The sequence below is a fragment of the Magnolia sinica genome, chromosome 12 (genome assembly GCF_029962835.1).
Source record: "Magnolia sinica isolate HGM2019 chromosome 12, MsV1, whole genome shotgun sequence".
NCBI classification, from domain to species: Eukaryota; Viridiplantae; Streptophyta; class Magnoliopsida; order Magnoliales; family Magnoliaceae; genus Magnolia; species Magnolia sinica.
Genome location: NC_080584.1, coordinates 84072955 through 84145043, shown reverse-complemented (window position 1 = coordinate 84145043; position 72089 = coordinate 84072955). Strand labels below are relative to the sequence as shown.

The 72089-nt window shown below is 40.5% G+C and overlaps 1 long non-coding RNA gene and 1 pseudogene across 2 annotated transcripts; one reads left to right on the top strand and one right to left on the bottom strand.

The window, feature by feature from the left end:
* The first annotated feature begins 35078 nt into the window (after positions 1 to 35078).
* LOC131220348 (vacuolar protein sorting-associated protein 2 homolog 3-like) lies at positions 35079 to 38857 on the top strand (annotated as a pseudogene).
* A 15230-nt stretch (positions 38858 to 54087) lies between these two features.
* On the bottom strand, positions 54088 to 56037 carry LOC131220693 (uncharacterized). 2 transcript variants are annotated; one of them, XR_009158779.1, is made up of 3 exons: positions 55837 to 56028; positions 55680 to 55760; positions 54088 to 54181 (listed from the first exon to the last, which is right to left on the bottom strand). It is a non-coding gene; the product is annotated as an uncharacterized LOC131220693 (long non-coding RNA). The 2 variants fall into 2 exon arrangements; XR_009158780.1 differs by lacking the exon at positions 54088 to 54181 and adding an exon at positions 54643 to 54920 and having other exon boundaries at positions 55837 to 56037.
* Between the last annotated feature and the right edge of the window lie 16052 nt (positions 56038 to 72089).

Sequence of the window (72089 nt, the reverse complement as noted above, 5' to 3'; positions counted from 1 at the left end):
AGATTGTATAGTTAAGAAGCAGGCACATAGATTTAATTTGCATGCTCCTGATATTTGAAGCATTTCCTGACATGTTTGCAGCAGTTTGTCTCCATCGTTAGCCAATAATAGCCGAGCCGTAAAATCTATTTCACCATCATATGACCGTTCATGTGTGGGCCGCATAGTCCTTCATGGATTTCTAACATGATTTCGGTTGCTGTTGTTTCATCCATGCAGTGAAAGAGGACTTAATTGAAGGATCACTTATAGAGGATACCTCCGGTGATCGTGAACTGGGTTGCCAGTCATTAGATAGTACGACGATTTATTGATGCAGCTCCTTTAGGGTATCTTTGATACTCGAGATATTCTCTGATGTCTGCGTATCATGGATGGCTACCTGAGGAGGCCTCTGCTTCATCGATTTGTCGGAAGAAAGCAGGCTCTTCGTAAAGTTCTACGGTAAGTTCCCACTCAAAAATTTCCTTAGGAACCTCTAGCATTGAGGCATGGGTGGCAAGGGCATCTGCAAACTGGTTTTTGACGCGGGGCATATACGAGAATATGACTTCATCGAATTCTTCAGTTAGATTTTCTAGATAGACGTGATAGGGGATTAGCTTTTCGTCTTTGGTCCTCCATTCACTGTTTGTCTAGTTGATGATGAGTTACGAGTCTTCGAAGACTCGCAATCCTTTCACATTGAGGATGATAGCTTCTTTTAGGCCGGCAATAGATGCTTCATATTCAGCCACATTGTTGGTGCAATTAAATGTCAATCGCTTAGAGATAGGGATCGGGACATCGTCGGGAGATTAGAGTATCGCTCCCATCCCACTTCCTTTTGATTTGACAGCTTCGTCGAAGAAGAGTATCCACTCTCCTACCTTCCTTTCTTCTTCTCCTTCGATAAGGAGGAGGTCTTCATTGAGGAAAAAGGTCTTCAATGGTTGATAATTAGGCAAAGAGTGTGCTGCGAGGTGGTCAGCCAGTGCTTGCCCCTTGATTGCTTTTTCAATGACATAGGTGATGTCAAACTCAGAAAGTAACAATTACCATTTTGCAATCTTGCTTGTTATTGTCGACTTTTCGAACATGTATTTTAATGGATCCATGTGAGTGAGCAGAAGGATCAGGTAGGCGACCATGTATTGACGAAGTCGTTGTGTTGCCCAGACCAAAGCAAGGCAAGTTTTCTCTAAGCTGGAATACTTAGATTCGTAGGCCGTGAATCTCCACCTAAAATAGTTGATTACTTGTTCCTTCTTTCCTGAAACGTCATGTTGGTCGAGGACGCATCCAATCGCTTCTGTTGCGACAGAGATGTAGAGTAATAATGGCCTACTCGGTGTAGGTGGTATAAGCACTGGGGTTTTTATCAGGCACCTCTTGATCTTGTCGAAGGCTGCTTGGCAATCGTCGTTCTATTCTTTTGGCAAGTTTTTCCTTAGGAGCTTGAATATAGGCTCACAAATGGGTGTGAGTTGAGCGATGAATCGACTGATATACTGTATTCGCCCGAGGAAGCTCCGAATTTCTTTCTCAGTCCTTGGAGAAGGCATTTTGATGATTACTTTTGTCTTAGTTTTGTCCACCCTGGTACCATCTTCGCTGATGATGAAGCCTAACAGTTTACCTCTGGTTGCACCGAAGACACATTTTTGTGTATTAAGGCGGAGCTTGAACTTTTCCAATCTATCGAAGAGCTTCTTGAGGTCTTCAAAGTGTCCTTCAATTGTGTGAGATTTAACGATCATGTTGTCCACATCGACTTCCACCTCCTTGTTTATCATGTCATGGAACAAAGCAGTCATGGGTCGCTGGTATGTAGCGCTAGCATTCTTCAACCTGAATAGAATGACCCGATAGTAGAAAGTTCCCCATGGTTTGATGAAGGATGTCTTCTTGCAGTCTTCAATGACTATCTTAACGTCCATGAATGAGAAGATCTTGTGTCCTGCCGTATTATGTACCAGTGTGTCAAAGTAAGGTAGAGGGAAATCGACTTTGGGACTGGCTTTGTTCAGATCCCAGAAGTCGATGCACATCCTAACTTTGCTGTCTTTCTTTGGAACTGGTACGATATTTGCGAGCCATTCTCGGTAGTTGGAGACTATCAAGAATCTTGCATTGTATTGCTTGATGACTTCATCACAGACTTTTAGGGTCCATTCTAGTTTCTTTCTTCGGAGCTTTTATTTCACTGGCTTCAGTTTAGGCTTTGTTGGCAGATGATGTACTACCAGTTCTTCGTTGAGTCCAGGCATGTCATCGTAGGAGAAAGCAAAGTTGGATAATCTTGTCCTCAAGAATTCCACCATCCTTTGCTTGTATTCCTGGGGCAGAGATCTACCGATGCGCACTTCTTGCGGAAGTTCTGGTGATCCCAAGTTTATAATTTCAAAATCATCCACAACGACATTGGCCTTTATTTTGAGCTTTTTGAGGGAATCCTCTATTTCGAGAGCTGGGTCATCATTTCTCTCATATTAGGCTTCTTCCAAACCAATGAGTTCAAAATCTAACTCTAGATCAAAATTGTATGAGTCGACCTTGAACTCTGATGCTGTGAGTGTTGTATTTAGCACATTATTGTTTGTGAGTTTTGAATGATTTTCTACTATTTTTTATTTTTGTAGAGTTTCTGTTTTTTTAGGATTTTGACAAATATCTGGGCTTTTTTTTTGTATTTCTGAAATATCTATTATTTTTCAATTTTGAGGTTTTTTTGATTTTTTTTTTATTCTAAGGGATCCCGAATAGGATGGTGTTATAAACCATGACTGATCCTGAGCTAGTTCGGAATGCCAAGTGATATTTACATTGATATTTTTTTCTATGACCGATACCCTTGGATGGCTTACCGGCTGATTCGACTGTCAGGGGAATAGCTGGCCAGTTTGGTTCCTTCCCCCTCTTGATCTTGTTAGCTTGGTCCAGCTGTATTGACAGGTCATCTGACCTAATGACCATGATATATACTGAACTAGGTTCAAAGTCTGTGTTTGACCTAATTTCTTTGCTCAGGAGTTGGAGCTCTTCTATCTTCCCTGATGAAAATTCCTGTGGGATCTTGATGTCTGTCTAATCAAGGGGAGGCCACTTCCCTTTTTTGTTCCAATGAATGGGCTGTTTTTACCCCTTGCTGTTCTAAGTGGCTGGTAGGAGGTTCTCTCCCTGGCTGATGATGAGGACGGGTGACTCCCTGCCCTTGTCCATTAGTTCTGTAGAGGGCACTTCTTACCCTTCGTCTTTTGTGGGTAATCCCGCTCTCATGCCCCTAGCTTCATCTGATGGGTAAGGTGGTTTTACCCCTTGTACTGGATGTTCTCTTGGGGTCTTAATGATCTTATCTAATCATATTGATGGCCAGATGGACTCCTGGTTGTGATTTTCAGATAGCTTCAGCCCTTAGAATTGTTCTTCAAGGGTGGACACCATGTCTCCATGAACCATCCCGGATCTGACAAAATGGATGGGGGTGCACTTGAATGGTTCTCTTCTTAGGCCTTACGGCTTGCTCTTCCAGCGAGGGTTGATACCCCAGTCCCTGTCTTTGTTCATTTGCCACGACTTGCCTTACTATTGTACTTTTTCCATGGAATTCGGTACGGTAGTTAAGGATTTAACGTTCAGCAGGAGAGATGACGTATTCTGAAGCGAGTGGGTAGGGATTGGTGACGGAATTCACAATTTCAAACTTAATACTATGATACGATATATCACCCTCTGCATGGTGAATATCGATTACTGGGATATCAGGTTCTGGGGCAGCGATCACTACCGGTAGGATGATCTCAGGTTCAACTAGTACATAAATGATTTTATTTTCGGAAAGAAATTTAACCCTTTGGTGAAGAGTTGATGGGATGGCCCCGATGGCATGGAGACAGGGTCGCCCCAGTAAGAGGTTAAATAAGGCAGAGATATCAATGACCTAAAAAGTGATAATGGATATGTATGGTCCAATTTATATCTCTATGTCTATTTCTGTATCTACTTGCCTTCGAAAATTATCAAAGGCTCTAACACTCATGTTATTAGGTCTACAGGAGGATGGTTTGATCCTAAGACGGTCAGCAGTCCTCATGGGGCAAACATTTAAGCTCGATCCATTATAAATGAGGACTAGGGGGACCTTGAGGTCCCAGAATGGATAGCTATGTTGAGCGAACACCCATGTTTGTGGCCTTTTGGTGGCAGCTCATCGTTAGTAAATGTGATCTCCTAAGGTGCGAGGAGCTACCTTATCATGTGCGCAATCATTTCGGGTGGTACATCTGGAGAGATGTGTGCGACGTTCAAGGTCTTTGCAAATATTTCAAGGTGTGACCATAATGTACACAACAATTCCCAAATGGAGATTTGGGCAGTAATGGTTTTAAGCTGGGCTGCTACATCGTAAGCAGCTTCAGTCTTATTGGTCACTCTTAACAAAGTTCCTCAAGCTTCATTCCGATTTTGATTCTCTTCGAAAACATTTCCCATTGGGATTCATGTTGCCAAGCTCAGCGCACTCGGGGTAATGTCATGGGACTGCTTTCGTGTCATAGGGAGGAACTAACCTTCCTTCTAGAAATACCTGATCTTGAGATGGGGATGCTGTTGTTGATTTTGATATGATCTGTGGTGGACACGGTGTTTTTCCTTGGAACACAACTGAATTTTCTTGGGGTTTTGGCTGTTCTGGGATAAGACTCTCCTCCCCTCTATGGGGTGTGTTTTATGGGAGAAGGATCCTTCGGGCATGTGCCAATTGATGGCGTAAGAGAAAGAAGCGAGGAGATTATTCTGGGGCAGGAGTTGCCCCTTGTAAAACCAACAAAGCAAGGTCTGGGGGTGCTCCTTGTAAGATGAGAGGTACAGAATTTGACCTGTTTGAGCTTTGATATGTGGGATTTGGTGCTGGGGGTGTCCCTTGGAGGATGACAGGCTCTGCTACTGGTGATGCTTCCAAAAATACATGTGGTTTGAGTGAGAGTATCTGTTGATGCGCCCATGACCAATTTGTTGGGTCGGGTATGATTGCATGTATGGATTGATGAGGGAAGGAGTATGAAGGACGTCCTTCCTCGAAGTTGTTAATGATAGAGGTGCCTGATGAGCTAGGCCCTTCTTGATGTGATGACAAGGGATTTTGGAGAATGTTGGCTAAAACCATGGCATTGGCCTGAGGGGTGATCCTAATCTTCTGACTTTCGATTAAATCTTAGACGACGTGTTTCAAAGCGAAGCAGTGATCCGTAGGATGGCCTCAAGATTGGTGGTATGCACCGTACTCATTTTCATTGTAACTAGGTGGTAAGAGGTTTGGTGGAGGCTAAGGTTGGAGTGGTGTGAGAAGTTATTTTTGTACTAATATTGTCATGATCTGGCTGTATGTTTGTGCTAATGGAGTGAATTTCCTGGTCAATAGTACTTGCTTGTTTTGGTATGAGTACTGTGCATTCCCCTGGGCTGTTGCTGTTGTTGTTGAGGCGGCTATCCCTGATATCCCTATTACGTTTGCTGTGGATGGTATTGTTGGTTTTGATGTTGCTCTTGTTGTGGAATATATTGATTGCTTTAAGTGGCTGCTACGATATTATTCACTGCTGTATTACGTTGCACGGGAGTTGTGCCGCTTCCATCCCATACCCAATGGGTTTCCCCTCGATTTTATTTCTCTTAATTGAAGAAGCCTGATGTGACCATGGGGAGATGGTTCCGGCTCTTATCCCAGCCTCTACCTGTTCTCCAGCCTAAATAAGCTGGGAGAAGTTCACGTAAGGGTACGAGATCACGTATTCGGAGATAGAAAGATTCGCCGAATATTTGTTCCTCATCATCGATGGGGTTTCTCATCTTAACGGCCATGGCCTACCAACGTCCCACATATGCAGACAATGATTCGTTAGTTTTTTGTCTTAAGGCAGCCACGTCTGCTCTTCTTGGAGTCATGTTCAGATTATAAAAGAATCGATTAATGAAGGCCTGGAAACGTCTTTCCCAAGTCTAAATCTGATGGCTATTGGGTGATGTATACTAATCCAAAGTGTCATCCTTAAGGGATTTCTAGAAGAGCCGTATCAATGCTCCATCATTCCCTACGATCGCATTGAGCTCCCCCACAGAAAGCTTTTAAATGTCTTGTGGGGCACCCACTACCATCATATCTTTTAAACTTTGGTACCTCAAAGTTGTGCGGTACCCTAGCATCCGAAAATGGACATAAATCCGTATATTTGGTGGATGGGTGATCCACTCCTTCCTGCCTTTGTAGCTGATTTTGCATCAACTTGAGTTGTTCTCATAGCTCTTTGATTTCTAATCGATTTGCTTCAGGGTATCTTGCCCCTTGCTGCATATCTTGGGCTACTTCTTCATTATAAGTGTCCATTTCATTGACCTTATGATTTCCATGGATGGGGTGTAATGCTTGGCCCATCCAGAATAGTGTCCTGAGGCGTCTACGTGGAAACTACCACAGGACCACTCAGTTAAACCGCCTATGTGAGGGGTACCACCAATAAATTAACCTGAGTTATCCCATTAAGGCGGTCGAGTCTGGTTATGTTCGGATCAAGTGCGGGCCATTAAGCCGGTTAGTCTAATTGTGCTTGGTAACTGTCTATGTGGGCCGTGCAATGACTAAGGTTAGAAAAATCTAAAACTTGGGGAGATCATGGACCTTACTGGGCTTGTGGTCCAACATAAATTACGAACCTAAAGGGTGCACGAAAATGAAATATCCACACTATCTAGTCGGCAATTGCCAAGCGTGAGTCACCCCAGCCTAGGCCCAAGGATTGGAATTTTAAATTACTGGCCCTTTTAATGAAACTAATAAATTAGGCATTGAAGCCGTTGGATCTCTTCTAAATTTACATTGAAGGCTGAAAACATTTCTCTACTCCCGTCGATAAAATTTGAACCCCGATTGTGGAACGGCGACCGTTGATTGCAAATCAGCCCCTTACGGTAAAACCCCGCGTCCGTTTATCGTCAAACTTTGTACAACCTTTTGTTGGGACATGGAGCATTTATCCTACATATTTCATGCCTAAGGGGGCATCAGGGTGGCCCCAGCAGCAAGAAATAGACCCCACAGAACCATTTAAAGATCGGACCCATACGATAAAATCTCGCGTCCATTTGCCTTCAAATTTTGCACAGCCCTTCATCGAGCTATGGGGCACCTATAAGACAAATTTGGTGGCGAGGGGGGTGTCAGTACAGTCCCAACAGTCAAAGAGGGTTCCCACAGGGCCATTGAAGGAAATTAATAGAATTAAGGCCATTTGGCCCAAAAATCTAGGATATAAGATCCTCTAGCACCCACTCTCACAACTTTTCCAACAACAAGAGAGATAAGAGAGAAAGAAAGGAGAAAGAAGAGGGAGGAAGAGAGTGTAGAAGAAGGTAAGGCTCAAGGGACTTGGGCTTTGGAGAATATCCTACCTATTCTTAAGGGATCTCACATCCGCAACCACTAAACAAACTCCAACTAACTTAGAGGTAATCACCCATCGTTTACATAAATTCATTTATCAAGTTGGGTCTTTGCATGTATCCTAACAATGTGGATGCATTTAACTCAGAACCTCAGTAAATTGATCTGCAGTTTGGCACCCCTAAGTCGTTTCCGTAAGCTCTCAACAATCTATAGGTGCGGACTATTATCCTTAGGTGGCTAAGTGCTAATTTTAGGATGAATTCAATGATTATGGATGTTAGGGTGATGTGCATGAGTACTCTAGAGAAAACCTAGTTATGAACCTACATATTAGGTCTACCAACTTACTTGAAATGATGAATTTTTGTTTAATTAATCTTCAACATGTTTGGGCATGAAATCGGTGTTGCATGTTCTTCATCACATTCGATTTTTGGCATGATCTTCCCTATAACATGTATGATTGCATTATTTCTTGTTGTACTTTTGTATTATGAGAGAGGTGTTGTCCTTGGACTCTTAAGTAATCCAGTACCACACACATGCACGTCTAACTTGTGATATTATGAGTAGTTGTATTCATTTTAAGAACCTGAAATCTTATATTAGATGTATTGTATGCATGATTCTATTTGTACTCGAAAATGAACTCATAAATGTTAGAAGTGTTATTGAATGCAACCCATTTTCTGGGTTGGTCAAGGAATTGAGATTGCCGAAGGTGGTTCCATTGGTAAGACCATCTTGTAACTAGACTGACGGATTTGGGTGGATGCGAATGGGCAATAGTATTGGACTATGTGGGTTGCTTGCACCTGATGTCATCCGTTACGTGCTTGCCTAAACTTGGTCGGTCTAGTCCACTTATTGACCAACCATATTTGTTAACCATGCCTATTCACGCCTATATAGAACCTGGAACACCCCTCGCCCACTGAAGCTCACTGACAACTGATAAAAACTGATCCACTGTCTCGTGAGCCGGGCAGGGTGGAATGAGACACTGTATCTGAGTTGTTGGCCTACGCTGGGGTGACGAGCATCCCCATAGTGACCGCGAGCAATCCCACTTCCCAACACACCCTATGTGCTTGAAATCGGGGATGGGAGCCTCGATGGGATCAAGGATCGCAAGGTCATGGTTTCGAATGTTGAGGGGCCCTGACCTCCCAATTGATTGAGGGCATTGATACCGATAGGGTGTAACAGTTTGCCCAATCTGCTGGATGAATGAAATTAATTAAAGACTAGGCTAAAATGATCATGATCACATTCACATTAGTTAGGTTGGCGACTCGATAGTTGAGGTCACAATGAGGAAGCGTTGGTTATGCGCGATCGTAAGATGAGTCGCTCGAGAGAGTGTTGTTGTGAGGTCATGCATCATACCATAATTCATGCATATGCATTAACAAGATTAGTTAGATATTTGTGAATGTATGTTTTTTTATTAAATTCATCTTAGAATTGATACTTGATGTAACTTAAGGCTAATGACACCCACTGACTTGATCACTCACTCCCACTCTGGGATGATATTTTAAAATACCAACCAGAATCTTCAGTAGATGCAGGTGATGCTAAGCTCGACGAGCCGAGCTGTGTGAACATAGACGAGGAGGACGAGCTATCCTACTTCCAGCTGATGGGAGGGTTGTCATAGATTGAGCAGGCTGATTATGGATTGCCAAGTAGTAGACTCAGTGCACTATTCATTTGGACATCTCTTTTTTTTTGTATTTTGTCAGGTGACGCCTTGTGCGGCCCGTTAATATTTTTTTGTAGACTCGTATAAATTAGTCACTTTCATTTCAGTTGACTAGTTGAGATTGTGGTTTATGTTCCAGTCAATTCCATACTGCTCATTAAATTGGATTTTATACAAAACATTAAAATATGGTAATAAGTGATATCCGAGAACTTAGGAGTTCAGTGGATGCTTGACCCTCCAAATTTTAGGATGTTACAAGTTGGTATTAGAGTAATGGTTTAGAATTAATTAGGTCATGGACCATAAACTCACTAATGCATCCACTAACTTGAGAGGGAACGCAATAGCGATACTAAAGTGATAGGAACCACCCCAGGCACTTGAATCGACAAATCTTAGATGGAAGATCTAACTTCCCAAGGGTTTAAACTAAGGAGAGAGGGAGCACGATGATATTAGAGTTGGATTTGGGCCCTTACGATGCATTTCAGCCCATTCTTGGGTAAGTTGCTTATTCCACCCAATCCCCAAGTCTCGACTCCTCCTTTCAACCCGTCCCCTTAGAAATCTCACCTTCCACCACCTTATTCCTTTAATTTCTCTGGTACTTTTCATGTTTAACACGACTCCTGAAGCTCAGGTGACGAAGAGCTAGGATTAAGCTAAAACTTACTATAAATAATGAAAATATAAGTAAAATGGATTTTGACCATTAACCAGAAGGAATCTTGAAAAATAATTAGGTTAATTGGATAGAGTGGCTTCTCCTATCCCAAATTCATATATGGCACGTCTCGGGGGGCATTATCCACGCCTGGGAGGCCGAAGATCAAGTGGCCCCCGCTGGTCGGTGTGGTCCCTACCCAAGTGACTAGGGGAGGGCGTGGCCCCCTCCCGGTCAGCGTGGCCCCTACCTGGGCACGATGGGTGGCCCCTCCTTGCTATCCAAACTTATGTGGGTCGCACTTTCATTGTAATTTAAGCCTAATAACCCCCTTTTCTACCCTCTCACTTCACTCCAACCCTCCCAAAACCTCTTGAGAAAACCCTTTCCCTCTCCAAATCTAAAAAACCCATCCAAGAACATCCACCTTAAACCCTTATCACCCCATCTTCTTTAAAGCCTATTTATCAATCTCCTCACCCTACCAAACCTCACCACATTCCCAAAACCCATTCTCAAAACTCACCCTTCCAACAATCTCCCATCTTCACTTCCTTCAAACCCCATTTCCAAAGGTCATTCTAAAACCCATTCCTAAAACCCATTCTCAAACCCATTTCTAAGAACCATTCCCAAAACCCATTTCCAAAGGTCATTTCCAAAACCCATTCCTAAAACCCATTCTCAACAACCCACCTATACTTCCTCTCATCTAATCCATATCTAGTCAAGGAAGATGGCCTTCCTTGCAACTATTGCCTCACTCTTTTCCATTCCAGTGGTCCTTTCCCTCGTGGAAATGAAAAGATCAGTTCCTGAGGAGGGGGAACTAAGCCGAGAAAGACAGAGCAAGAAGGGGGTCGATCCATACGAAGGGCCAAGTTAAGAGTAGTGGAGCAAGCGCAACACTGATCCAAGGGGAAAATCAAATCCGAAAGTCCGATCTAAAGGAAGAAACGATCCCCGAAGAGAGCTTGTAGCATAAGCCGCCCAGCCGACCATTGAAGATTTGGGAAACTTCCACGTGCACAAGGTCACTTTCGAGGCCTCCGTAGAGGAGCATTTGTTCGGTAAATACTCTTTACTCACTCGACTTATGAAGAAGGGATGGGGTCTCGTACGTGTCTTATGGAGGTGCACAACCGATGAGGGTCAAGCTAGGGCATTTTACACCCAAATTAGAAACCCCCAATTCGCACCCCTGGGTTTTGATATTTTAGTAGGTGGCCGAAACATCCATTTCGGAGTGGAGAAGATTGCTAAAATACTTGAAGTACTACAGGGGGAAGTGCATATTGATGAAGGGAATTTGGAAACGCGTCGAAGTCACGATGAACGGAGCCGCTTCTTGTGTGGTCGAGCGACTTAATGGACGCGGGATGTCGGCCTGTACGCGACAACCTTGACCCCCGAATACCGGCTACTCCACCGTTTTTGTACCTACAATGTGTACCCAAGGTTGAAAAATCGCATCGAGTGCACCCGCTATATGGTGGAATTCCTATATCAAGTGAGTCATGGAGTAGACGTGTGCATCCTTAACATGGTGCTCCGCCAAATCGTGAGGGCCGCTAGGGTGACTCAGAAGGACATGGTCCTTCCATTTGGCTGCCTAGTCTGTCATATGGCCTACCAGTATGGGATAGGCAGATCAAACGTGTCACGCCCCGACCCAGAAATCGGATTCAAAGGAATCCCGATTACCGAATCCGGTGCCGACAGCCTCCATAGTACCCCATTCTCGGCTCCTAGCGTCCATATGCCAGATTTCGATCCTGGGATCCTATAAGGAGGATTTTATTATTATTATTATTATTATTATTATTATTTTTTTCAATGTACATTTAACTCGTAAGAAGCATAACCACAAGGTCACCCAATTCATAAAGGCAACATCATCATCATCACATATCCACTAATATAATCATTTGAGTACAATGCTGAAAGAGAAATACATAAATCAAAAATCAAGCTCCAGAAGACCGCTACATGCTCCAAGCTCAACACTGCTGCAACCTGACATCACCTGCACGCATCTATCATGCATAAGCTTATAGAAAGCTTAGAGGGTGGTGTAAGTGTGTGTACAAGGTAAGTGCCAAATTTTCAATACAAAGCTATCATCATACAATACCGGAATTACTGGTAATCCATAAATCGCACAATATCGAAATAAGCAGATATACGGACAAGATCATGAATTATCAGAGTAAACAAAAATACTGACAAGATCATAAATCATATGATAACAGAGTAAGCGAAAATACGGACAAGTCCATAAGTCATACAATATTAAAATACGCAATACAAATCAACTATGCAAATGAGGAGTCATAGAGCGCCAAATATCAGATGCAGAGGATGCAATGCAATATACATTCTTGATGAGTAACACAAATAGTGTCAGCCGTACCTAGACCATATAAATACAGAAACACAATAACCCCAATTGTCATATGCCGCAGATATAATGCAATTATGCGGTGCGAATGGAATGACCATGCTGAAGTGTGAAGTCGGGATGATAGTACATAATATTGCAGGCTATGGGGTCCATCACAATGGACTTCTATCCAAACCAGTCCCATACCTAAATTTGGATAGTCAGATTCAATGTGGTAAACTCCTGATCTCAGGTTAGTCGCGCGCCCCAACCGAAATCCTGGCCATTGCGAGGGTACATGTACAATAGTTACGCACCACCAGCCCGAGTGGATAGTGAATGAATGAATGAATATGTAACTCCTGCTCAATAAGTCCACATATCAGTACTGTTCATCTCTGGGATTATCACCGGGGTTTAGTACACTCCAAATGGCACTGTCGCTCTCCTAGCCGCACAGTCCAAGTGAGCGTAAGAAACCTCACTATCTACCTGGCCAATAGTCTGTCAATACCTATCCGGTATGTCGATAGCGGACCCATTCACGAGTTGGTCAAACTCAGCCTAGTATTGCCCCTACCCTCGGGTGAGTAAGGCCACACCCCTTTCCAACCGACCAGACGCGGCCTCCTAGTATTCGGCCCTCGTGCGCTCGTATATCCACTCGGTCTCGACGTTGGAGTCATCCTCTGGTACCAAGAGGGTTTAGAGATTTTCACCCAGGGACATCTATGGCGCCCCGATGCTTAGTAACAATATTTTCGGTGTCCCGTCTGGCCATCCACGATATGCCTGTGGAGGCTACGGCCCTGATGTTGCTAGGGCGTACAGTAATCATAATGCGAGATGCATAAGTCATACAATCCAGTCATGCATCAATCCTGCATATATCGTGCACTCATGTGAGACAATCTCCATCTATCAGGGAGTCTCATAACAACCTGCCCAATAACATATGCAATGACCAACCGCATCTCATAACAAGCAGGCAGATGATGCGTATGGGCATGTATCATGATGTTATGCTGTCACTTGCTCATACTCAGTATCGATAACCGGCATCGACAATCGACCTCGACAATGGGGACATTTAACCAACATTGCCCCCAAGGAATGACCCACATAGAGCCTAGCATATAGTGGACCCATGACCTCACATAAGGACCAAATATACAACACCATGGGCCTTATTCAAGAGTTTAATACACATCACGACGGGCCTTTCACATGGGCCTAACATATATCACAATGGGCTCCATCACCTAGCCCTCAAATGCATCACAATGGGCTTCATCACATAGGCCTCAATACTCGGCCTCGACAATCGGAATCGCCCTATACAATCGGCCTCGACAAATCGGAACCAGCCTCGATACTTAGCCTCGACAATCGAAATCGGTCGATAATCGGAATCGGCAAATTGGTCACGTCAATCGGCAATCGGTCATGACAATCGAAAACGATCGATAATTAGAATTGGCAAATCGGTTAAGTCAATCGGAATCGGCAATCAGTCATGACAATCGAAAACGATCGATAATCAGAATAGGCAAATCGTTCACGTCAATCGAAATCAGCAATCAGTCACGACAATCAGAATCAATCAATAATCAGAATCGACAAATCGGTCAAGTCAATTAGAATCGGCAATCGGCCATGACAATTAGAAACGATCGATAATCAGAATCGGCAAATCGATCACGTCGATCGGAATCGGCAATCGGTCACGACAATTAGAATTGATCGGTAATCAGAATCGGCAAATCGTCACAATAATCGTGATAGATCGATGATCAAAATCGACAAATCGGTCACGTCAATCGAAATCAGCAATCAGTCACGACAATCGGAATCAATCGATAATCAGAATCGACAAATCGGTCAAGTCAATTGGAATCGGCAATCGGTCATGACAATCAGAAACGATCAATAATCAGAATCGGCAAATCGATCACGTCAATCGGAATCGGCAATCGGTCACGATAATTAGAATTGATCGATAATCAGAATCGGCAAAATCGGTCACAACAATCGGGATAGATCGATTATCAAAATCGGCAAATCGGTCACGTTAATCAGAATCGGCATTCAGCCACGGCAATCGGGATCGATCAATAATCAGAATCGGTATATTGGCCGAACAAGGCCTAAAGGAAGGTCACAATGTGGACATTAAACTATCATTGCCCAACAATGTGGACATTTAACCATCATTGCCCAAACATATAGTGGACCCATGACCTCACACAAGGGCCTAATACATATTATCATGGGCCTCGCTTATGGGGCGTATACACATCACATTGGGCCTCACTCATGGGCCAGTGTATATAACATCGGGCCGTATCAACGGGTCGAATCAAATGGGCCAAGTCAAATGAGCTGGAAATATATCTAAATGGGCCTCATCATATGGGCCATAAACACATCAAGTCTGGCCTTACCCATGGGCCTCGAATACCTCACAACATGCCACAACCCATGGGCTTCAAATACACAGTAGGTGAACACAATAGGCCACAACATGCCACACATGAGCCTAATATATATCACAGGTGGGTCCTGTATATGAGCCTCAAACACACAGCATGCGGGCCTTACACATGGGTCTCATATACATCAAGTGGGCCATGCAGTATGGGCCTAATTCACATTACAACAGGCCTTGCCCTTAGGCCACGACTACATCACAATGGGCCTTGCCCATAGGCCTCAGATTCAAGCAGGTGGGCCCCATCATATGGGCCTCAAAATACAAGGCAAGTGGGCCTCGTCACATGGGCTAAATTACAAACAGGTGGGCCTCACACATGGGCTAAAAAAAATACATCATGATGGGTCTCACTCAACGGCTATATATACATCACATTGGGCCGCCTGACGTGGCCACAAGTACATCCGAGTGAGCCTCATGGATGAGCCACACCAATGGGCCTCAAGTGGGCCTGGATTACACCAAAATTCATTTAAGTAGTTGGAGGTGTAACCTGTGTATCACTATACACTATCAATGCATGGTGCACATGGCCCATTAATGATGACTAGCACTACCTAAACATTGTCCATATAAATCAGCACCATCCAAACCTTGTCCATGTGTATCAGCACCATCCAAATATCGTCCAGCAGCGGGTCCCACCATCAAGACGGCTGGGACATTCATGTACATCACGTGGGACCTGCAGAGTTTGCTGACGTTAATTGCAGTGGGTTCCACGTCCCTGACAGATGGAGGGTTTGGATGGGAAACATCCATCATGGTGAGGCTGCTGACCATCCAGCAGATGGACGGCCAGCTGTCGCCAAGAGGATGGACGGTGTGGGTGCAACACGCACCATGGTGGGGCCATACATTGCACCGTCCAGATGGACGGTGCAGATGAAACATATACAAAGATGGTGGGTCCCATCAGATAGATGGACGGTGTGGGTTTATTCCATCGTACAACAGCCACGTGGCTGGCTGCTGGCCAGCTAAAATACCAAAAGGTGGGTCCCACATGGGGCCCACATGTACAGAGATATCTGTAAGTATTTTATACATACATACATATATATATATAATATAATATAATATCATATTATATAATATAATATAATATAATATAATATTATAATATATACATACCTGTACATATATTAATATAATATGTCCAGCATCTAGCATGTCCAGCGTCCAGACGCTGGACGATATGGACTTAATACATTCATCATGCATGGGTCCCACAGGACCGTCCATGCATGGGCGGCCTGTATAAAACTTATATCATGGTGGTCCCATGATTTTGACAGTGTGAATCTCCACAAAAGCATAGCAGGCCCCACACATCCTATGTTATTTTGGACGGCAGAGATGAATACATGCATCAAGGTGGCACCGCGTGGGCGGGCCACCAGAAATTGAATCAAGTTGATATTTCTGCCTTCCTTGGTGCAGTTCAGCAGCCTTTGCTGCTGGACGCTCCACAGCTTGGATGGCCAGAGTGCTATATGTCCATCAAGGTGGGGTCCACGTACATGTGGCCCACTAGCCACCCATATCAAGGTGGGGTCCATCTCGTGGACGGTAGGGATCAAGTGGGCCATACAATCATCATGATCATCAAGAACAAAAGAAAGAGAGACAGTTAGATGTCAGATGGTGGAGGGACCCCGCCACTATGGGCCCCCTTTTGAATATGCTTACATCAAGATGGGTCCCACCATATGTGGGCCCTCAAATCATCAAAAAAAATCAACAAATAAGATCATCCACCTATGATCTTCTCCTCCTTCTTCCGCCAAGGCATCCTAGAGCTCCAATGGATGAGTTTTAACGGTTGAGATGGACTTTGGATGGTGGGATTGGGTGGAAGGAAGGTGGGCCACACTAACTCTCTCATGGGAAGCTCTCATGGACGTTGGGTTGCTTGTTTGTAAAATGGAGAAAAAAATGAAAGAGAGAAAGGATGGGATGGATTGATAAGGTGTGGTTGTTGTAAGAGATGGGAAAGGAAAGGTATGGGTTAGTTTGAAAATGGTGTAAAAAAAGTATGGGTGGGGAGAGAGAGAGTTGACTTGTGAGGGGTGAGGTGGCATGGAGCATGGGTAGTGTACTTGACTTGTGAAATGATGGATTGATGTGATGTGTCATAGAGATTCCCTCAGTATATGCAACGTGCGGAGTTTTTTCTCGAACTGAACGCAGGCCCACATCTCCTGGCCCAGGTATCGCCTCAGCATGTAATACGCGACATCAGAACCGCGGTGATGGTGCGGTCGCAAAGGTACAAGTCTCGGGTCGAGCCGATTCTGGAATACGGGACATGATTCAGGATCGTGCGCAAACGCTGATAACAGATTGTGGGTCGCCGAAATTCGACCGGAGGACCGCAGAAGCCTATGGAACAGTACAGGCTAGGATACGAGTCTTACAAAACGGGAATCCTGTACCGACAGAAATGTTAGGTGCTAAGACGTTAAATCTTATGGGAATGGGCCCCAAACAACGACAAGCCCACGTTGAGGAATTTGAGGATGCTGACAAAGAAAAAGAGGAAGCCGATGAAAGTGATGAGGATGAGGAAGAAGCTGAAGATGCTGAAGAGACTGAAGAAGTTGAGGAAGTTGGCAAAGGGCCGCTCGCCGTTCTAGACATACGCGAGTGCTTGGATACGCTCGACGCTAGGATAGCTAGGATCGAGGAGAACCAAGCAAAGCAGAAGAAGTGAAACAAGAAAATGTATCGAGCCATAAAGGCCTTGATTTGCTGTAGTCAAGGGGAGGAAGCACTCTCGTCTTTATCCGACCCAGAAGAATAATAGTTTACCTCTACTGATAATTAGTAGTTTATTTTGAACCAGTTAGAACTTCTCCCTTGTATTGAAGGATAGTTGGAACTTTTTTGCTTTGATTAGGTTGTATTTTCCTCATGTTTGAAGTATCTAGTAACACATGTAATCCATGCGATAGGATGTAACTGGCCATGTCAAATGGCATTTTGAATCTATTATGAATGTATGGACTGCCTAGAAACTTTTCTTATTGCCTTGTGAATCCCTTTGAATGCTTGGTTATCGATGCTCATGAATGAAGTCTTTAGATATTATAAAATTGTGCACGATCCTCATATGGATAATGCTCTAGTGCTTAACCTCTTAAGGAACGTCCTTCCAGGAAATGCCTTAACGGGGAGAGGGTCGTTATGTCCGCCTACCTCATGACGGCCTAGTCGAGAGGGATCATTTCACTCCTGATGATCAACAAGGTCACCAAGGGGCAGCCGGTCCCCACAATACAGGTAGTACTACCTAAGAAGTGGCCACAGAAGCACCGCTAACTTAGGCCACGACATTCGCACCCCCGACAGCCCCAACTATGGACCAGATGGGACAAACGTTGCTTCTTATGCAGCAACAACAGCAAATGTTAGCCACCATGATGGGAACCATGGCCCACAACATGGGTGTAAAATTACCGGAGCAGCCCGTCATGGCCATGACTGCTGCCACCACAAGCAACATATTTGAGCGGTTTCAGAGATTTAAGCCACCTACTTTTATTGGCACTCACCGCCCTAAGAAAGCTGAGTATTGGTTGAATCGAGTCACCAAGTTGCTTAGACCTCTCCATTGCTCTGAAGCTAGAGTGTCGAATTGATCTCCTATCTCTTTGAGAAAGAGGCTGATGTATGGTGGGAGAGCGTGCTTAGAACCACCCCTGCGAGCTATGTATAGATGTGGGAAGCGTTCAAAACCTGCCTCTACTAGAAATAATTCCCACAGACATACTGAAATGAGAGAGAATGAATTACTTCACCTCCAATAAGGAGGGATGTCCGTGGCACAGTACGAGAACTATTTTGTTGAACTGTCATGCTATGCTCCTCGGATTGTGGCCGATGAGGAGACTAAGATGCGGCATTTTACTGAGGGCCTAAGGAGCAGTATCCGCTCCAAAATGTGTTGCACAAATATCATGACCTATGCCGAATTAATAGAGATGTTCCTTCGGTTTGAACAAGATGAAGAATGAGTCTCTCGAACTCGACTACAGTTGGGCATGTGGAACAGGACGGAAGGGCAGTCCTCAACCTTCGCTGGAAAACGGTTGCGCCCGAGCTCTCCTCCTAGGCTTGCATCCCGTCTGGCTCCTTTTCCATAGCCGAACCACGTGTGCGAATACAGCAAGAGGGTAGGCCACTCTGAGCCATTTTATTTTTCAAGAATGAGGGGCCACGGCTTCATGCCCCTCAACGTATCAATAGGCCGCCACAGTAAGCCATGCAGATTCCTCCTCTAAGGGCGATAGGACTAGGCCAGTAATTTCGTCACCCTCTTGCACACCAAGTTAGGCTGCCTCAACGGCCTATGCAGCAGCCAAATCAACCGCAACAAGCTCAAGTCCACACCTTGACGACGGAGACCCTGGAAGCAGACACTCTCACCCCTACAGCTTTTGAGGTGACCGCCTAGATACAAGGTACCCTCGTATTTCTTTTGATTGACATCAGATCTACCACATCCCTCATATCAAATGCAACTATCAAGTGTCTAAAGCTGCATACCACCCCCATTGTAGGAGTGAGAATCATTGCGGTGGTAGGAACCATCTCTGATGCGACAAGAATTTGTCAAGACTGCCCCATAGACTTGGGAGGCAAGGTGGTGAACGTAGACCTGATTGCGACAAAGCTCTTCCATTATGACGAATTGGTTGACTGAAATGAAGGTAGAAATTGACTGTGATGCACGTTCAGTGACGATACACGAAAGCGAAGGCGCCACTTTCATGTTTCCAGTCCAGGTTAACTACTCACATTGAGTTCTATGTTATGCTTCATTGGAAGAGGTTTACGATAGACCCTCGCTAACATTTACCCCTGTGGTCCAAGATTTCAAAGATGTATTCAAACCCATACTTGCTTCCTCTCAATGGGAAATAGATTTCACAATCAATCTGACTCCGGGTGCCACACCCATCTCCTTACCGACTTACCTCATGCCCCCATGCAAGATGGAAGAGCTTAGAACTCAAATTGATAATTTTTTAGAGTCAGGCTTTATCCGACCTAGCGTCTCGCCATGGGGAGCCCCGGTCCTGTTTGTGAAAAAGAAGGATAACACATTGCGATTGTGCGTAGACTACGAGAGATTGAACCAAGTGGCGGTCCAGAATAAATACCCATTGCCAAGAACTAACGACTTGTTCGACCAGCTGAGAGGTGCTCAATACTTCTTAAAGATCGATTTACAATTAGGGTACCATAAGCTACGAGTCAGGGAAGAGGATGTACAGAAGACAGCCTTTAGAACCTTCTTTGGCCACTACAAGTTCCTAGTTATGCCGTTTAGACTCATTAATGCTCCAGCGGTATTCATGGATCTCATGAACAGAGTCTTTGGTTATTCTTGTATAGATTCCTCATTGTATTCATCGATGGCATATTGGTGTATTCAACGAGTCGCGAAGAGCATGAAGAACATTTGCGAGTTGTCCTTGAAAACCCCAAGAAAAATTAGCTGTTTGCGCAATTTAGGAAATGTGACTTCTAGAAGGAAGAGGTCAAATTTCTAAGACATGTGGTGTCTAAGGAAGGCATATCCATGGACCTTGCCAAGGTGTCAGCCATACAAGATTGGAAGCAACCGATTTCGGTTACAGAAGTAAGGAGTTTTCTTGGTCTGATAGGCTACTACTGGAGACTCATTAAAGATTTTTCAAAAATAGCCCGACCCTTGTCCCAACTTATGCGAAAGGACATTAAGTTCGCCTGGAATGAGAAGGCAGAGGTGGCCTTCCAAGAATTGAAGGTTAAACTGACATCGACGCCGCTACTTTTGTTACCTGAGTAAGGGGTCAAGTACACCGTTTATATTGATGCCTCTCATGTAGGTTTGGGTTGCGTATTCATGCAGAAGGACAAGGCAATTACATACGCTTCGCAGTAGCTAAGTAAGCATGAGGAGAACTATCCTACTCATAACCTCGAACTAGCGGTGATAGTCTTTGCTTTGAAGATATGGAGACACTATCTCTATGAAGATGAGTTTGAACTCTTCGGTGATCATAAGAGCCTCAAGTACATCTTCACTCAAAAGAATCTGAACATGAGATAGTGTCGCTGGATGGAAATGTTGAAGGACTTCAAGTTTGAAGTCTCATACCACCTTGGCAAGGCTAATTTAAAGGTGGATGCCTTGAGCCGCAAGAGAGGACTCGCATTTGTGGCCCCGTTAATGTAAAAAGAATGGAACATGGTGGAATTTGTACTGGACTTTGACATGAAGCTAACTATGGATGAACCATACGAGGTCGTAGCCCACGTTCAAGTCCAATCGCTAATTATCAGTAAAATCATTGAAGCTCAGGAAGGTGATGAATCGTTGAAACAGATGATGGAAAGAGCAGAAAATGATGCGAAATCCAAGTGGAGAGTCGGTTCTGATGAAGGATTGCGGTACCAAGGTCATCTTTATATCCCAAATCTCCATGGACTATGAGAAGAAGTCCCCAATGCCTCCTACAATTCTAAATTGACAATGCACCCAGGTAGTACCAAGATGTACCGAGACCTAAGGCGAAACTATTGGTGGGATAATATGAAAAGGAAAATAGTAAAGTATGTGTCCCGATGCCTCATTGTCAACAGGTCAAGGCTGAGCACCGCCGACCGCCGAGCCTCTTGCAGCCCATGCCCTTAGCCGAATGGAAATGGGACTTCATATCTATGAATTTTATTTCCAGATTGCCTAAGACTAGAAAGGAGCATGATTCAATATGGATGATTGTGGACCAATTAACAAAATCAGCCCACTTCCTTCCAATAAAGACTTCTAGCTCAGCTAGTGACTTAGCTAAGTTATATATTAAGGAAATAATATGACTTCATGGCATCCCGTTAGAAACTGTGTCGGACCGGGATACTCAATTCACGTCAATTTTCTGTATGCACATCTAAGACGCTATGGGAGTAAAGCTAAAATTTAGTACCGCCATCCACCCGCAGTCAGATGGGCACACTGAACGGGTGAACCAAATATTAGAGGACATGTTACGGCCTTGTGTGCTGGATTTTCAGGAGAGTTGGAATGATTGCCTCCCCTACAGTGAATTCGCCTATAATAATAGCTTCTAAGCTAGTATCGGCATGACGCCTTATGAAGCTTTGTATGGGTGCCCATGCCGAGCCCCACATTACTGGGAAGAAATTGGCGAGAAAATCTTACTAGGGCCGGACTTGGTAACATCTTTTCAAAATCTCTAATTTTCCTAACTCATACAATAGAAGTTCTCTTTAACTGATCCTGAAAATATCAAACAATTTCCAAACAAGATGAGTGACACCTACATTTAAAAAAAGAATCCTTCGGTCCTGATTTTCTTACTTGGAATTTTTATTTAAGTTCATTTATCCCATCATGAGTAAGGACTAGAGATAGAGCTATTTTGATCAACCTCAATGGACGAAAAGGTTGCTATCCGTTTAGTTGCCCATGGCCAACCTATCATGTGTGTATGCCATCTTGATTGTTGAAAAGGTTGGCCTCAAGTTGAAGATCATTGTGAGAAAAAAATATAAAAATTGTTAAAACAGAGACATTTCATCAAACACATGTTGTGCACACCTTAAACATTCACAACAAATGATGAATGGCGAGACTATTCTATATCTGCATCCATTGTATAAATGGCATACATCTATAAAAACCTAGACCATCTAGATCATTGGTCCCATTGTTTACCAGAAATGGTCGGGGACAAGGTGAAGGGCAGGGGCCGCTGGCCGCACTTAGAGTGGTGAAGATGATGTTGAAGAGGATGCGCCGTTGCTGGAGACGATGCGTCGTTGCTGTAGAGGGAGAGATAAATCGAGAGAGAGAAGGAGATCGAGAGGGAGATAGAGATGCAGATCGAGAGAGACAAGGAGATCGAGAGAGATAGAGGGAGAGGAGGGTTTTAGGGTGCACTTAGAGGGAGAGGGAGATCGAGAGAGATAGAAGGAGAGGGAGATGTGGAGAGTGAGAGGGAGAAAAGGGTTTTGGGGATGGGTTTTGGTAGAAAAGAGGTGGGAGAAGAAGAGGTGGGATGGATTTGGGATAAGTGCGCGTAAGGGTTTTGGATATTTGGGGATAGGGCGTCGCGTGGGATAGGGTTTAATTTGGGTTTTTTTTTTTTTTGTAAAAAAATAGGGGCGGTGGCCTGTTTTGTACACGGGCGACCACATAAAAATGCCCCTCATTTCATCTATAGTAGCGGTTTTTTGTGGCCGCTTGTGCTAAAAACACCCCTAATAGCCATTTTTCTTATAGTGCATCTCTTTCGACACTACGGTAGACGACTTGGCTAGAGTATTCGGGAGATATGGGAAAATCTCAGACGTGTTTATCCATTAGAATCACCTTCTCAATAGACAAGAGGTTACAGCTTCATTAGATTCAGCTATGAAGAGGAGGCCAGAGCAGTAATGGGCATACTCAATGACAAAAGGGTGGATGGAAGGATTCTGGTGGTTCAAATGGCAAAGGCCTGTGTGACGCAATCGCACAACTATCGCCCAGCCCTTCCCAAGGAACCCATTTAGCCCTCTTTGGCAACAAATTCCTAAGAGGAGCAGGAGGACAGGACATGTGACCCCCAGCAGAAGGGAAGATCTTTCGCTCAAACGGAGAGACCGGATTGTCTCTCACCCACCAGGTCTTCGATCAAATTCCTCGGCGAGTACAATGGGCACGGATGGTGTTCAACCTAATGCCCACAGAAAATTTTGGTCAAAGCTGGCAATAGGAGTGTTGCTTTAAAGTTAAGGGAGCTGAGCTTCGCCCTAGTGACCCATACAGCGGACAACAAGGTGCAAATTATCAGACTAATCCAAGATCTTAAAAGTTCCAAGTATGTCTCATCTTCCGTTAATGCATCACGTATCGGCCTAGACAATTTCCTCTTCATTTTCAAGACTAGGATGGATCTGTTATCTTTCTTCTTAGATTCAATCCTCCACAAGAAGATGGGCATAGAAAAGGTTGAGGCGTGGCCCCCTAAATTCGCGACAGAAGGCAGAGGCAAATGGATTCAGCTTCAAGGTATCCCTGCTCATGCCTAGATGGAATCAGTCTTTAGGGCATCGAGCAACACTTTTGGCGAGGATGTGGAGGTCAATAGATGCTCGATTCTGGGTCTTGTCCAAGTGGCAGCTAGAGTAAAAGTCATTATTCATCTGGTCACTGATACGCATTCTCCCCGAGGGCTGATTGTGGCAGGGAAAACATTTCCGATTTGGTTGACTATCGAAACCTTTAATGACATACCAGAGGTAGGTTCGAGGACCCAAGTCAGGTAGGCCAAGGACCAGGAATCAACCAGGCAGTGGGTGGAAAAGACTTTCTACTACCCTGCTCCCCCCATAGAAGCATTGGGTAGACCTCCCTCCCTCCCTCCCTCCCTGAAGGATTCAGGTCAAGACAGACGGCCCAGCCTCTCTACCCAACAGCAACTTAACCAGTAGCCTCCGAACATTCAAGGAATCCTACAAGGTATCGAAATGAGCCCCCCCTTCCCTCAATAGCTTTAGAGGACATCAGATCTCCCAACATTTGCACCAATGACATCAACTCTTACCCATTCCAACAACAGGAGTTCAAGCAAGAGGAGCAGTGTATAACTGTCAATCTAGCATCGCCTATGGCTGACCACTCCCTCTGACAACCTTCCTCCTCCTAATTGCACATGGTTATCCTATTTTAAGCCCATTCAATGCCTCGTAAAGCCCTCTCTGAAGGCAATAACCCCTTACAAATAGGAGAAAACTTTGACGAAAAACATGGCGATGCTCAAATCTTAGCTTGGAATGCTGTGAAGAAGAGAAGAGTTCTCGATGAAGGGGGTCGCCTGACAATTGATCTTTTCCCCTACTTCAAGCTGACCCTCTCAACATACACCTAACCAACCTCTCCCCTGATATCTTTAACATACCCAAAATCTGACCCTCCTGAACCTCGAAAGCTACTGGCCTTAGGAGCAGAGGTGTATAAAAGAGAGTGGTCAGCCTCTGCCTTAGCGATTTTGTCCCGCCCCAAACTTAGAAACCGGACTCACTAAATTCCCAATCGCCGAATCCGGTGCCGATGGCCTCAGTAGTACCCCATTCTCGGCTCCTGGCATCTATACGCAAGATTCCAATCCTGGGATCCTACAAGGAGGATTTTCTAATGTACATTTAACTCGTAATAAACATAACCACAAGTATACCTAAATCTCAAGAACAAAATCATCACCACATATCCACTAATATAAACATTTGAATACAATGCTAAAAGAGAAATGCATATATCGAAAGTCAAAGCTCTAGAAGACCGATGCACGCTCTAAGCTCAATGTTGCTGCAATTTAACATCACCTGCATGCATTTATCGTGTATAAGCTTATAGAAAGCTTAGTGGGTGGTATAAGTGTGTGCACAAGGTAAGTGTCAAGTATTCAATACAATGCCATAATCATACAATATCGCAAATACTGGCAAGATTATGAATCATACGATATCAGAGTAAGTAAAAATACTAACAAGTTCATAAGTCATATAATATCAGAGTACATAATATAAATCAGCTATGCATATGAGGAGTCATAAAGAGCCAAATATCAGATGCCGAGGATGTAATGTAACATGCGGTGGGAATGGAATGACCATGCTAAAGTGTGAAGTTGGGATGATGGTACGTAGTATCACAAGCTATGGGGCCCACTATAAGGGACTTTTATCTAAACCAGTCCCATACCTAAATTTGGATAGTCAAACTCAATGTGGTAAATTCCTGATCTCAGGTTAGTCGCGTGCCCCAACTGAAATCCTAGCCATTATGAAGGTACACGTAACAAATAGTTGCACACCACCACCCGAGTGGATAGTGAATGAATGAATGAATGAGTATATAAGTCCTTCTCCACAAATCAGTACTATATATCTTTGGGATCATCACCGGGGTCTAGTATACTCTACGCCAGTTGCTACCCCATCAAGCGCACAACTGGGTAAGTGGAAGAGACCTCACCATCCGCTTGTGAATATCGGGCCCGGATCATTGATAGTGGACCCATTCCTCGAGCTGGTCAGACTCAGCCTATCTATGCCTACTCCCTCAGGTGGGTAAGGCTACACCCCCTCTCAACCGACCATGATACAGTGAGAGATGGGTCCTACTGTTATACGGCCCTCATGCGCTCATATAAATCCACTCGTTCTCAACGTTGGGGCATCCTTTAGTACTAAGAGGGTTTATAAAATTTCACCCAGGGCCATCTATGGCAGCCTGATGCTAGTAACAGATTTTCAGTGTCTCATCTGGCCATCCACGACATGACTGTGGAGGCTACGGCCTTGATGTCGCTAGGGCGTACAGTAATCACAACACAAAATGTAAGATGTATGAGTCATACAATCTAGTCATGCATCAATCCCGCCCATACTATACACTCATGTGAGATGATCTCCACCTATTAGGGAGTCCATAATAATCTGCCCAATAACATATGTAATGGTCAACCACATCTTATAACAAACATGCAGATGATGTGTATGGGCATATATCATGATGTTATGCTGTCACATACTCATAATCGATATCAATAACCGACATCGACAATCGGCTTCGATAATCGGCATCAACAATTGGCCTCGATAATGTGGACGTTTAACCAACATTACCCCCAAGGAGTGACCTTCATAGGGTCAAACATGTAGTGCGCTCATGGCCTTACACAAGGGCCTAATATACAACACCATGGGCCTCACTCAAGAGCTTAATACACATCACGATGGGCCTCTAACATGGGCCTAATATACATCACAATGGGCCTCATCACATAGACCTCATATTAATCACATTAAACCTTAAACACTAGCTAAATACACATCATAATGGGCCTCAAATACTGGCTCTATATACATTACATTGGGCTTCGACAATCGGAATCGGCCTCGACAATCAGCCTTGACAATTGGAATCGGCCTCAACAATCAGAATTGGTCTCGACAATCGGAATCAGCCTCGACAATCAGAATCGGCCTTGACAATTGGAATTGACCTTGACAATCGAAATCAGCCGACAATCGAAATCGGCCTCAGCAATCGAAATCAACCTCGACAATCAGAATCGACCTCGACAATTGGCCTCGACAACCGAAATCGGCCTCGACAACCGAAATCGGCCTCGATAATCAAAATCAGCCTCGATACTTAGACTGGACAATCGGAATCGGTAAGAATGGGCCTAATAAGGCCTAAGGGAAGGTCACAATGTGGACATTCAACCATCATTGCCCATCAATGTAGACGTTTAACCAACATTGCTCCCAAGGAGTGACCCACATAGAGCTAAATGTATCGTGGGCCCATGGCCTCATCATACAAGTCAAAAATACATCAATGATCCTCAACGCATGGCCTATAAATTATGTCACAATGGGCCACTCATACAGGCCTAATATACATCACAATGGGCCACGACCCATGGGCCCCAAATACATCACAATGGGCTACGACCCATGGGCCTCAATATTCATCATGATGGGCCATAACCCATAAGCCTCAATATACATCAAGTGGGCCATGTATCTAGGCCTCGCATACATCAAATGGGCCACGTGACATGGGCCTAATACATATCAAAATGGACCGCACGATATGGGTCGAATCATATGGGCCAAATCAAATGGGCCGTATCGAATGGGCTGAATCAAATTGGCCAAGTCAAATGGGCCGAATCATATGGACCAAGTCAAATGGGACATATCAAATGGGCCAAGTGAAATGGGCCGAATCATATGGGCCAAGTCAAATGGGCCGTATCAAATGGGCCAAGTCAAATGGGTTGTATCAAATGGGCCATTCATATATAGTTAAAGATCATTTTAGAGCATTATCACAAAATGAATCATATCCCAAGGATCATCTGGACCATACCAAAAATGGCAGTGGTGATAATGATTTCCACTGTTGAATTCCAGTGGACCCCACCTAAGTATTTATTTTCCATCCAGTCCATTCATAAGGTCATAAGGACCTGAACAGGGAGGGAAAAATAAATATTATATTGATTCAAAACTCCTGTAATCCCAAAAGGGGTTTCAATGGTAGACGTTCAACTCCACTGTTCGCTGTAGTGTGGTCCACCTCATAACAGGATCTGTCTTATTTTGTCTCAAACCTGAGATGAGTCGCCAAAAGGATGAATGTGTGGATGAAATACATCCATAAGGTGGGTCCCACCCATCCAGCATGCTAGGCGACGCGACAAAACCCATACATCACGGTGGGGGGTGGGGAGGGGGTCCATGACCATGTCCATTAGATGGACGGTTAGGATAACATATCTACTGCACCGTTCAGCAACTAGACGGTGCAGATATGATCATACATCATGGTGCGGTCCACGTAGTGGCCCACCGATATAGTACTATAATGTATATTATATAATATATACCTACACAATGGTAGGAGGCTGCCCATACTCATCGTCCGGATCCATCTGGACAGTGCAAATAACATATTAAAGGTGGGTCCCACGTTGAAGTGGCCCACCATAGCATTTATTTATAATATAATATATTATGTTATTTAATATAATATATATATATCTTATATTATATATGTGTGTGTGAGTGGGAGGGTGTGAGAGGTGCCAACGTCTAGACTCTCTAGACGTTAGATGAACGGTGGATGGTTGGTGCTTACACCGATGTGGGCCCATCTCCACATGTGCAGTACATGTGGAGTGGTCCCCACTAGCTGCTGACATCAATATAGAGACATACATCATGGTGGGTCCACACGTGTGGCCCACATCATTTCCGGATCAAACTGATACTTGTGTTTTCCTTCATTTAGGCCCGTCCAAATGGACTGCCATGTGGGCCACTCAATGGACGGCAGGAATAAAGTATATACTTCATGGTGGGCCACACACACACATCGTCATCCATAAGAGAGAGAGAGAGAGAAAGAGAGAGAGATAATCGTGAGAGGGGAGGGACCCCGCCACTATGGGCCCTCCCTGTACATGCATACATCAAGATGGGTCCCACATATGTGGGCCCTCAAATCACAAAATCAAATAATAAGATCACCCACCTCAAGATCCCTTCTTCCTTCTTCCATCAATGCATTCCATAGCTCCAAAGAATGTGATCCAACGGTTGAGATGAGGCTTGGAGGGTGGAGATGTGAGGTAGGAAGGTGAGCCACATTAGGCTCTCATGGAGGTTAGATGATTGCTTGCTTGAGAGAAATTAGAGAGATAATTAAGAGAGATGAGAGAGATAAGAGATGTGAATGATGGGTGAGTAAGTGATAGAAGTACTTGTGTAAGAGAGATAATTGACTTTGGGATGGATAGTTGTACTTGGGGATGGGTATGAGTGATAGGAGTGATGTGTACTTAATTGATATGATTGATGGGATTGATGTGATGGATTCTCTTGGAATTGTAAATGCATGGGCTTTCTCGAACTGTACGCGGGCCCACATCTCCTGGCCCGGGTATCGCCTCGGCACGGGAGATGCGACATTGGAACTGCGGCAACAGCGCGGTCGCTAGAGTACAAATCTTGAGTTGAGCCGACTCTAGAATATGGGACATGGCTCAAGTGGGTCCCACGCAAACATCGATAACAGATCATGGGTCACCAAAATTCGACCGGGAGGACCGTAGATGACTATGGAATAGTACGATCTAGGATATGGGTCTTACATATTCCCTTAGGCTTCAACATAGCTCAGTTAACAGCAGCTACGCCCCATTCACCCTCACTTGAGACACCGGAAGCCCCAATAAAAGGCTAGCTCATGGAGGGGCCTCCGCCTATCACAGTCTATCCCTCTTCATCATGATTCAGAGAATTCTACCCCTCCTAGTCAGGGCAAAGAGATCGACCCAAGCAGTAGAAGAATCCTTAGAATTGCATTGCGTCCAACGAAATAGAGGATCAAAGGCAGAAAGGTAGTGGCTGAAACCAACTGGTATGGGAGACTCAGGACATTGAAGCGAAGGGGCGACTTGTCATCCAGATTTGTTCATTGATAAAATCCTTATTTGGAATGCACGCGGGGTGAAAAATTTACCCACAATTAAGACCATCAACAGATTAATCAGAGAGCTCCGTCCGACCATACTGGCAATCTTAAAACCTATGCTCGGGGACAAGAAACGTATCAACATGGGGTTGAAGTTGGGCTATCACTCCTCCTGCTCCAATGCCAGCCAGGGTTTGAAGATTTGGGTATTCTCGACATCGTTTGCCTGCTCAAGTTATAGCTGCCTCTAAGCAAATGCTGACCATGGTTATGCGTCGCCACAATGCCTCAGTTAAGGTATTAATTTCCTATTTAAACACGAAGTGCTCCAGAATCTTAAGGTAGAATCTGTGGGATGAGTTGGCTCAACTGAGCTTAGGCTGTGCCATTCCCTGGGTGGTGTGTGACGACTTCAACGCTGTGCTCTCTCAAGCTAAGCGATGTGGTTCTTCTTCTTTTGATGCTAAGAGTGCAGTGAAATTTGCAGAGGGGCTGAACAATGCTAGTTTAATTGATGCCCTCTTCTCATGCAACCGTTTTACTTGGTGTAATAGCCAATCGGGCCAACCTAGGGTCTGGGCGAGATTGGATAGAGCCTGCTGCAATGATCGCTAGCTGCGTAGCTTCCCATCTTTTCAAGTCAAGCACCTCTCAAGGCAAAATTCTGACCACGCCCCACTTTTATTATCTTTTCCTTCTCTACAATCTTCGGGCCCCAGAGGCTTCAGATTCCAATGGATGTGGTGTAGCCACAAGGGATTCCAAAACCTTATCAAAAGCACCTGGGCGTCTGCAACCTCAGGAGACCCAATGCAACTGCTTATAGGCAAAATGAAAAGTGTTAAACAGGCCTTGGAAATCTGGAACAAAGACATATTTGGGTATATCTTCCTAAAAATTCACAGCAGAACTTAACCAAGCCGAAGACGCCACTTAAGTCTCTATAGATCCTCTCACCTATCATGCGGTCCAGCAAGCCAGAGAGAATCTGTCTCACCTCGAGCTTTGTGAAGAAATCTTCTGGAAATAAAAGGCTAGAGTGCATTGGCTGTTAGAAGGAGACCGCAACACAAAATTCTTCCACTATTCAGCTACAGGTAGAGCTAGAAGATTAGCAATCTAAGAGATTAAATTGCAAGGGGGGCGGTAATTTCTAACCAATCAGAGATAAAGAAGGCTGCCCTGGAGTTCTTCCAGAACCCATTGAAAGCAGAAGCAGAGCTAAATTTGGGTGAACTGTTGGAATGCATCCCGCGGTCAGTTACCAGGGAAGACAATTAGATGCTTCTACAAGCCCCATCCATAAAAGAATTGCATGAAGCAATTAACGCCCTCCCATCTGATGGCGTAGCAGGGCCTAATGGGTTCTCAGGGGCATTTTATCAAGAATGCTGGGACATTATTCACATCGATCTTCTCAAAGTAGCCTACTTCTTCTTTAGTGGAGGCAACATCCCGAGAGCTCTCTCAGCCACGCTAATCTACCTTATGCCCAAGATAAGTGCCCCCTCTAACTTCTCTAATTTTGGACCAATAAGTTTATGTAATTGCTTGTATAAGATTTTTTGAAGATTATTGCAACAAGGCTAGGAAAGATCATTCCCAAAATAGTCTTCATAGAATAGGGTGCCTTTGCGCAGGGAAGGTCCATTGCGGAAAATTGCGCCCTTATGCAGGAAATCTTCTGCAACAACAACAAAAAGGTCAGGGGAGGTAACATTCTGCTGAAGTTAGATATGGAGAAAGCATATGATCAGCTCAACTGGAATTTTCTCAAAGAGGTTCTCTCTAAGTTCGGTTTCCACCAAGGTTAGATTTCGACAGTGGAAAACTGCAAGACGAGCTATTGGTTCTCTATTCTTGTCAATGGTGAAGTAGCCGACTTCTTTCAGTCTTTAAGGGGCCTCAGACAGGGTGACCCCATCTCCCCCAGGCTATTTGTTCTTACAGTTGAAGTCCTCAGCCATGGGTTCTACTAGCTTTTGGTGGGAGGTTCTTGCCAGCCCTTTAAGACGCATGCTAATTGCCCAACGGTCTCCCACCTCCTCTTTGCGGATGACACGATTCTATTTATGAATGTATCTAAAGTTTCCTTGAGAAAGATTAAGAATTTCTTGAACAACTTTGAGAGCATATCAGGTCAAAAAATCAATACAAGCAAAAGTTTCTTCATCCCTTTGTCCATGATGTCCGAGGCTGGGAGCAGAGCAGCCTTATCTATCCTTTGCTCACTAGCAAAAAAACAATCAAAGGCGATGGACTATGATAATTTTTGGCTACGGATATAGACCGTAGCTATTTTACTATAGCTTAAATCCGTAGCTAAAAATAATCAAACTGTAGGTAAAAGTTGACACCACTACTAGTACCCACAACCTAGGATGACTCCATAAGGGACTTTACGATGCACATTAAAATGTGTGCTACATCTAATACGTCTATTCATTTTGAAAGAGTATTTTTGGGCAAGAGCTCAAAAAAGGAAGTAGATTGAAGGCTCAAGTGGACCACATGATAGAAAATAGTGGAGATTAAATACCTATCATTGATCGATGGTGTGTTTCAAGTTGACCTTTGAATTGCCTATATTTTGGGGTCATTCCCTATAAAAAAAATTAAAAAATTAATGGATGGAGTGGATATATGAAATGTATCATGATGGATCCCACAAAACCGCCCTTGAGAGGGTCGTTTGTCCTTGACTGTCAAAACTGTGTGAAAGTGGATGTGCGGTAAACGGCTACGGTCCAGCAGGCTTTTAGCTACGAATTAAAACCGTAGCAAGTAAAAATGTGAAAAACCCATTTCGCGTCCATCTCTCTCTCGATCTCCCGCACCCCTTTTCTCTCTCTTGATCTCCCCTCTCACGAACCCATCTTCTTTGCCTAACCATCCCCTCTCTCTCGATCTCACGAAGACTTCCCTCTCTGACTCCATAATCCGCGTCCATTTTAGGTGGATTGCTTGTTTGTGTTTCTTAGTTGCTGATAAAAGAGAGGTTGCATATCCACCAGTTTGCTGGAATTTATTCCTTGCTCTGTTAGGGTTGTATGTTTCCTTGTTTTGTGTTGTAGGTCCCAGCAAGATTCTTACACTTAACTGTATGTAGCACACAATGACTAGAACTCCGAACATACACGTCATGTGTGTTGGGCAGTCAAAGAGAGAAAAGATCCCATTTTTTTTCCGCCATATGATGGCAACTGTAGCTTCGAGTTTTTTTTCCCACCCTTTTCTGTTGTTTGGGATATATTAGGAGGAGATTTCTCAATCATGATTTCCTTTTTGAGTAGGATGTTGTCAGATCTGAGTAACAGATTTCTTTGATCCATGTTATACTGGAGTGTGAGGGTTTGATAATTGTGCTGATCGTCTGGGTGAAATGCATGTCAGCATGCCGCATATATTGTCTTCGAGGAATTATATAATCCTTCTATTCGGCTGGGATTTCAGTGTATGAGCTAGGCCCATGGTTCAATTATCCAGAACATTCATTGGATTGACCTATGTGGATTGACCATGCCCAAATATCTCCTGGGTTGGATGATTTGAAACATCCAGTCTTTCACATTGTTCCAGTTAAATGTGGATGGTTCCTGTGTTTACTTCCTTAATGGTCTTCTGAAAGGCCCCGAATTGAAGGGTTAGGATCTTCCAATCTGAGATATTTTAGAGCATACCTTGTCCATGGTGAGGTCCATCGATTTACATTGTGGATCACTGAATCATGAGTCCCGCTTGTGTAAGTTTTAGATTCAAGGATGCTATACATATCTTCCTGGTTGAGGAACATATAATTCCTGTGTTTTGTTGCCTGGTAATCTGTGGATGCGCTTTTAATTTGGAAGCATATGAGGTTATTAATGTAAGAAAGAATTCACTTCTCCTGGACTGTTTCTTTCACTTCCTTGTGTTCCAGTTATATAGATTTCAATGATGGTTAGAATTATCCAATCAGTGCATTTTTTGCATTGTTGCCCATGAAATATGTGCTAGACCTAGACCGTCCAGATCAATCTTCTGGATGGTCCAAATGTCCAGATTCTACTAAGAGCACTATAACCGACGATGCTCTGAAAGCATTGGATCATTTCTGTATTGTATTGTAAATGTTTTGCAAACTACCCTTGTACTATTTGCTGACTTTCTTCTTCTTCTTTCTTTTGTTTTTTAATTTCCTTCTTTTTACATCAGCTAGGTAGAAATGAAATAATTTGCTGAGTTTCATTTGTCGGCACTTATATTTTCTAAATGTTCTCTATACGAATGTCCCTTCTCAATTGTTTAGGACTTCTTTAGATTGAAATTGAGCTAACCACAACCTGTTTCTACTACACAGAAAATGGAAAACAGGTCAAGATCTTTTGTTATTTTCATTTTCTCAGAAAAAGGCTTTCTAATACTGCACGTCGTGGAGCCCTGCTCATCCTTATGCAGGTTCATTTGGTAGAGCAGGTTTGCAAGCTCTGAGCTTTACATCAGGTGGGATGCACTATTTAGATCTTCTGGCCTAGAAATTAGGCCACTTCATAACGCAGGTGGGTCATAGCATACAATACAAATGCACAGTTGGAAATTTTGTTTCAATGGTTAGTTTACTTTGTACATCGTGGCCCACTTGAGGAGTGGAACAGCCTGAAACTTTTAGGACAGAAGATTGAAACAACATAGTCCCTGATAGGGTTTGGGTCATGAACTTTCTTCATTGAAGTCAATCATCTGATCCTATTTAATGCAGATGGAGAAAGACACTTCACCCTTCTAGGAAAAGGGTAGGGAGATGGAATGTGGATGGAGACAAGCACTTGAAAAGAGCTGTGATGCTTTTTGGGCAGAAAAACTGGATGAAAATTGCTCAGTTTGTCCCTGGCCGAACTCAAGTTCAATGTATAGAGGGGTATTTCAAAATAATTTCCTAAAAATTTAACCTGACCAATTGCTTAAAACCATTAGTTATTATTTTGTCCCCATCTTTGATATACAGATTCTCTCTTTCTTATTGGTAGGAGCTGAGCATTTTAAAGTACTATTCTAATACCATAAATAGTCGAAAGGGGGGCACATGCATAAAAAACTAGTGTTATATGATTCATTCATATATCATTATTATATATATATATATATATATATATATATATATATATATATATATAAAGAATGAACCATTGATTTGACTAAATTGCAGAGTCTTGACTGTGGTGACAGGTGGGTCAACACTCTGGATCCATCTTTAAATCTGGAACCATGGACTGAAGAAGAGGATTCTAAATTGAAAGCAGCAATCGTTGAACATGGACATTGCTGGTCCAAGATAGCAACATTGGTGCCTCCGTGTACTGATAATCAGTGCAGGAGGTATGGGCTTCTCTGTTTTTGCCTTCTATGAGCATGGTTATTAACAAATGTTCTGCTCATGTTTTCATGTCCTGCTCAAAATGACATCATGTGTAAGTGATGTAACACTTAAACAAGGACGCGTTTGGATGCTCTAGTGAAATGAACCGCAATGATACAAAGTCGAGGGGGAAACGACAAATGTGGGGCTAAAACCGCTCCCTTCATAATGAGGGAGTAGCCCCAACCATAACATTTGGTCGTTTCAATTCCAGCTGGAGATGCATAAAATTACAGGTTTAGTCATCATTATGTATTATATTAAGTTTCTTATTTTTTTTCATGTTTCAGGGATTGAGAGGGAGATTGGAGCACTGCAGCTTGAAGTATGTTAAGAACTTGGAATTGAATTTTGATACAATTTCATGCATTCCTAGGATACTTTTAGATCGGATTAGATTTAATTTTAGCTATCATCATGGAAGGAGAAAAAGCTTGTTGCTGAAATAAAGAAGACCGCCAAAACTGGAAATGAAGTAGGTTTTTGTTTATTTTTTCTTGATTAGCAGATTGTGTTTCTCCTTTCCTAGGAGGCGAGGAGTGTCCATCATTGAATCCATTGTCATTTAATCCATCATTGAATCCATTTCAAATGAAGGACTACTAACTATATTTTTGTTTCATTTACAGGTTGCAACTAAAATTTTGGCCTGTCAACTTATTAGGCTTAGGCAACAAATTGCTAATTTACAAGGTAGTCGAGCTCAGATGCAAGGTATAGCAACTCACACACAGGTGAACCAACATTACCTCATTCAGTGGGTTTGCTGTCAGATTGACTCCTTTTTTTCTTTTCTTTTCTTTTTTTTTTTTTTCCTGGATGTGATTGTTTGCTTGAATTGTTTTGTTTAATCCATTGCAGGCAATGCATGCCAATACTTCAGTTGCTAATGGCATGAAAGGTGCAAGTAAGGCAATGAAAGCCATGAACAAGGTCTGGAAACTACACACACATTAATTGAAGGCTACTGTTAGATCTCTTTAATATTCTGTGCTTTATGACTCCAAAGAAATTACCTTTGTTTCAATGGACACGTCTAGTGGATATTTCGTTGGTGTCTAGGCTTCAGTTACCATAAAGATCTGGCCTGAAATTGTAACTTCATCTGGTTTTTCTCGTGTCTCCTTTTTCCTTGCACCTGACTAAACTATCTAGAACTTATTTTCAGCAAATGGCACTTGCAAAGCAAATGAAGGTGATTCAAGAATTTTAGAAGCAATCAACACAAATGGATATGATGGTAAGATATTATCTTTTATTTCAATTGTGAAATACTATGGTGTTGTTACTGACAAATGACAATGTCAAAGTCCCATGGAAGTTTATTCTACTATTTTGTAGTTGTTACCATTCATTGGGTTACATTCATGTGTGAGTGGAGTCTCTAAAAAGCATGTGTGAGTGGAGTTGTCTTCCCCACTTACCAGTTCATATTAATTGCCTTTGTACAAGATAACCAAACTGAAGCTCCATGTCTGCAATTTCCTTTCGCTGAAGAATTTCTCTTTCATATTGTCAATAACTTCGAGTTTTGAATTCCATGTTTCTGTGGCTAAGCCATCCTTCATATCTTTGTTGCTTGCATGGGCTTCTGTTAAATATTTCCTACATTTTTTCCCTACCTTGAGAGGCGAGCATTTAAAAAAATGTTTTAAGCATTTTTCATGTGTGCATGCATCTTCTAGTGGTAACTTGTTCCATTAACAGTAAAAAAATGATTTTTTATGAGTAATTGAGGCAAGCCAAATTGCAAATCGCACCAGGGCATCGAACCTTGGGCTATTGGCCGGAATTTCTTACATTTATGTTGATTCATTTTGACTGCTTCTTTGTAAATCTGTAGAGCATCTATTGCTCATCTTAAATCTTTACTAATAACATTTACTCTCTCTCTCTCAAAAAAAAAAAAATAAATAAATTCTGTCAAAGAGGAACAACATTATTGCATCAAGGAGCCACAGATCCCAAAAACAAATATCTGCTCTTGATACTCTCATAAACAAGATAATTGCAAAGCCAACAGCATCTCTACCCACATGGTTAAGTGAAATATCTAACTCGGTTGAGGAACATAAAAAATTAAGGCCCTATTGCCTTCAGTTGACTTTCAACAACTTGCTCATAAAATGTTATTTTCACAGTTTTAAAGACATCTTTGTCATGATGGAGGAAAATGTAATGTTTGTTTGGTTTGTGAAGTTACAATATTTACCTATTTTCCATTCCTATATGCAGAGTGAGATGATGTCAGAATCACTTGACAATGTCTTAGATGATGATGAGGCTGAAGAGGAAACTGAGGAACTAACTAACCAGGTAAACTTCGCCTTTATTTAATACTGGAATTTGCTCTATGGAGCTAACCATGTCATGAGTGTTTTAGAAGTAGAGGATGGGATTAGTAGTTTTATTCATTGTTGTATTTAGATATTCTGTCAGTAATTTCATGCTTTGCTGGCCCCAAATATCTGGGACAGGCTACAATGATAATCTTTAACTTATGACATATTTTAGTGGATGGAGCTGCTGCTAATAGGTTTCCATGGTGTGTTATGGGGATCTTCAATGCCATACTATATGAGAAGCAAAAGGTCCATCAATCAATCTGTTCCTTGTTACTGGATTTCAAGAAATCATTTCTGATTGTGACTTCCTGAATATTGGAGATTCAAAGCACCCATTCACATGGAATAACAATTGCAAGCAAACCAGTTTTGTTGCAAGATGGTTGGATTAAACTCTTGTAGATTGACAATGGGTAAGAAAAAGCATTGTTTTCTTCACCATCTGGACAGAGTTGCATATGATCATTCTCTATTTTTGCTCAATGGCAGCAGATCCTTCAACTGGAAAAGATCTCCATTTAAATTGAAAAAAAAAACAATGTGGATTTATCCATCCATCTTTCTTAGATGTGGTTATGGATTATGCTAACTCATTTTGGATATAATTGCATAGTTATAAACAACACATAGTTTAGGACCCTATATAAGAAAACTCATTGTGCATACATGTTTTTTGTAATGTTTTCAAGAGTGTATAATCATTGAAAAATTCTATCATACTTTCCGAATGTTTCCTTCAAACTAATACATTCCCCAATACATGTGATATTTCTCATGTGATACTGATGAGTTTTGGTATCCCAACGGTGCAATACATGCGTCAATACTGATATTTTAAATCACTGCTGCGGACTTTTGTAGTGGAAAGTGACTCTAAAGTGCCTTTTTCTTGGCAAAGCATGTGCATATGGAACCTCAGTTTCTTGGTTTTGTGTTTTATTAAATTTGAAGCATGCCTCAATGTTAAACATTCGCTGAGTTTAGCTAAAATAGTTGATCTATTCTATTTTTGCAAATTTAGTTGGTATTGTTATACTTATATTAGTTGGTATTTTGAATTGTTGAATGTTTATTTTGTATTTGGTTGTTGGAGATTTTGCTTGTTCAGAAATGAGAAGATCAGTGTATGCTCTCGAGTATTGTCTTTCTTTTTTATGTCATCTCGTCATCGTCTTTCTCTATAATTTAGTTCTTCAGTTTTAGGGCATAGCTTTTTCATATGACTATATTGTTTGTATGATGAAATTGATTTTCAGCCATGTGCAGTAAGCTTTCGGATCAAAGCGAAGCTGAGAATAAGGTGTTAGTTGATGGCAAAGTGATAACCAATAAAGGCACATCCGTGGAGTTCTCGCTTGCGATTGTTGAGAAGCTATTTACTGCGAGAAGGCATTGGATCTTGAGTCAATGATAACTTTAAATAGACGTATAACTATTATGTTAGCATTGTAATTTTGTAAATGGATTAAAATAAATGATTGTATTTGATTAAATGAATGAATGATTGTGTTTGATTGAATGATTTATCCATGAAGTATTTATCTATATTAGCTTATATGAGTTGATCTATCAGGGCATGTACTACAATAGTAAGTATTGAGGGTCAAATATTACATATTAGACCCCAGTTATTACCGAATTTTATGAGCATGATACTGTTTAATGGCCCGATTTAATCGTGGTTGTGATGCAAGGTGTATTTAAGAGCTTGGATTGAAATAGGTGCTATAAGGTGAGATTTAACGCTCAGAATTCACCAGAGCATGGGACCGACTCCAGGGGACTAAGATCGACGAATTTACATGCCAATAATCTAAGAAAATCGAGAAATTAAAGTTTAATTGGCCAAAAAGTCAGCCCGAATGCAAGATCACAAGGTTCTCAGCATCTGTTCGGCTCAAAACTTCATATATGGCTTGAGGATCATAATTTAACCGTACACATCAAATTTGAGCTATTAGATCCTTGTGGAAGTGGCCCGACGGATAGTTCAACACCTTAAATCATGATTTGGGGCACGCCTGAAATCTAGATATACTTCAGTTTTAGTCTCAACCCCTTAAATGAGGTTATAAAATAGATGGACGGAGAGGATTTCCTATACACATCATGAGTGGACCCCACTGGCAATGCCAGTGCACTCGACGTGCACTAGACTAGGACAGCCGGTCAAAGGAAGGAGACCCGTCTCCTTCCTGCGAAAGGAAACAACAGACAAACGACATCCTTCGATCGATTTTGCTTAGTGGGCCCCATTCATCATTCAAAAGAACGATCCAAACCATCCATTGCATTCATAGGGCGAGTGTAACCCACTTCTAGGTTTCCTTTTAGTTCGTACACGTAAAGAAAGGCAGATCACCGTTCAAAAGCACGATGGACAGTGAATGAAAAACATCAGTGGACCGTGTCAACAACAATCCAAAACAACCCATTCCTGACTATTTTTTCACCAGGATTTTAATGAACGGGGTGGATTTCTCCGAAACCATCACTGCGAGGCCCACCGAACACGTCAACATGTCTTCGTAGGCTTTACGCGCGTCCAGGAAATCTAAAAATTTTGGGCAATTGTGGGCCACTGTCCATGATCGGATCAGTGATCTGAACTGTCCAAGTGGAGACCAGACCAGGGCTGACCCTAGCCATAAAGACAGATGTAAAATCTGGGACGATCAGCGTCCTGATCATCCTTCCAAACGCAGCTGGTTGTACGTAAGGCTGCACAAAGCAGAGTTTGGTTCATGTGTGATTTGGACTGTAGAAATAGGGTCGGTTCTGCCGATTCTCCACCACCCCTCCTTGCTCTATGAAAGGAGAAGAAGGAGAGAGAGGGGGGGATTCAATTCCAAGGGGAGAATGTGAAGCAGAGGACAGATTTTTCTTATTTTTTTTTTCTGTTCTATTTTTTCTGTTTTATTATTATTTTTCTAAGATACTTAGCTTCATCATGTTTATGTCTGGCTAAGCCTCTTAGTTAGGGCTAAGAGGTGAAGCTTGTAGCGTGATGGGAGAGTTTTTGCTTATGCCTTTTGTTGATATTGAACTTATGTTGATTTTAGTTTAATTAAGGGAATGTTTTTAGTTTTTAATGGTTTGTTGTGACAAAAATTATAATGGGTCTGTGAAAGCTTTGAGCATGTTCCTTTCCTTTTTATGTTTATGACATCAGGAAGCCCTGTTGTTCACTATCATCTCCTAGGCATGATCGGATGATGGTACCCTTCCTAACCTTCATATATTATTGATTGGTTGGTAATTAGTTTAATTCTGTTGTTTACTTTGTCTCCTGGGCATGGTTTGGTGATGGAATCCATTCTAATTCATATACCTTTTATCTCTTGAAAACTTTATCAAAGGAAGTTCAGTCTTGATTTTCATGGTTACACTTTTCAACTGGATGAAGATGGACTTTAAGTCCAGTTGAGTTTTTGATGCAGGCATAAGATCTCCTTGATCTCTACAAGCGGATCCTCTGAATCCCTAGTTTCCTATCCCTGAATTCCTTAAGTTTTAGATAATTATTTCACAATTATTTCTTAAATTTTATTTAATTTAGATTACATCTTAGTCTAGTTCTAGTTCTACTTAGTTTCAGATAATGTACACAATTCCAGTCCCTTGGGATTCAACCTCGATCTCACCGAGTTATTACTACATCACAACCCTATACTTGGGGAGTGAACAAGTTTATGACGCCGTTACCGGGGGTTGACGGTTATGTTTTCTGAGATTAATTAGTTTTAGAATTAGGTTAAGATTAGGATTTTACTAACTTTAGGTTAAAGTTTTTTTAAAAAAAAAAAAAAAAAACTAACCTGTTTTCCTATTTTGTAGGATCCTGGCATAAGCTTCTAACTTGGTAATCCCTTTCTAAATTCTCTATTTTTCCTATTTTTAGAATTAGGGTTTTATTTTTTAAAAAATTTTCTAATTCTAGGCTTTCTTTTTTTTAGAAATTTTCTATTTTCTAACTTTAGATTTAGACTCTTCCTTTAAGTAACTCTCTATTTTCTAATTTCAGAAAATTTTCTTTTTTTAGAAACTAACTTAGCTTTTTATTTCTAGGATTAGAAAACTTTCTTTTTTAGAAACTAACTTTCTATTTTTATTTTTAGAAACTTTCTAATTCTAGGATTTCTTCTGTTTTTAGAAACTAATTTCTTTTATTTCATTTTGTAGGATTTTAACTTAGGAACTCCAATCTGGTAACTTCCTTCTAACTTCTCCTCTACTTACTTTCTTTATTGATGTAGGATTTTTCCTTTAGAATTAGATTCAGAGTTAATGTTTCACCATGTATATGAATGAGTGGGCACGTCTGTATGCTAAGATACCTTATGGAAAACAACCTATGCCTCAAAATTTCTCTGAAAATATCTTCGAGACCCAATCAGAATATGATGCTCCACCGATTAAGAAGTCTTTCGGTGATTATCTACAGGAGAATAATTGTGTTCCATGAGTTAAGAAAACAGTACGTGATTATTGGAATGATAACGCATATCAACTCCCGACATATGACCCGTATGATTATGATCAGTGGAAACAGAAATATTTTGAAGTTGACTCACAGGACACTAAATTCCAATGATGAAGAAGAGGTTAGTTTATGCGAACCTCAACCCATTCTAGGTGTAGAATGTGAGGAAAGTGATCTCATCCCAAATGTGCACTGCACTGAACTAAAATATGATGAGTATTGGGATGACGATCCTGAATGTGCAGCCACAGTTCCCTTGGAATTAATCTCAAGTTTGGTCCAGGTCAATGATCGAGAAGTACATGAAGAGAACCGTCATAATGAGCTACTCCACTCACCTGACATGTCTGATCTAAAAGTGGATGAGCTCCTTACAACCGACCCTTCTATCTCTTGTGAGATATGTTTGGACCACTCCCCTGAATTGAATGATGATATGATTTAGGAGATGGACGAGTTACTCGATATGACTCTGGAATTTGAAACCACCCAGTTGAGGCCCCCATCTGAACTGTTGAATGTTGACGATTCAATGCCTCCTCTGAGTAGTATCAATGAACAAAGCCCGTACATCAATGCTTCGTATACTGACCCTCAATCTGTCTGTGCAGGGTTAGAGCAAGAGAGCACACCTCTGTTTACCTTTAAAGACAAAGGATTCCTTGGGCAGATCATCACGAGCTCTAATATGGAACATAAGTCACACTCAACTGAATTTCCCTACTCTTTGGATGATTGCTTGGCACACTTTACAGATTCAACTGATCACATGATAAGAGACATAGTGAATGCCTTATAAGACAACATCTCGATAGTCATCACTAACCGAGAGAACCCTTACTCTGAAGCCCCTTCTTCCACAGATCCTGAATGTTTACCATTAGGGGAGGAGGAGCTGAAAATTGAACCGAAGTCTGCTACTTCGGAATGTGTTGAGACTACACCACTTCCTGAAAATTTTTCTCAATTTGATCTACCTGTAGTCTCTAATTCACCATGAGATACTAACTTTGAAACTTTTTCTGACACAAGTGAATCATATATACTTTGGATACCTCAGGTGAATCAATAGCAAATTTTTAATGAGGAAAATAAGTTTCTCTAGAAAGTCAAGCTCCAGGGCATCCAAGCATATTGCAAAAAGGGCTTTTGGATGATCCTGTTGAGGAACTTACTAAGAAACTTATCACGATATTGGCTGAAAGAGGAACCTTGCGACATGATCGAGTAGTTTTTCCCTGCTTTCATAGGACTAGGGTAGTTTGCTTTATGTTGTTCTAAGATAGATGGTTTTATGTCATTAGGTTAGTTTGTTTAATGCGTTGTTTTAGGATAGTTTGCTTTCATGTCTTCACTCTCATATTGACTAACTTTCATGCTATGATCTCTTGGAAAGTCTCTCTCTCGATTCGTTATCCAAGTACCATCTTCTCATCACTTCTCATTTACTTTCGTTGTCCCATGTGCATTGCATGCTTATATCTTGTGAAAATTTGTGAAAATTTTTCAAATTTTTTCTGAAATTTCTTGTGAATTTGAAGTGATTTTGACGGCCATCTAGGGCACTTAGAATTTCAAGATACGTGATGTTGGTAATTTCTGACTCTTAGATTCAGTATCTGTTAGATTTCATAGTTAAGTTTGAATTATTAATCTAGAATTAGAAGTTATAAACATTGATTGAGTCATGATTTCACACGTCACATCTTGCTTTCACATTAAGGTTTCAGTTTGATATTGAAGGGTTAACTTGGTAATCACTAAGCATGTAAGAAACCAGCTTGGAAAATTTGCCATCATGATCAATTGAAGAAAAATAAAATACCTAGCCAAAATAAATAAATAAATAAAATTAAAAAAATGATACCTTTGGAAAGGGTTGGGCGAATAATCTTCACCATAGGTTTGCTCCCTATAGGTGTAGATTTAATTCACCATGGATGATATGTGAAAAGGATTGAGTGTACAGTCTTTACCATAGGTTTGCTCCCTATAGGTGAGGATTTGATTCCCCTTCTTGGCATTACTTTTAGTGAAAAAATCAAAAGCTGGAAGAATGAAAGAATGATCTGTGAGACACGTTTAGTTTTTAAGTGTCCTGAATGCTCTTGTTGGTTACCAATGGTATCATGAAATAGTGAGATGAATTTTAACGATGATAAGCCGAGATTACACTCTACACTCAAGGAACTCAATGTTTAGAATTTTTCTCATTGATGGATTAATACTTTGAACTTGATTATGAAGTTTACCATGCACTTGATTCTACGAGACAGTATTGCTCAACATTCATGAATCTTAGATTTCTAATATCTTGATTGTTTTCAAAAATTGCTCGAATTTTTAAAGATTGCCCTGTATTTCTCAACTTATTTTTCGCATACTTTGCTCGGGACTAGCAAGATGCTGGTTGGGGGTTGTGTTGAGGGTTAGATATTACATATTAGACCCCAGTTATTACCGAATTTTATGAGCATGATACTGTTTAACAGCCCGATTTAATCGTGTTTGTGATGCAGGGTGTATTTAAGAGCTTGGATTGAAAAAGGTGTTAAAATGTGAGATTTAACGCTCAGAATTCACCAGAACCTGGGACGGACTCCAGGGGACCAAGATCGACAAATTTACATGCCAGAGATCTGAGAAAATCGAGAAACTAAAGTTCAAGAGGTCGGAAAGTCAGCCAGAATGCAAGATCACAAGGTTCTCAGCATCTGTTTGGCTCAAAATTTCATACATAGCCTGAGGATAATAAGTTAACCTTACACATCAAATTTCAACCATTGGATCCTTGTGGAAGTGGCCTGACAAACAGTTCAACACCTAAAATCATGATTTGGGGCCCACTTGAAATCTGGATATACTTCAGTTTTAGTCTCAACCCCTTAAATGAGGTTATAAAACAGATGGACGGAGAGGATTTCCTACACACATCATGACTGGACCCCACTGGCAGTGCCAGTGCACTCGACGTGCACCGGATTAGGACAACCGGTCAAAGGAAGGAGACCCGTCTCCTTCCTGCGAAAGGAAACAGCGGACGAACGACGTCCGTCGGTTTTGCTTAGTGGGCCCCATTCATCATTCAAAAGAACGATCCAGACCATCCATTGCATTCATAGGGCGGGTGTAACCTACTTCTAGGTTTCCTTTTGGTTTGTACATGTAAAGAAAGGCAGATCACCGTTCAAAAGCACGATGGACGACGAAAGAAAAACATCAGTGGACCGCATCAAGAACAATCTAAAACAACCCATTCCTGACTACTTTTTCGCCAGGATTTTAATGAATGGGGTGGATTTCTCTGAAACCATCACTGTGGGGCCCACCGAACACGTCAACACGTCTTCGTAGGCTTTACGCGCATCCGGAAAATCTGAAAATTTCGGGCGATTATGCGCCACTGTCCGTGATTGAATTAGTGATCCGAACCGTCCAAGTAGAGACCAGGCGAGGGCTGACCCTAGTCATGAAGACAGATGCAAAATCTGGGACGATCAGCTTCCTGATCATCCTTCCAAACGCAACTGGTTGAACACAGGGCTGCGCAAAATAGAGTCCGGTTCTTGTGTGATTTGGACTGCGGAAATAGGGTCGGTTCTGCCGATTCTCCACCACCCCTCCTTGCTCTATAAAAGGAGAAGAAGGAGAGAGAAAGAGGGGGGGATTCAATTCCAAGGGGAGAACGTGAAGCAGAGGATAGATTTTTCTTGATTTTTTTTGTTGTAATTTTTCTGTTTTATTATTTTTTCTTTAAGATACTTAGCTTCATCATGTTTATGTGTGGCTAAGCCTCTTAGCCAGGGCTAAGAGGTGAAGCTTGTAGCGTGATGGGAGACTTTTTTCTTGCCCCTTTTGTTTATATTGAACTTATGTTGATTTTAGTTTAATTAAGGGAATGTTTTTAGTTTTTAATGGTTTGTTGTGACTAAAATTACAATGGGTCTGCGATAACTTTACGCATGTTCCTTTCTTTTTTATGTTTATGACGTCAGGAAGCCCTGTTGTTCACCATCGTCTCCTGGGCATGGTCGGATGACGGTACCCTTCCTAACCTTCATACATTATTGATTGGTTGGTAATTAGTTTAATTCTATTGTTTACTTTGTCTCCTGGGCATGGTTTGGTGATGGAATCCATTCTAATTCATATACCTTTTATCTCTTGAAAACTTTATCAAAGGAAGTTCAGTCTTGATTTCCATGGTTACACTTTTCAACTGGATGAAGATGGACTCTAAGTCCAGTGGAGTTTTTGATGCAGGCATAAGATGTGCCTGATCTCTACAAGTGGATCCTCTGAATCCCTAGTTTCCTATCCCTAAATTCCTTAAGTTTTAGATAATTATTTAACAATTATTCCTTAAATTCTATTTGATTTAGATTACATCTTAGCTAGTTCTAGTTCTACTTCATTTCAGATAACGTACACAGTTTCAGTCCCTTGGGATTCGACCTCGATCCCACCGAGTTATTACTACATCACAACCCTATACTTGGGGAGTGAATAGTAAGAGATGCCATTATTATATTTTCTTTAATTTTTTGTTAAAAAAAATATAAGTAGTAGCTACGGCTATTAACCGTGGCCCTTTATCTGGAAACCGTACCTATGGCTATGGTATCGATGGATACAGTCGTGTTACGGATTCTAACAGTAGCCATAAGCCTTTAGCTACAGGTTTTATCCGTAGCCTTTTCCCAGCTTTCTGGTAGTGGCTTCTCCAAGGTGTCAGCTCCTTTACAGTATCTGGGAGTTCCCATATTCCACGAAAGGCCTAAACGTGCATACTTTCAACCATTGTTTGATAAAATCTAGAAAAGAATTCTCAATCGGAAGAACAAAATTCTTTCTCAGGCGGGGCGTCTTACCCTCGTAAACCATGTGCTGGGCAGCATCCCTATCCATACTCTGGCGGCTATGGAAGTCCCCTGCAACATTCTGGTGCAATTCGAGAAGTCTTTTGCAAATTTCTTCTGGGGGTGGGACGATAAAAAAATTGCTATTGGAGGAAATGGGAGAGCCTATCCCTCCCCAAATCGGAATGAGGTCTAGGCCTGAGAAGTCTGAAATTCGTCATGAAAGCATTCGGGATGAAGCTTGCTTGGACAACACTATTCAGAGGGGAAGCAAGTTGCTGGAGCAAATTCATTAAGGCTAAATACGTGTCCGACTTCCCCCAGCTGCCTCATTCTCTCGTCTCCATTCATCACAGATACATTCACAGATACGTTGCCATTGCCATTGCCTCACCTATCTGGAAGAGAATCAGAAACCTATTCCCCTTGGTGCATTCCAGGTCCCACTGGTTGGTGGGTAGAGGGGACATCGACTTCAGGGAGGATGATTGGTCGGGCCTAGGGCCTCTACATCAGTGGAGACTTCTGGCGCTTGCTGCTAATCCTCAACCCTCTTTATCGGCCCTCATAGTTGATCGACAGGGCCAATGCCTCCCATCTCCTGGCCCAATCAGCCTTCGACCACATCACTCTTAAAGGCATCTGTACTTTGAAAGCTGACGAAAAATGCATCTTGATGGATGCGACAAATGGCGAACTATCCGTGGCCTTAGCATGGCAAAGCATCAGATCCAATGCCAATAAGCAAGGTTGGGCGAAATGGGTGTGGCATCCCAAACTGCCTTCAAAATTATCTCTTTTAACCTAGAAGATTTTCCACAAGGTGGTCCTGGTGGACGTTAGTCTTCAAAGTAAGGGAGTTAGCATGGCGTCTCGGTGCCTCTGTTGTGCTCAACCCCACAAGCCTGCTGTGGAATCCATTGATCATCTATTTGCTTTAGGTGGTGCAGGTAACAGTGTTTGAGCATTCTTCTCACGTTATTGTGGCATGATAGATCAAATAGAGTCAACGACAAGTAGGGCCATCCATTGGTGGAGCATGTCCCACTACTCCAGCAACGCCACCACTCTTAAAGGGTTGATTCCCATTTTTATTTTTTGGGAACTGTGGAAGGGTAGGAATAACAGCCGATTCAAAAATCGGGTGCCTACTACCCAGGATATCATCGCTGGTATCCTTTTTTGGATTAACTAGGTCAATGGGTTCCTACTGTCGAGACCCAATTATTGCATATTTTTTTCCATTTATATCTTAGCTTTATGAACATGATAATGCTTAATGGTATATTTTATACATGTTTGTTTTGCAATGTGAGTTTAAGAGCTTGGATTGAAAAGAATGTTAAAAGTATGGATTTGATGCTCAAGAATCACCAAGGCAAAGAATGGACCTTTGGAGACAAAGATTGAAGATTCAGGACTTCAAGAGTCAAAAAAACCAAGTGGAAAAAGAAGTGCATAAATTAGTGTAAAAATTTGCAGGATCTGAGCTTAGATGACATCGAACTAGTTTCGATAACATCGAAGCTAGTTTCACTGACATCGAAAACTATTAGATGATATCAAGGAATTACAGAAAAATCAAGTTTGGTTGCTGGACAAATTGGATACAGTTTTCGATGACATCGAAGCTAGTCTTTGATGACATCGAATACTGTTAGATGACATCGAAGAATTACAGGAAAATCAAGTTTGGTTATTGGGCAAATTGGATACATTTTTTGATGACATCGAAAGCAGTTCGATGACATTAAAGAGTTACGCAGAATTTACGTGGAGTGTATAAATTTGAGGCGGTTTTACGATCTTACGCAAACAAGGTTTCCTACGGACTTTTTGAGATATCTAGGGTTTGGAAGAGCAGAGCAAAGGGATGGAGCCGTCATTTAAAAGTCTCTTCTTCCTTTCTTCTTAGTTTTTAATGCTTTCTTTGAGGATTTTAAATCCAATCATGTTTATGGTTGGCTAAATCCCTTAGGTAGGGCTACGGGGTGAAGCTTGTAAAATGATTAGGATGTTTTTCTTATTTGATTCTTGTTCTTGTGGAACTTCTTTGATTCTAATTTGATATTTAAGAAATACTTTCAGTTTTTAATGATTTGTTGTGACTCAAAGTACAATAAATCTACAATAGCTTTAAGTATATTCTTTTCTTGATTTAAGATTGTGAAGATAGTAAATCATATTATTCACCATCATCCCTTGGGTATGGTTGGGTGATGGAATCTCTTCTAACCTTCACAATTCTTTTATATTTGGTTGTGGGATTGGTATATCCCGTTTTTTGTCATCGTCTCCTAGGCATGGTTAGATGATGGAATCACTTCCATTCCTCACAACTCTCATCCGTTGAGAATTAAGTTAATGAAAGTTCAAATTGATTTTATTAATATATCTTCCAATTGGATAGGATAGGACTCATATTCCAATTGTGTTCCTTTAATCAAATAAGGAAACATCGTAATAGCCGCAAGCAGATCCCTTGGTACCCTAGTTCCTTAAGTTTTAATTAAATTATTCACAATTACTTCTTATTATTTCAGATTTAGATTTAGATCTTCTTCTAGTTCTGATTCTAGATACTTTAAGAATACACACAAATTTAATCCCTGCAGATTTGACCTCAGTCTTACTGAGATTATTACTACATTGCGACCTTAAACTTGAGGTTGTGAACACCTGCCAATCCCCAACCAGCTCAAAACGTCCACCATAGTTTTGTTGAAGTCCCTGTGCATCCCGATTCCGGCTCTTAATCCCCAGAAGGTGAGGGTAGTAAAATGGTCCAGACTGCCGGCGAGCTAGATAAAACTCAACGTGGATGGATCGGCCAGAGGCAACCCGAGCAACTCGGACAGAGATGGTGTAGGTAGGGACAAGCTTAAATTCCTTTTCTATCTCTACTGTGGGTATGAGGTCGACACTAATACTAGGGCGGAGATTAAGGCAATCTTGGGCGGCCTCATTTTTTGTGCTCTCTTGGGATTCCTCAAAGTTCAAGTTGCGAGCGATTCCAACATTGTTATACGGGCCCTGTCCAATAGTAAGAGCGCCTGCTTGTCCATTAATTGGTGCTGGAAGACGAGAATTGAGTCCATCTCGCACACCCTGAGATTCAAATTGCCCATACGCACAGAGAGGCTACTTCGGTGGCTGACAGCTTAGCCAGGCTAGGTAGTGAATGCTAGCAGGATCATGACTTTCGATCCTGAGAGGCCCTACCATCCCTATATGTGGCTTCCTATTTCTCGACAGAGTGGGCTTAGGAAGCCTACGGAAGTCCTGGCCTTTGCTACTTTGTTTTCTAGCTGTGTAGTCATACTAGAGGGCGCCCATTTCTTTTTGCCACTGGCCTACCCCGAATCATGGGCTTAGGAAACCTACGCAAGTCCTAGCCCTTGCATCTTTTTCGTTGAATATATCCCAAATTTTGAAAAAGAAAAAAGAAAAAAAGGGAGGGTACGGATCACTGAAACAGGGAACGGATTGCTACTCCCCCTGGCACCAGCCAATGGCTGATGGTCGGTGCTACGTGGGCCACACCATGATGTATGTGTTTCATCCATGCCATTCATCCGTTTTAAAGATCATCTTACAGTATAAATCTAAAACTGAGGTATTTCTAAATCTCAAAATGGACCACATTACAGGAAACAGTGTTGAATGAGGGTCGACCATTAAAAACATTTTGGGGGCCATAAAAGTTTTGGATCAAGCTGATATTTATTTTTCTCTTCATCTGGGCATGTATGACCTAATCAACAGATTGGATGTCAAATAAACAGTATAGTGGGCCATAGGAGGATTTTAATGGTTGATATCCAATCACTATTGTTTTCATGTGGTGTGGTCCATCTGAGTTATATATCCCTCTCATTTTTTGGTTCAAACAATAAAATAATCTTTAAAAATGGATGAACGGAATGGATGAAACACATACATCATGTTGGGGCCCACAGAGCACCGACCACCACCCACGGAGCTGATTGCAGGGGGAGTAGCCAATCCGTTTCCACTGAAACAGCACTGGAATTATGTATACCCGAGCTAGTGCATTTTTTGTGGCACTTGCCTCACACGTGGCATCACCACACACGTGTGAAAGATCAGAGCTATTCATCAAGTGGTCCTGAACTTGTCCTGTGTACGCGTGGCAAACTTCATGATCTTCATATGCCTGAAATTTTAGGTATGGCATCAACCATTGATGATCAGCTGATGAGTGTCTCTGAACGAACAGGCATGTACGATGATGATCAGCTGATGAGTGGCTCTGAACGAACAAGCATGAAGGAACGGTTCAAAGGAGATCAAACTTCCATGGGTCCCGAAATGATGTATTTATTATATCCATACCGTTCATCCATCTGGAGAGATCATTTTATACCGTATATGAGGCAAAAAATGTATCATGTCCAAAGCTCTAATAGGCTGCACCACAAATAGAAGTAGGCATCCAAAGCTCAAGTGGACTACACCACAAATAGAAGTAGGATAGTGACTCTGATCACCGTTAAAATATTGCTAACGTTTATTTTCCATCCAATCTTTTCATAACACCCACCATTGAAACTTTGTTAGAGCCCACCGTAATGTTTATTTGCCATCTAACTTATTGAGAAGGTCTACATAGATGAAGGAATTAAAAACACAAATGTCAGCATGCAAAGTTTCTATGCAGTTCCTGCCCAAGGATTGCTGGGATGGGCACTGCCATGTTTTTGAGAAATCAATTCGGCTCATCTTTTTGTGAGGTTATTTTAGGACATGAAATTTATTAAAATAAAAATAAAAATAAAAATAAAAATGAGGTGGATCCAAGACTAAATTAGGCTACACAAAAGGAAACAGTGGAGATTTAGTGGGCACTGTTGAAATATTCTCATGGCCAGAAAAGTTCTGTATCAGTCTAATTTTAACTTTTTCTTGTATGTTTTCCCTTGATCCCCACTGACCTTATAAACAGTTTGGGTGGCATATAATCACGGTAGAGCTAAGAAAGGTTTCCACGGTAGAAAAATTTTTCCCCATTTTTCCCTCTGGTGTGACCCACTTGAGTTTTTGATCATTTTTGGTCGCATGTTCTAAAATGACCTCAAAAAATATATGGACCAGTTGATTTCTCAAAATTTATGGCGGTGGGCACCACCCAACATTCTTGCCCAGGAACTTAAAATGATCTTAAAAAATAATTTTACGTGGTCCACACAATTCCCCTACAAGGACCCAGTCCGCTTCCCTCCTAATCACCCAGTTGTAATCTACAGCTCATGGTCTGACGTAGTGTACTGGTGTGGCCAACCTAATGAATGCGCCGGACAGATATTTATACTATATAATTATTATCGTGTGGCCCACCTTTTGTACTAATAGGATAACAAACATAGGCCATGAGTGGTTTAACATATGATGCAGCTACTGTACGTGATTTTTTTTTTTTTTTTTTATCCTTTTCTTTTTCTAATTTCAGATGTTTTAAAGCGACCAGCAACCTAACAGCAACAATCCACGTCATATCAACCTCAATGACTTAAGGCTGATTTGGATGGCTCCTTATGAACCTCTATATAATTATAAAAATAATATATCATGACATAACCTCCTATGCAAAGAAAGGATCGATGTAAACTCTGTGGAGCACACTATTGACCTATATGTCTTGTCTATACCGTCCATCCATTTTTGAAGCTCATTTTAGGGCTTGAGTGAAAAATTGAACTATATCCAAGGCTCAACTGGATAATTTTGTTGGACCATATTGGTGATCAACGTTCCAATTAGTCGATAATTAAGATGGAAACTTAGATTTGAGTGATCTCGAAGCTCAATAGCTTCATTCAAATGATATTGGAGATCAACGGCTAAATTATTTTGAAATTGAAGGTTAATTGCCTGATCGAATTTATATTGAAGATCGAGGTTGATAGCTTGATAGGGTGCCAAATGGGCTTACAGGCACGTTCAAACCTGAAGTTTAGACGACGCACAGCAATCCTTAAACTTTTCCATGCTCCAGTCATCTGAAAAAGCAGCTCGATGGTAAGTTAGGATAGATTGGTTCTTTTCCTGCCAACATGTAACATATAAATAAATATTTTGAAGGTGGGACACACCACCCTAATTGGAAGCAGATTGCGTCTTGCCTACACATGGACGGAATCAGTTCAAGCAGGAGCTCTATGGGGCCATCGTAATGTATGGATTTTATTTAGGCCAATTCATCCATTTTTTCAGATAATTTTAGGAGATGAGCTCAAAAATGCAGTAGATTTATGGCTCAAGTGGACCACACCACGAGAAACAGCAGTACTGACGCCCACCATTGAAACCCTCCTAAAGCCCACCATGATGTTTATTTTCCATCCAACCTATTCAGAAGGTCACGTGGACTGGGATGAAGGAAAAGCACAAATGTCAGCTTGATCCAAAACTTCAATGAAGTTCCCTGCAACGAAGGTAGGTGGGACATCTCTCATGTTTTTGAGAAATTAACTCCGTTCATCTTTTTGGGAGATAATTAATTTTAGGACATGCAATAAAAAATGAGGTGGATTCAAAACTTAAGTGGGCCACATGAGAGAACACAGTAGAGATTTCATTCAGCACTGTTGAAATATTCTCATGGCCATAAAAGTCTTGTAAGAGATTATTATAATTATTATTTTAATATTTTCAGTTGAGCTTAGTGGGAATGACATTATAAACCATTTGAATGGCATATAAACATCAAGGTGTAGCTTAGAAAGCTTTCAACGGTGGAAATTTCTATCCCCAATTTCCTCTATGGAATTTACCGGCGGCCAAAACCGCCGGTAAATCCCCCTAAAACGACTTTTTACCGGCGCTATACAAGCATGCCAGAAGGTTATGTCGGTAAAACATTTTCGGCGCTAAGCTCTTTTTACCTGTTGCGGTGGTCTCTCTGGTTCACCGGCGCATTTATTGGAGTTGGTATTTCTGGCAGAAGCGCCGCTTAAAGTAATAAAAGCGCCGCTAAAAGGTGACTTCCGAGACACTTTTAAATACGGGAAAGCCCGACAAAGATCTGTAAAAGCGCCGGTAAAAGTCCTTGTACAGATTTAAGTCACCCCAGCATAGGCCAATAATTTTCTTTTATATATATAATTCAATTAAAACTTGTATTTTTTAAAAATATTTGAAACATAAAAAATGTTGCAATACAATTTAAACTAAATATTAAACAAAACTATATTACTTCACAATTAAAAAAATTATATAATATTTATTACAATAAATTGAAAATGGTCTTAAATAATTTTTTTTAAAAATCCTCTATAAGGGACTCCCAGTGCGGGTAGCGTCGAAAGGCTGAAGTGCTAGTTTGTAGGCCTAAATTTAGGCACAATTGATTAAAATCCTGCGCAGAAGGAAAAAATAAAAATCAAAAAGTAGATAGATAATATGCCAATGTATATCAAGGGACTTTAACAATGGCAAGTGAGCTCAGTTCACCAAGTGACCCAATCAAGCACAATCACCATTTCGCTCAATGCAAATATAGCAAGTCCTAAATGTGCCCTAATGTATATGAGATCATTAAAAGTGTGTTACCTCAGCTTAATATCCTATCAACCAGATAAACAATATGTGAGATGCAAGAGATGCAATTTTAAGACAATTTGCTTCTCTCTATTTAGAAGAAATTTATAGCCTTTGATACAAATAAGGTGAAATAATTCCAAGTCTTGAATGAACATTTAACATCTAGGATTCCAACATTAGATGATTTTTTGTCAATATCCTAAGATTCAAAGATAGATGTTGTTCCATGGCCCTTGTTGTGACCTCAAATGCACCTCAGGTGAGAATGGAAAAGTCTTGTAAGTGTAAAGCAAAAGAATATAATATTATCTGAAGCAGAAAACTGCAATTTCTGTTTGCTTCATCATGTTTTCTAAAAATGTAATAGTGACAAATGAACAATATGGCATATAGAAAAGGCACTTGCAGAATGTAGGTGAAATATAATGATAAGGTGGTGACTCTAATAATTTTAAGAGTATTGGATTTCTACTCAAACAACAAGACTTACGTCCAAGGCATAGTAAAGAATATGTGAAGCGGTACTTTCAGTGCCTCAGCCACATGCATATGTCCTGAACAAGCATATATGAATGGGTCAGCAGATGAATTCCAGACTTAAATTGCGCATAAAAGAGAAATATTGACAATCTCTTGGTCCAAGAAAAAAAAATTATGTAAGATATAAATCCACATTGAAAATGCTTCAGATTTAAAGAAGCAATTTCCTCACATTTGAAGCACTTGAATTGAGAAACAAAACATTAGAATTAACAATTTGCTTGGTAGCAGGAGACAACAATACTTGTACTATTACAATGATTGTAGCCACAATTTGTTTCCAAGCAAATGGGATTAGTTTCCACTTTTCTTTCTCTCTCTCTCTCTCTCTCTCTCTCTCTCTCTCTCTCTCTCTCTCTCTCTCTCTTTAAGTTCTTGTTTAGTAAGGCATATGAATTGCAAATTCAGCTTACTAAAGTCCATATAAAAAAGGAAGAAGACTTAATTAACTAAATTTCTAAAAGTTTTAAAGGAAATGGATGGAGGTCATTAGTAGTAAAATAGTGGAAATCAGTAACAATTCCTTGATTTTTGGGAAATATAGAAGAAAGCCATCAATCCAACCAAAAGAAAGCAAAGAAGTAAACATTTTTTGAGATTTCAGAAAATGAACAGTCATGTTGGATGCAGATATAATGTAATCAGAATGCTCTCTAACCCAAAAAGTAAGAGCCGCTAATAGCTTAACAACCAAAAAGTAAGAACATGATTAAAAGAAACTAAAAATCAATCAAAAGAAAGCAAAGAAGTAATTTTTTTTTGAGATTTCACACCTTTGCTCCATGGGAAAATCCAGATTGATGAGCTGAATTTCTTGCTATCTCACAGAGATCACAAGCAGTGAGCTTCCATACCTGAAAAAGTATCACTCTTTGAGTGACTTGACCTTGGATGTTTGGACAAAATAACAAGAATTAAAATCAAATAAACCTGTGCGGCAAAACTATATTCTAGAAATAAGGAGTTGTTGCTCAATGGAGACATCGCCAATCCAATCTAAGAAGTAAATGTAATAGATAAGCATTAATCACTTTCACAGAAAATGGGAATGGTGATTCAAATAACAAAACTATAAAACAGAGCTTATTAACATTTGTAGGATAATCACCTATGCAAGCATATAACAAAATTATAAGGTACTTGATAACAAAAATAAAAATATATATAAAGATGCATTGTCAGCAATTATGTGTCAGGGGATCATTTCAAAAGTTATAACTGGGAATCTTTCCAAGGCAGCACTGTCAGCCATTTTACGAAGGCACCTTAGCACTTGAGGGGGCCAACAGTAATAGAATTCATACCTTCAAGATTGGGTTCTGAGGAGTTACAAGTTGGGCCTCTAAGAAAGCATATAAATGAAGTGACAAAAATATAAATTAAGCAAGATCAATTATTTATAGAAGAGATTGATGAATAATACCTGGCAATTTTCTTGATTTTCTTAAGGGAACAAACTTTGTACCAATCACTAACACAATCGGAGGGCTGAATATAAAGCCCCTAACCTTAACTCCTTTAAGCATACCAAATTCAATATCAAATCCATTAAATTAATTGCCTTCATATAAAACTTACGCATCATCCACACAGAAGTGTGACATCAGGAGTTCCTAACAAATTCAATTTATGTTCAAACTCAATCGAATTGTCTTTAAACATTTAGTGCTTTGGGTCTCCTAATATCTTTTTTCGAATTAAAATAGTACAAGATTATCTCGATGTTAGCATAATGTTTTGCCATTTTTTTCTGATAATAAAGAATTTTTATTTTTCTTTAATTAATTTTATTTTATTGCATGTTTACTATTTATCTACTATTCTCACTTTTCACTATTTGATTTGAATATCACCCAAGACATTCATGTACTAAGAACGAGCCGTCACTTCACTAACATGAATTTTGAGACTAATCCATGGACACATTTGGTTAAAACTTGTGTAAAACTCTGTTGTACTCAATTTTTATAAAATCGTGGCATGCATGTGAGGCTTCTTCTAAAAGACATCCATACATAGAAACTACCTTTGACAAATCCTGTATTGGTCTTTAATACCAGTGATTTGCATGAAATATGCAAGATGAAGCATTAAGATCTTTGAGATGTTTCAATTAAAAGGTTTCAAGTTACCTGTAGTTCCAGATGAGAAAAGGATATTCGTGAATGCTTCCAGAGGTGGTTCTACTGCAGTATAATCCTTAGCCCTGCAATTTCTAATAACATCATGAAAGGCTTACTTCACATGCAAAGCTATTTCAGTAACACCTAAAAATGAGTTGATCTCATTTTAGTTAACTGAAATTACGTATAAGAGATTTTGATATTCAATACACAATCACTGTTGACTGATAATCCAGATTACCTGGGTAATGATTGTATTCTTGTAGAATTACAGAAATGGCAATAGATGTATCAAATTTCTAAGCTCAAACATTTGCTGGATTATGATCAAACCATAGAAGAGTCAATGAAAAGAAGCCTTAATGTCTGACCTGATTCAACAGCTAAGGTAAATGCCAAATTAGAAAAAGGTGGCAACAAAAGTGAGATACAGGCAAAGAAAAATAATGATTCGGGATAAAATGGCATCATCCAAGAAAAATGCACTAATACATGCTTCAAAAAGATAACAGAAAGTAGAAATATGGGAAACTTTAGACACTCACTATATCTTCTTTTTTTTTTTGGAAAGATTCAATTCCTAATGTCTTTAAGCAGTTGTATTTGCAGGAAATGAATAACTGTGTCAAGGAAGAAAATTGATTCGGTAATTTCACATTGTCTAAGAGCAATGTAATTAACTGGATCATCAGTGCCACCATTTGAATAAATCACTGGACTTCTAATTCCAAATCCACTAAACTTCTAATTCTAAAAAGAATGAAAATCAAACACCCATTTGAAAATTTCATCAAGAAATTGAAAAAGAAAAAGAAAAAAAAAAAACAACAACAGCAAAATAGAACCCAAAAGGTCATCATAAGGAGTCGTTATTTCGAACCTAAGTTATTAGATAAGAATGACAATGACAATGAAAATGAAAAGCTTGTTGTAGAGGAGGAAGATGCAAGTTCTGTTCTTTGTGGCAATACGGTACCTAAAAGTGTTTTACTAGGGAATAACTACATGGAAAGTTCTAGTAAGAAAAGAAAGTCCATTTCCAGTCAAAATATTCAAAGTTCTTTTTGTTTGCTGACTTTAAATTGTATTTTCTTTCTATGGTTTTGCTAACTTCTACATGCAAATTTCACGTACCATTTATCCATGTAGGGAACTGCAAAAGCGATGGGTACATTGGCAAATTCAATGCATTTCAGAGAAAGTATGTTTCAACATTAATCGCTGAAACTTGCTAAGATTTCTTTTCTTGAAAGATAATATGCCATTATTATCTAAGTGCCTGTGTATCAAGTATCCCACGCTGTCTGAGTATCATGTAACTACAAGAGCCTGCTAACAAACAATACCACATTTGGCAAGCTACTTTGCAATTCACCCAGATCAAGAAAATAGAAGAGAACAAAATCCAGATCATTATAGCCGCAAACAACATTTGATTTTGAAATATTATGCCAACTCTAACATATAAATTGAAAACTGTTAGAACAGAGAGATTTCATCAAACACTAGTTGTGCACACCTTTAACATTCACAACAATAAACCATAAAACTGATTTTTTAAGGAAAGCCCTAATCCTTTTCCCATTACAGAGTTTAGGAAATCCCTAATTCCAATATTGTATCCTCTGATAATCTGTAGATTTATAGATCTAAAAATAAAAAACCTAAATATCTATTTGAGAGACATGAGTACCTAGCCGGGGAAGAGAGTGCAGATGTTGAACCGGGTTGAGACGAGCTCGGGCGAGTGGCCAAGTGAGGAGAGAGAGAGAGAGAGAGAGAGAGAGAGAGAGAGAGAGAGAGAGAGAGAGAGAGAGAGAGAGAGAGAGAGAGAGAGAGAGAGAGAGGCAAATGGAGAGAGAGGCGCGAGATCTGGAGATGATGCAAGTGAGGGAGAGAGAGAGAGAGAGAGAGAGAGAGAGAGAGAGAGAGAGGGAGAGAGATCGGGAGAGGGAGAGAGGTAGATGGAAAGAGAGGCGCGGGGTCCGGGAGCAAAATGAGCATGTAGGGTTACACACACACACACACACACACACACACACACACACACACACACATTAAAACATCTGTGGCCCCTGGGCCTTGTTTTACACAGCGCCGGTGCAAGAGGCACCTAAAGTGCCGCTGTTGATATTATTTGTTGTAGTGACACTTGAGCTTTTGGTCCACCTTAATTTTGGCCGCATGTTCTAAAATGACCTCCAAAAATAGATGGGTGGGTTGATTTCTCAAAAATATAGTAGTGGGCCCCACCTAGCATCCTTGCCTACCAACTTAAAATGATCTAAAAATAATTTTATCACAGTGGCCCCACAAAGCCCCTGCCTATACCTATTCTTGTGGTAAGGCTTGAACCCAAAAATAAGACAGATCCAAAGATCAAGTGGACCACACTGCAAAAAGTAGTGGGAGATTGAATGTGTACCATTGAAACCCTTTTGGGGTTCACATAAATTTTGGATCAATATGATTATTATTTTTTCCTCTTCATCCAAATATGTATGATTGAATGAAAAATAAATACTATGGTGGGTCCCAAACCCTAAATGTTTTAATGGTGAAAATTATTGTCCCACTGCTATTTATGGTGTGGTCTAATTAAGCATTCAATATGACTCACTTTTTAGATCAACATCTAAAATGATCTCACCAAACTGATGAATAGTGTGGATATAATAAATACAACATTATGGGCTCATCTAACTTTGATCTCCTTTGAATGGTTGCTACAACTGGGAGCACGACGAGCTTCAGCGCTAGTCTTCACACGACATTGACGCAGGGGAGGACGTGAGGTCGAACACCGTCTTCCTCAAGAGGATAATTATTCCAAATCCATGGAACTTCTCTAAACTCCTCACAGAGACTTCTAGAATCCTTGAGGAAAAGAAAAAAAGGCAAGAAAATAAAAATAAATTATAATAAATTCGAAATTGATTAATTGATTGAAATAAAAAATGAGTTCACGACCCTTTAAATAGGAATACCAAGCAATGAGAAAGAAATCAAAATCAAACTACAACTAAAACTCCTACAATTCGCAACTTACTATAGACAGTAAACTTACTATTTATAGATGATCGTCGTGATGTCTACTAGTGTGCAAGGTTTTTGGCCAAAAATAGTGTCCTATTTGGCTTCACCAAGCTGTTTTCCTAATTTTTCTAAGCTCTTTTCACGTTGGATGCAACTCCTAAAGCCCAACAGGCGAAGAGTTATAATCAAATTAAAACTTACTATTTATAGTAAAAGTGGAATTAAAATAGGGAAAGGACAGTTGATCTGGCGGTATTTCGCAAATCCAGCTTTGGTAACCCAGCGTAGCAGGGTTGGGTGGCTAAAGTAGCTCGTTCTACCTAGAAGTGGGCATTTTTTACTCGATCTGGTGGATCTGACCTGATCCGACCCGTTCCGAACCGAACCGACGGCCTGGATTGGGTAGGATCAGGTAAGATCATTTAGATCCGACTAGTTTTCAGATCGAGATCGGGTAGTGGTTAATCCGGACCGTTCCGATCCGAAAACCCAATCCGAATAGATCCGAACTGTTCCGATCCGACCAGATCCGGAGTGAAAATCAATATTTTTACTTTTTCCTATGGTGTGGTCCACTTGAGCTTTGGATAGTCATCAATTTTAGGTTCAACAGCTAAAATAATCTGAAAAAATGAATGGACAACGTGGATACACCACATGCATTCACGGTGGGCCCCAATAGAGTTCACTCGCCTGTGAGTGTGAGTTACTTGCACGGCACGTCAACAGGCGGGCAACAGCTGTATTATGTATTACTTGCTTTGCACGTCAACACGGTAGGCCGCGAGAGTATGTATTAAAGTGACTTAACCAAGTTCCTTGGGCCCCACCATGATGTATGTTTTGTATCCAACCTTCCATCCAATTGGAGATATCATTTCAGGGCAATATCCAAAGAATGAATGAAATCCAAAGTTCCAGTGGACCCCAACATAGAAAGCTCTATGTACAATGACGCCCACCATTAAAAACTTTTAAAGGCTACAAAAGTTTTAGATCAACCTGGTATTTGTGTTTTCCCTTATTTCTTTATCTTTCAACTTTTGAACAGGTAATTGGATTTCAAATAAACATTATGGTGGGCCTTAGGATAGTTTCAACGGTGAGAATCATTCTCCCCACTTTTTTCTGTGATGTGGTCCACTACAGATTTTTATCTATATCATTATTTGGCTCATGCCCTAAAATGATATCTCAAAATTGATGGACGGTGTGGATATAACACATACAGCGTAGTGGGGCCCATAAAACTTGGTGACGTTACTTCAGTAGCCTGCCTGATGGGACAACACAGGTTGCAGGCGTTGATACAAATTTTTTATAGTCATGTGGGGCCCACCTTGATGTATATATATTATCTAAGCCGTTCATCCATTTTAGGCATTGAACAAAAAATTATGATATATTGAAGACTGAAGTGGACTACACCATATCAAATTATCTGAATAGTGCCCAACCTGATCCGACTCGGTTTCCTTAACCGAGTCAGACTTGGATCGAGTTAAATAAATCAAGCATCGGATCTGTCCGAGTCAGGTGACTTGGACTCGGTCTTAGATTGGATCAATTTCGGGTCAGCTTATTAGAATTTCGGATTTGACCGGGTTAGGCCCAATTCGGTTTGACCCGGACTGACGCCCAGCTCTAGTTCTACCCCAAAATTATATATTTTATGTCCGATAATTCATTTCGGATTGTAAAATACGCTTGATTTAAGGTCCGACAGTCGGATCACTTCTGTTGTCGACTGTGCCTTTTCTGAGCCATCTTGGCCATGTAATCGTCCGTGACCCTCTCTACATAGACACATACCCACACCGGAGAAATTGATGGTGTGTAGTACACAAGCCAATCTGCTTCCCCATATGGGTAGGCGGTCTGCTCCCATCCTAATCACCCGTTGTAATCTACAGGTGATGGTCTGACGTAGTGTACTGGTGTGGCCAACTTATTGAATGCGCCAGCCAGAATATGATGCAGCTACTATACATGATTATTTATTTATTTATTTTATTTTTATTTTTATTTATTTCTTTTTCGGAAGTTTTAAAGCCACCAGCAACCTAACAATGTAAATTCTAGCAACCATCCACGTCATATCAACCACAATGACTTAAGGCTGGCTTTGGATGGTTTATTAGGTACCTCATTATAATTATAAAAATAATACATCATGACATTACCCCCTATGCTAAGAAAGGATGTCTTATCTACACCGTCCATCCATTTTTTCGGCTCATTTCATCAGCTCATTTCAGGGCATGTGCCAAAAATTGAAGCATATCCAAAGCTCAACTTGACCACACCACAGGAAACATTGAGGATAATGGCATCCAACTGTTCATATGGTCACATGTTGATGAAGGGAAAACGCAAATATCAGCCCACTTCCGTAACCCCTCAACAATTTTCAGCCATAGGTGTTAAATTCACGCATTTTCCTTTGGTGTGGTCCAATTACATTTTTGATATACTTCAATTTTTGATTCAAGCCCTAAAAGGAGCTTGGAAAATGGATGGACGGCATGGATAAGAAACATGCATCAGGGTTGATCCCACAGAGTTCATCCCAATATTACAATCAGCTTCTGCTAAGAAATCGAGTCTAGAAATGTTAATTATTTAATATAATTTTAATACATTGTATTTTCCATGATACATTATTTTTCTAAATTGGGAGCATCTCATTATATTTAAATAAATAAAAAAAGAAAAAAAAAACTATCTAATTAATATTCAATTTAATTAGGCCAACCCCATCCATGCTAGTGCATTTTTTCGTGGCACTTGACTCACACGTGGCATCACTACACAAGTGTGAAAGAACAGAGCTATTCATCAAGTGGTCCTCAACGTGTCCTGTGTACGCGTAACAAACCTGATGATCTTCAAATGCCTGAAATTTTAAGTATGGCATCAACACATTGATGATCACCTGATGAATGTCTCCCAACGAACAGGCATGTACGATGATGATCAGATGATGACTGACTTTGAATGAAAGGCTTGTACGATGATGATCAGATGATGAGTGGCTCTGAACGAACAGTCATAAACCCAAGTTGGCTGGTACATCACACACCACCGATCTGTTTGGTGAGGGTACGTGTAACGCTGCGGCTCCTTAGCCCCCAATTGTACGAAACGGTTCAAAGGATATTAAAGTTACATGCCCCCAAAATATGTATTTATTATATTCACACCGATTCATCCATTTTGAATGATTATTTTAGATTATAACTCCAAAAATAATTATATCCAAATATTAAGCGGAGCACACACCACTATAATGTTTATTTTCCATCCAATATATTCATAAGGTCACACAGACCTTATTGATCATATTGATCCAAAACTTCTGTGACCTTAAAAGAGTTTCAATGGTAGACATTCAATCCCCATTGCTTTTTGTAGTGTGGTCCATATGATCATTGGATCTACCTTATTTTTTGGCTCAAGCCTTGCGTTGCGCTCGCCAAATGAAAGGATGGTTGGGATATGACGCATACCTCATGTGGGGCGCACTGAACTTGGTGGCGTCAACACACACCAGCCAGGTCTAAAGCTACCTAACGTTTTCAAGCCGACAAAGTTAGATTCCTTCACATGGGAATATCTTAAGGTTGGGATATACGATCATAATCGCACGTGAATATCAGTCTTCAGCTCATCGTACGACGCGTTGTACTGGTGTGACTAACCTAGTGAATGCATCAGCCAGATATTCATACAGTGTTTGTTAAGGTGTGGCGCACCTTTTGTACGACTGTGATAATCAAAATAGGTGGATGGTTAGGATAAACAGCACAAATTACATTTAAAAGGGTGGGTCCCTAATCAAACCAACTGCCAAGGTTAGGAGTTTAATTGGGTACAAAAATGGAGATAAATGGTCTGGTTGACTCCTACATGAAAGATTAATAGTTTGATGGTAGTAATATTGAAGCCAAATGATTGGGTGTAAACAATACTAAGGCTTGGTAATTTAATCGTACCTTTATCAAAGATGAATGGTTTGATTTGGTTGAAATTGAGGATGAATATTGGTATGATGTTTTCAAAATTAAACTTCAACGGTTCCTAATTGAGCTAATATTGAAGGTCAATAGTTTGATTGGATTGATAATTAAGATGAACAATCAGCTTAAATTTTAGATAAATAATCTAATTAGGCTAATATTGAAGATCACCAATTTTATAAGATCGAAATTTGAAGATCAACAATTTGATTGGATCTATCCAAAATTGATTGGTCCTATTAAGATAATGTCCGAGACTAATTGTCTAACCGGGCCAAAATGAAAGATCAATGGTTTGGTAAATCGATATCAAAGATCAAAGACCTTATTGTGCAGGTAGAGATGAATGGTTCAATTTGGCTAAAATTGATGAAGGTCACCGATATTATTGGACCCATGTACCCATTTTAAAAATAGTGGTCTAATTTGAACAATATGAAAATTAAATAATCCAATTAAACTCAATAAAGAATGCCTGCCTAATTTCGGTTAAAATTGGAGATGATTGGTATGATTGGTCGGATATTGAAGATTAAGGGTTGAATTGGATGATGTTAAAGATCATTGGTATGATTGGATCCGTAATAAAAATGAATGGCCTCATTTTGCTAAAATTAGTGATTAAAGATCAATAGTTAAATTATTTTGAAATTGAAGGTTAATTGCCTGATCGAATTTATATTGAAGATCGAGGTTCACAGCTTGATAGAGTGCCAAATGAGCTTCCAAGCATTTTCAAACCAGAAGTTGGGATGAGGCATAGCTATCCTTAACATTTTCCATGCTGCACTAATTTGAAAAATCAGCTCGATAGTGAGTTAGGATAGATTGGTTCTTTTCCTGCCAGCATGTAACGTATAAATAAATATTGTGGAGGTGGGACACACCATCATAATCGTAAGCGGATTGCGTCTTGCCCACACATGGATGGAATCGATTCAAGTAGGAGCTCTATGAGGCCCATCGTGATGTATGGATTTTATCCAGGCCGTTCATCCATTTTTTTCAAATAAATTTAGGGCATGAGCTCAAAATGAGGTAGATCTAAGGCTCAAGTGGACCACACCACAAGAAACATCAGCAATATTGACACCCACGGTGAAACCCTCCTAAAACCTACCATGATGTTTATTTGCCATCCAACCTATTCAAAAGGTCACGTAGACTTGGATGAAGGAAAAGATCCAAAACTTCAATAAAGTTATGTGCAACTATGCTGGGTGGGGCCACTGTCATGTTTATGAGATCGGTTCATTCTATTTGCAAGGTCATTTTAGGACATGCGATAAAAAATGATGTGGATTCAAAACTTAAGTCGGCAACAATGGAGAACACAATGGATATAGTGGATATTCAGTGAGTAGATATTGTCGAAATATCCTTATGGCTATAAAAAGTTTTGTATTTGGCTTCTTTTTTATTTTTTTTTTATTTTTTTAATGTTTTCACCTGATCCAAGTGGAAATGACCTTATAAACAGTTTGGATGGCATATAAACATCAAGGTATAGCTCAGAAAGCTTTCAATGGCAAAAATTTCTTTCCTCAATTTTTCCTCCTGGTCTAACGTACATGAGCTTTTGATCCACCTCAATTTTGATGGCGAGTTCTAAAATGACTTTTAAAAATAGATGGATGGGTTGATTTCTCAAAAATAAGGTAGTGGCCCCACCCAATATCCTTTCCCAGGAGCTTAAAATGATCTAAAAATGATTTTATCACGGTGGGCCCCATAAATCTCCCACCTATACCAATTCTCATGGTAAGCCTCGAGCCAAAAAATAAAACAAATCCAAAGATCAAGTGGACTACACCGTAAAAAGTAGTGGGAGATTGAATCGTGTACCATTGAAACCCTTTTGGGTTCACATAAACTTTGGATCAATGTGACACTCGGTTTCCTCTTCATCTAGGTAGGAGTGATTGAATGAAAAATAAACACTATGGTGGCCCCTAAACACTAAAATTTTTAATCATGAGAATTATTGCCCCACTGCTATTTGTGGTGTGGTCTTATTAAGCATTGGAGATGACTCGTTTTTGGGATCAAGATCTAAAATGATCTCACCAAATGGATGAATGGTGTGGATATAATAAATACATTATTATGGGCTCGTGTAACTTTAATCTCCTTTGAATCACTGGTATAACTTGGAACCCGAGGAGCATAGCGCTAGTCTTCACACGACAGGTACACCGGCCAGGTAATTGATGGCGTGGTACACCAGCCAATCTGCTTCCCTAGACAGGTAGGCGCGCAGTCCATTCCATCTTAATCACCCCGTTGCAATCTACAGCTCATGGTCTGACGTAATGTACTGGTGTGGCCAACGTAATGAATGCCGCCCAGAAGTAATTTGTACTGTGGCTTACCTTTCACCTTTTGTGGTAAATAGGAAAATCAATATAGTTGAGTGGCTATAACATATGATTAATTACCGTACATGATCTTTTTCTCTTTTTTTTTTCTTTTTTTTTTTTAAATTTTTATTTTTTCAATGTTTTGAAACCACGAGCGACCTAACAATGAAAATTCTAACAACAATCCACGTCGTACCAACCACAATGACTTAAGTCTGGCTTTGAATGGTTCATTACGTACCTCATTATAATTATAAAAATAATACATCATGACATAACCCCCTATGCTAAGAAAGGATGTAAACTCTGTGGAGCCCATCATGGAGGTATATGTCTTATCTATACCCTTCAACCATTTTTCCAGCTCATTTTAAGGCATAAGCAAAAAATTGAAGCATATCCAAAGCTCAACTGGACCACACAACAGGAAACAGTGAGGATAACGACATCCAACTGTTCATATGGTCACATGGACCTTGATGAAGGGAAAATGCAAATATCGGGTCGATCCAAAACTTCTGTAGCCCCTCAACAAAGCTACTAAAAAAGCAACACAAAAACCAATTCCTATCCATATGTGGCAACGCCATGGAAAGCATCTTTCTTTACAACCAACTAAAAGACACTCTTCCAGCTCTACCATTTTTTTTTATCTTTTTGGGCTATCTTCACTTCTTTTTGTTCACCATGCGAAAACAATGTTTTTGATCAAGCCCTTTCAAAACTTAGGTAGTTTTCAACACATCATGACAGACAATGGTTCATGTCTTTGCCCCTATGTCATACTAAACGCGCCACATATATGGATGGGAGAGAAAGTATCCATTCCTTGCTTCTAAAAGTGAATAGGTATCACAATAATGGCATGATTAGAAAAGACTAAAAGACAAACCACAACTGCTTCAATGATGATTCGGATGATGGATCACCGCCCGCTGATGGAACAAGCAACACAAATTTCGTTCCTTCATAGGCAAGTAACCAGCACCAACGTGTTTCTCGGGCTAATCCAACAGGCAAATGCGCTGTTTCAGTTAATACGTTTTTCTGGGCTAGTAGTTGATAGATTGCGTTTCAACCTTGAGGTTGGAGGGTTCCATACTATATACTTACCTATAAAAAAATATATATACAAAATAGACCAGGTGCACTGAATGAGTATAGCCCACTAATGGCAGCCTGACATTGTTCAACTGTCTTTCTGTTAAATACATTGTACCAAACTCTATGAGTAGATCACACGAATGCCACATGGCAAATGTGGATCATGCGTGCAATAAGCAATTTACATATATATTAAGTACGACAAGAAATTTTTGACCGAGATCAACTCAAATCATAAATGCCTGCTCCCGGGATTTGAACACAAGACTTTTCACATTGATACTAACCCACAACAACTTTTTCTAAAATCTAGAGCTGTTAAATGATGGTAAAATAAGATTCAAGGCAATGGTTAGACCGGTTTTACAATAGTTAAAATGTAACAACTCAAAATTTTAAATGCAAGTTTATCCATACATAAAAATATATGATTACACTTGTTCAATTGTATATTGTCGTAAATATGTTAATTTTAATCGTCTATATATAATTTAGATTGAATCTAAACCATAAGGAGTACATTTCGTCCATTGATTAATAGGATGAACTATCAAGTACCTTAGTATTCTTATCCATAGATTAAAACTTACCGTTGATATAACATATCACCATTAGATAAAGATATATGACCATCTGCTTTGAATTTGGATCACTCAATCAAAGTAAAGTAATTACCCGATTTTCATATCTACTCGTACAAACGTCAAATTAACATTCTGATATGGTCATCTTATTTGTCACTTATAAATATGCTTAAGTTACTGTCAAAATCATTATCTAAGAATTTTACACCTAAACCAATAACTTAATCTAACGGTATATATTTCTAACATATACCACATCCAAAAATCACTTTAAACACATCCATTTGCGAAAACAACTAGATAATAACCCGTAACCATGATTAACATCATAACTATCTAATTACTTAAAATTTAGACCATCAATTGATTATCCATCATAGTCTAATCTGCCAACCGAGCCACCAAATATCTAAATGAACCATTCATTAGGGAGATCATAGGGTATACATCAAAACTATCGGTTAATTTTTACATAAGATGTCAGTAAACGTTATTTTGAGTTATATATAAGCCTAAGCCATTAAATAGACATCTTAGTCATCCTCGAAAGATCAAGTCTCAAACTTAGTCTATTTATAAAGCACACAAAATGGTAATCTTTGGTAAAATTTCGCTCTAAATTGACAATTCGAATAAAAAATATTTATCGTTTGAAGGTTTTTATTAAAAAGGTGAGATGAGAGTCATCAGTCTCCATGCAATAATGACACGGTATGCTGTATAATATATTTATTTCAAAAAAAAAAAAAAACTACAACATATTCATATTGAAGATGTCTAGCAACCCACGTCTCTAAAGGACTCCAGCAACTACACTCCATTGCTATCATCCATCTCGTAAAATATCAACCCATTTGTCATCATCCACCATATGTGAAGCCAACACATGCATGATCTGGGCCATTCACCTGTTAGCCAAGAAGCAGTCAACAGTCCATATTTAATCTTCACAATTTCATGTCCTAACATGTAGACCACCTAAGCAGTAGATCTTTCTCAATCTTAGATTTGTGTCTCAATGTGATCCGACGAAGTGAATAGTCAAGTGGGATTTTTGGTATACATCTGCACCCACATTTAAAAAATAAAATAAAATAAAATCACAACATCCAGTATTGACACGCCAAAACCAGAGAAGCTTTCCATACTTATCTTCCTTCTTCGTTTGGGACTGATGCAGGGACAAGAGACAACATTCAGTATTCCCTGCCCGAACTAACACTGTATAGCTCATCTGAAGCCTAGAAAGTATCTCATTTTTTTAAATTGTATTCAAGTGTGACTTGGAGAACTGATGAATGGTGGGGATCCCTTAATTACCAAACCATTCTATAGACTCCATCTATCATTCCATGTTTCCCCCAATCCACAATTAGATATTTAAAATGAAGGAGATCTCTTTTGTTGTGTGTAATCATCTAGCTGCACATGACTTTCTCTTTTAAAAATCTTGGTGAGATCCTCTCTAACTCATCCTAACCATTTATAAATCTCCATCCGATGCTTGTCATTGGTCGAATACTTCTCCACAAAGAAATCCATTCAAAGAAATTCAGTCCTAAAAAACACAACATTTTCTCTCCGTGATACCTGACATCCTTATTCATTGAATGGTCGAACCCACCATCCAAAGCTCATGAGAGCTTTCAATTGTTGCATCGTATACAACAAATGTAACAAGAGAATGAGATGTCCTTGGAGGACTTAGATTCGGTAAGATTATAAGCCTTTTTTTATTAATCTTTTTGTGCATTTTAACTATTTTTTTCCTATCTATACAATGAACGGGGCTGATTGGCCGCATGTTCATTGGATTGATTTGTAAGTTGTTTCAAAGATAATACTTTAATTTTGGAGCGCAACCTCCTGTCATAGAGATCGGCATGGGATCGCCTAGTGACGTTAGCTTAGATCCATGCAGGCCATATGATTCCTAAGGCCAAGATGTATCAAGGCCTTAAAATTTGGAGTGATCTGACCAACAGGTGGGCCTCACTAATCAAATTTAAATCGTGATCATTACCTTGTATATGTGTTGATTTAATGGATTTCCAGATCCATCAGAACCGATCTATACCATATAAATAGACTCTGGGTTAGATTGTGACTGTATTCAAAATCCTAGATAGATGTGATCGTTGAACAATCATAACAATTGAAAAGTAGTAATGATGTTAAAACATGTTATATGATTATTTTGGATCTTTAATGGTCCAGATCTGAACAATCCTTTTGGTCGTTCCCTAATTTGATTTCATGGAAATCGATGGATGGTTCAAACCAACCTTTTGTAAATGATAAAACCTTTAAAAGTTAAAAATAAGGAAAATTCTAAAATATGAAAATCGAGCATCTAAAGTAAGTAGAATCGAGACTTTGTCGATCGATCGAAGTTTGGTTTTCGATTGATCAAACATTTCAAATTTTTTCAGAGATTTTTCCAAAATTTCTCAAACAATTGATGTTTGTTTCAATTGAGGATTCTCTAATCGGTCTCGATTGATCAAAGGGATTGATCGATAGAACCCTAGACTGATCTATCATTTACTGAAATTTGAAAATGAATTAAGTTTATAATGTACATAATTCACCTTAAATTAAATTACAAATTAACTAATGAAGGAGGGTTACATTGATTTAGTTAAAAGTGAGCTCCATTGAATGGAATGATTAGATCAATTCATGATTTTGTTTACATTATTCATTAGGGATCCTAGATTCAGACTTGTATGGTTTTCGATGGATATACCTCTACCAAGTCCGGGTGAGTGATCCCAACTTATTTCCTCTCCGTTGTACTTAAAGTAGTTGTTTGATTGATATGTTAAGTGTATTTCTTTGTATTGGTTGTTTTATTGTATCTGTTTAAGCTTGAAATTCTATCAATATAACATGATGATATATGTGTGACAACATACTAATATGATGCATCGATCATTCTCATTCATTCATGTTATGCATTGTGCACGTACGTTGACTCTTGGGGGCATGCCCTAGAAGACCTATGGGTACTTACAATACCGGGTGACCTAGGGGCCATCCCTAGATACCCACAATATGTGGAAGCTTACCAAGATGGTGGAAACCTACCTAAAAAGGAGAGATGCGGATTGATGGAATCTAACTTAAGCAAGTGGGCGGATCTACCCACTTGATGCATTCACGCATCCATGCATCTCATAACATTCATGCATTTCTATTTTAAATATGACGTGCATGAACCATGATGGGTTCACTCACTAGCCTGACCAGCTAACATTGTGGATTGACAACCGTATAGAGACGAATGAAATAAGAAATCCAAAGCAAGTGGCAAAAAAAAATGAAGACCGATTGCTAGATGAATCGCAGGACCATGTGCCATATTTCGCAAAAGAAAAACTTGCTACGATGGATTAATGACTTATTTAGGAGTTTGATTTCTTTTTGTATCTATTTGTACATAAATATGATTCACCATTGTTTATAAAATGATCATGTTGAACAATAATTAATTTATTATTATTATTTTTTTTTCTTTTTGTTGAATGAAGTTTCAAATGAGTGGACTGCGATTATTCATGTTCAAATGATGTGATTTTGAATATATGATGATGGAAATTATAGGAAGGTAATACAAACGTGGATGAATGGATGTTATATTTTGATGTAGAACCTATCACAGACATTTTCCTAGCATGGTTGAGCCAAAAGAAGATGGACCGTGAATTGACCATAACTTTTGATCCGGGTATCGTTACAGGGCGCACAACCTATCAATCTTTACTGAAATGGGCCATCCAAGGTGAACCGACCCACAATGTGGGTCACATCTATCCGTTTCCTCAGAAAATGCGAGCCTTCAGCTCAAAAACGAATTTTTAGGAAAATTTTACTATTTTTAGAATTTCTGATTTTTTAAATATTTTTAGAGTTTTAGATTTTCTTTCCTTTTAGAAATAACTTTTAGTTGTACTA